The following is a 72,089-nucleotide window of genomic DNA, read 5'->3' as shown; positions in this document are numbered from 1 at the left end:
CCAAGCTTTGAAGAGGAGGGGTCATGTTGTAGCTGTCACTGGTGATGGAACCAATGATGCTCCAGCATTACATGAGGTATTTCATAATCCTATATATGTGTATCAGGATCTCTTCTATCCTTATCTCTTTTTCTTGTTTGCAGACTAACCTTCTGTCATTTGTTTATTCTGGTAGCAAACTGCAAATCTTTTCTTATTTGGTATAACTGAAATTCTACCTTTTTTTTTTTTCGCTCTAGGCAGACATTGGTCTTGCAATGGGTATTGCTGGTACTGAAGTGGCAAAAGAAAGCTCCGATATCATCATCTTGGATGATAATTTTGCTTCTGTTGTTAAGGTAGGTTGGTCCCTGTTAGTCTGTTGATCGAAAGAAGTAAATCTCATTTCACTTAGTAGTCATGATGCATGTGGTCCCTCAAAATATAATGATGTTGCGGAGATGTCAATCAACTTAAACTTGCTGTATATATTCTGAAAGCTTAGGTCAAGACAAAATTATATTTATCAACTTTATATTTGCTACTAGGAGGCTTCTTTAAGTGAAAATCTTTTTTCTCTCTCTATTCATATTATTATATGTTGTGTATGATTTGATTACATTAATGCTTTAAACTCTTTCAGGTTGTTAGATGGGGTAGATCTGTGTATGCAAACATTCAGAAATTCATTCAGTTCCAACTTACAGTCAACGTGGCTGCCCTCATTATAAATGTTGTTGCTGCATTTTCTTCTGGTGATGTCCCATTGAATGCTGTACAGGTAGCTGCCTCTCCTGTTTTTTCTATCCTTTGGAAGGATATGTGCATTTTCCTAGTCTTGCGTTGTGTAAAATCTGTCCAATGACTGTCTTCACTCTTCAGTAATATTATATTATTTTGCAGCTTCTTTGGGTCAATCTGATAATGGATACTCTAGGAGCACTTGCATTGGCTACAGAACCACCTACAGATCATCTTATGCACAGACCTCCTGTTGGTCGAAGGTTAGTACTGGAAGCTTAATTTTTGGAAATACGTTTATTCTGCTCAATATGATTTGTTATAATACAGGAAATCTACTGTCCATCCATAGACTTGCTTCTCTTGTTTGTGATCTTTGTATCATGAAGCTTCTCTGCAAATGAGTTTCAACTTGACTATATTCTGATGTATCAGCTGTTACCCATACATAACACGAGCCATATTGTAGGGTATGAGTGGGTGGGAAATCAATCCTGTAAATGAATGAGTTTGGTTCAAGAGAGCTAGGTAGCGTGGGAATGGGAATAAGAGTGGAGACAGGGAAAGTGGAAGTTCTTGAAATCCAAGAATCGAGGAAACATTTGACTATAAAAAGCTTTAAATTTTTATTTTTTAAAAAAGTAATACAATCCAAATTTTCTTGTATAGTTAGATCTTTAAGAGACCTTCTGAGTACTTAGGCCTGCTTTTACAAACCTACAGGCTGATATTAACAAGTGATACCCATAAACAAACTATTTTACTGTGAGACAGATCAGTAAGAATAAGAGAAGAGTTGTGAGAGTTATCACCAATATTGAGTCACCATATTACCACTAGACAACCAACAAACTTCTGTGACTAGTTGATGGGTACATGAGACACGGATATGCTTGACACATCTACAAGAGAGCAATTCTGGATTAAGGAATCAGTCCACAGTATTATTTTTTCCGGCAAGGCCTAGGTGCGCTATCAAATATTGATTGCACATTAGCTTAATGATGTAAAAAAGAAAGATCCTTATCTAAGAAAAAATGGACATTGAAATTTGAGGTGCCAGATGTTTACATGCTATGATGTACAAAAGAAAATTCAATCTAAGAAGATATGGAGAGGTTAAGCTAGCATTTGTGTGAAATTATATGAAGCTTGAGAACCAGAACGCACCTTCTATTGCTTATTTACACATTGCTGTAAATTCTCATTGGGATTGCTTCTATTCTTTGGCCTTGTTGCTTTCTTTTCCTTAGTGTTAAATACTTCGTGAACTGGTTATCAAGCAATTCATCTAAGTTAATTCTTTTTAGTATTCTGGAAAATAAAAATCTTTAACACTATTTTTGTAGGGAGCCTCTTATAACAAATATTATGTGGAGGAATCTATTGATACAGGTCCGCTTCTCATTTTGTTCTATTGCATAAAGTTCAGATTATCTTTTTATAGTTGAACTGGTTTATGTTCAATGTTTTTGCATGTTATAACTTGTCTGATTTTTTTTTTTTTTTTTTTTTTTTTTTTTTTTTTTTTTTTTTTTTTTTAAATGAAATTATAGGCTGTGTATCAAGTGATTGTTCTGCTTATACTCAACTTCCAAGGTCGAAATATCTTACATTTGCGGCATGATACCACTGAACTTGCTAACCAAGTAAAGAACACTGTGATCTTCAATGCATTTGTCCTTTGTCAGGTGAGTGGTAGTGGAAATTTCTTTTTTGTACTGCAATGCAGCTTGTGTGGCCAATTATTCAGAGTGTAGCCATATTCTAGCATCTATGATTTCAGTTTAGTGAATATGAAATGTCAGAGGACAAAAATATTACTTGGGATACCATCACGAAATCCTTTCATAAATCAAATCCTCCTTTCGACGAAAAAAAATTGTTGTTCAGTTAATAGCCAAATTCAGAGAAGGAGGGGGGGGGGGGGGGGGGGGGGGGGAGATCTGCTTAGATTTCTTATGGTTCTCTTTTGGTGTTTGGATAAATTCATTGACTTAGGTTGCCGAAGTACTGACACTTTGATGCAATTTGATGATGCACAGATATTCAATGAGTTCAATGCTCGTAAGCCCGATCAAGTCAATATATTTGACGGAGTTATTAAAAATCAATTGTTCATGGGAATAATAGCAGTAACTTTAGTACTTCAGGTAAAGCTGGTGAAATTATGTGTATGCATTATTAGTTATAAGTTGGCAGCTCTAATTTTTCTTTTCGGGTTTGTTTCGTTCCGTCATGTATATTGCAGATTGTGATAGTCGAGTTCCTTGGCAAGTTTGCTAAAACTGTAAGGCTGAACTGGCAGATGTGGCTTGTCTGCGTTGTCATTGGTGCTATCAGGTACCTTTTTTAGATTTTTTATTTTTTTTTATTTTGTCCTCTCATATTTGGTTTGTCTACGTTCTCCCTTTTTCATTTTGGGTTCACCATCTCTTTCTTTTGACAATGAGCTCTAAAATAACTTTTGACTGATATCTTCTTCTGATCTTTTCTTGAACTAGTTGGCCTCTTGCCGCCTTGGGGAAGTTGATTCCGGTACCGAAAACTCCGTTGAGCAATTATTTAAAGTGCGGAAGGTCCCAACAGAGAAGTCGTCATTAGTAAGGTTCACCACCACCACCCACCCACCCCCCCCCCCCCCCCCCTCTCTAAAAATATTTGGCCTGTGAAATATTCTAATTATATCAAAGGGTAGAAGTGCATAGCTTTGATCTCTAATTAAGTTTGAGGAGTTCTGGAACATGCTTGTAAATGCCTTGAGGGTGGTTATCGCCAATATTAATCTTGTGTCTCTGGATAGTTGAAATAGCATTTATCCAAACCTGCTGATTTGTGCCCTTTGTTATGCAATTTCAGGTAGAGAGAGAAGACAGGGCATCCAGATGACAGTATACTATACAACAAAATTAGATGATAGCTTCAGATTTTCTGCTTACTTTTGCTTTTGGCGACTAAAAACATACGCACTGACTTGTGGATAGAAATTTTCTTGCTAATTTCTTGGGTGCCAAATCCTTTGTACACAGATTTAATTGATGATTTTCACCTGACCACTACATATTTTGTCTGGGTTGTTGATCATGATTGTGAGTTGTTGGTGTGTTGTGTTCATGGATAGTTAACTTTTGTTCTAGCTGGGAATCAAAAGGCAATATGGCAAAAATTGGGATTCAAGAAACAATTTCTCATGTCGTTTCCATGGAAAGTGTTTATATTCGCGGCAAATAGCTGGGTTTTGAAGCATGATAAACATGATAATTGTTCTGTGTTTTTTTTTTCCCAAGCAACTTTCTTTTTTTTGGTCCTCATACGATTGATTATACAATATTAGAGAAAATTTGTAAGTCAAAGTTTGTTATACTTGATATAAAAGAGGATGAAGCACAAATTTGTAATACATCCTTGCAATACTTTCCTCTTCAGGAAATGTCATTACTTGCAATGTTACCTACTACAATACCCGCTATCAACACTGCGAGCTAAGATATGTACGCGAGGCATATATGTACAAAAAAATACAAACGACCACTGCCAACAGGCAGGAAAAGACGAACAATATAAGGCTAGAAAGACCCAACTTCTAGGAAAAAACTAAGGTACAACACTACTCAATCAATTGAACATTCTTCACAATCACTACATTTTCTTGTTGCTTCGGTTCTGAGACATACATTTTGTAAAATAGTTTCGGTTGAAATCTTCAAGCATTTATTTTTTCCCAATTGAGGTAGATAGCAACTGAGACTTTCATTTTGTAAATTATGTGAGTAGTTGAGCTATATTGATTGATGATGACTCTTATGTGCCAAGCAACTCACTGAATATCACACATCTCCTTTGAAAAGTCACATTGGATGATTGGAAGAATTAATTTTTAGTATTTCCATCCTTTCTTCAACATAAACTACACTTCATACCACAGTGAATACCAATGTTGATTAAATTTTCACACCTGGCCAAACAATCAAGAATTGCAAATAAAATTATAAAAAAGACACTTGAACTAAAATTATTTTGTTTGTTGAAATGAAAAGTAAAATAATATGAAAGTATAAATTAAATCCTTTTCATTTTATTATCTATATTTTCTTTTACTTCGTGCAATAAATAGTCTAGCTTAGGCCCTATTGTTGATGATGAACTCCATACAATAAGTTATATTTAAATACATTGCCCAATGAAAAAAAAAAACGAAACATGTCAAGGAAATCAAAGAAAGTACATGTAATAAAAAGAATAGGTTAAGGCAATATGTTAGATTATGTAAATAATTTAGTGTTTTGTACTCCGTATATTACTTACGTATCCTTAGCCCTAATCCTAGTGTACTCTTGTATATATTCATGTTTAATCAATGAGACAAGCATGACAAATATATCTCATATTGTCTCATGGCATCACGAGTCTAGGTTTCTCTTCTGCAAAAACCCTAGTCTCCTTCTTTCTTCTTCTCTCACTCGACCTCTCTTTCCTCCCCTATGGCCTAAACTCCTAGGATTCATCTGGCTACACTTGTTACCAACATCAAGACATGCATCCCGATTGTTCTTGACTATGATGGTACACAATTTAACAATTGGCCCACTCTATTCAAACTCCGTTGCTGAGCAAACTTGCTCATTGACCATATTATACCCGACCAATCTGCTGATAAATCCAAGGAGAAAGCCCTCGAAATTCTTCAGAGGACTTAAGCTTTGTGGCAACGTCTTGATAACATGGTTCATCAATGGATTTATGGAACCATTTAAAATGACCTCCTTAACTCTGTTATTGATCCCGATGACAATGCGATTGATACATGGAACCGGTTGGGGAGCTACTTCCACAACAACAAGTCCACTTGTGCTTTACAACTTGATGCACAATTTGCCAACACTAGGCTCGATCAATTTGATGGTGTTAAGCCCTATTGCACTCGCCTCAAATCTCTTGCTAACAATTTGAGGAAAGTTTGAGACAAGTTCTCTGATAATCAAATGGCATTGCAAGATTTGCAACTGTTAAAGGGTCTTTCAGAGGAATATAAGCCCTTTTGCATTTCTGTTCATCATATGGATCCACTCCCTTCTTTTGATGCCTTGCGCTCTATGTTAGAGATTGAGAAGCAAGGCAATGCCATCAATCTCACGGTAGAATCCGGTGAGAAAGCACACGTTTCTTAGGCATCCTCTCCGGTGCATGCCAATTCCCACACAAATTCTTCTCGTGGTGGGTCTCTTATATCTTGCGGCAGCCAAAAAGGCTACAATGGGAAGAATTCCAGCAAGACTGGTGGCGACAACTCTGTTGGCCGTGGAAACTAGCAACAACAGCAACAGAGCAGTTCACAGGGCAATGGATAGTCGCAGCAACATCCCTGCCAAGGCTGGATGTTCCCTCCCTCGCCTTAGGGATATTGGAATCAAGGGCCATGGGTCACCCCTCCATGTCCTTATCCATCCCAAGGCCCTGGTCCAGGCCCGTGGCATGCTAGACCGAGTCAGCAATCGAGTATCCTTGGGTCTCGTCCACCGCAAGCATACTACATGTCTCACCCGACGCCTCCTTCTTTGGGTTATGTGCCGACTAATATTGACCAAGAAATGCATACTATATCTTTTTCCGACCCTAACTATTACATGGATACCGGTGCTACTTCACATATGACTCATTCTCAAGGTAACTTCTCGTCTTATTCTTGTTTAAGCAAAAATGGTCATATGCAATTGTTGTTGGTGATGGTAGCAAAGTTCCAATTTAAGATTATGGTCATAAATCCTTGAATCTAAACACACTTCAACCCAAAAATGTTCTTTATGTCCCAAAATTAATTAAAAATCTCATTTTTGTCCGAAAATTCATTATTGATAATAATGTTACGGTTGAGTTTGATCCTTTTGGGTTTTCTATAAAGGATTCGTCGATGGGGAGCAAAATAGTGAGGTGTAATGGTAGTGGTGATCTTTATCCTTTCTTCACGGATCATCAAGTCTTTTCATCTTCCATTCTATTAGCCTTTTCAGTTTATTTCTCATAGTGTGTGGCATTCCCGTTTAGGTCATTTGGGAAATGTAATTCTTAGTTCTCTAAGCAGTAGCAAGCTCATAAATTGTAAAAATGTTTCTAGACATGTATGTCATTGATGCCCTTTGGGAAAATTAATAAAAACACCTTTTTATGATTCTATGTCTCATACTACTCTGCCTTTCGATATTATTCATAGTGATTTATGGACTTCTCCTATTATTCGTTCTCTTGGTCACAAATATTATGTTCTTTTTTCTTGACAATTACACGAATTTTCTATGGACTTTTCCCATTTCTTCTAAATCTTAAGTCTATGAGTTATTTATTCGTGTTAGAACATATATTAGGAATCAATTTGAACGATAAATAAAGGTTTTCGAATGTGACAATGGTCGTGAATTTGAAAATGATTCCTTTAAGAAATTTTGTCGCAATAATGTAATGACCTTTCGTCTCTCTTGTCCATACACTTCTCCCCAAAATGGCAAAGCTGAACGTAAAATTAAAACCATCAATAACATTGTTCGTATGCTCCTTTTTCATGCTTCTATTCCTTTGTCTTTTTGGCATCACGCTTTAGAGATGGCTACTTACCTTCACAACATCTTATCGACAAAAAATCCTTGGCAATAAATCTCCTACTCAATTTCTATATCAAAAGCATCCTGATTATTCTCACCTTCGGGTGTTTGGTTGTATATGTTATCCTCTTTTCACTTCTTCAAAAATACACAAATTAAACTGTCTATATACTCTTATTGTTTTTCTTGGGTATCCTTCTAATCAACGGGGTTATAAATGCTTTGATATGTCTAGTCAGAAAATTATTATTGCCAAGCATGTGTGGTTTGATAAGTCAGTCTTTCCTTTTTCTAAAGTTCACATACTGCAAGTCCTCAAACATACGATTAACTAGACGATCTATCGAGTCCTCTTGTTAATCGTTTATTGAGGTACCAATTCTTGAGCTCACCTCCTCTTCCAAGCTAAATCTACTAGCCCACTCCGCAACATGCTGCGGTGATGTCTCCCAGGTCGTAGGTACATTGCGGAGTATGCTGCCCCTTTCCCTAACTCCTTCGCTACGTACAACAATGCACTTCCCCTCTCCACGCATAAATCAGCCCGCACCTGATGCCTCTCCCGGCCTCGTGCTACCAACTGCCATCCCCGTTGGGTTACCAACGGGCGTAAGCTCGTTGGTTTCCTAGTGAGCACCGGTGCGGGCGTAGACGAACAATGTGTGTGCCTTAACCTTCTCCCATCATTCACTAATCCTCTCCTTTCTCCTATCCTACCCATACTCCACCACCATCTCACTCCATGACTACAAGTAGTAAACATGGAATTGTTAAGTCGAATCCAAAGTATCAAGATCGAACTCACCACACTTCTACCTCCATATCACCTATTCCAAAGAACCTAGTTCATGCCCTTCGTGACCATAATTGGGAAATTGCTATGTAGGAAGAATATGATGCTCTCATTGATAACGAGACTTGGCATTTAGTTCCACGTTTGTCTAATGTGAATATTATTCGTTCGTTGTGGATTTTTTGGCACAAAATGAACTTTGATAGCACTTTCGAGAGACATAAGGCTCGTCTTGTTGGTGATGGTAAGTCTCAAAGGGAAGGGATAAATTGTGATGAGACATTTAGTCTGGTTGTTAAACCGGCTACTATTTGGGTGGTTCTCAGCATTGTTTTATCCAAATCATGGCCAATTCATCAATTGGATGCTAAAAATGCTTTCTTACATGGTTATTTGAATGAAAATGTGTACATGTATCAACCTTTAGGATTCAGGGATCCTACTCGTCCTGATCATGTCTGTGTTTCTCTAAAAGTATCTTTATGGTCTGAAAAAGGCACCTAGAGCTTGGTATCAGCGTTTTGTAGATTTCGTGGCTATTATTGGATTTGTTCACAACAAGTCTGATAACTCAACGTTCATTTATCACCATGGTAATGCTACTGCTTACATTCTTCTCTATGTTGATGGTATTGTTCTTATTGCATCTTTAGAGTCTCTTCGCCGTCATATCATTTCACAGCTTATTTATGAATTTGCAATGAAAGATCTAGGTAAATTGAGCTGTTTTTTGGGTATTGCTGTCTTCCGAGATAAAAATAGTTTTTTTAAATTATCTTACAAGAAATATGCTCAGAAATTCTTGAAAAAGCAAGCATAGCTAATTGCAAACCATCCACTACTCCGGTTGAATCCAAAGGGAAGTTAAGCACTCATCATTCTGGTGCTCCGTAAGATGATCCTACTTTTTTTTTTTTTTTAAGGTAAGATAAAGAATCCTACTGAACCGACACCTCTCACGGGTTTAGCCAGCCCAGATCCGCAGGTCATCGCTTGAGAGTAGAGGGGGGATGTAAGGGGATGCCCCTACTCCCAAGCATTTTTTTAGTTAGTGGGGCTCGAACTCGTGACTTCAAAGTCACAAGGTGAGTTACCCACCCACTCTACCAAGCATTTCTTGGTATGATAATCCTACTTCTTATCATCTTCTATGTGGTGCGTTGGAGTATTTGACATTCACTAGACCATATATCCCTTATGCGCCCTTATGCGGTGCATCAAGTTTGTTTGTTTATGTACACTTCGCGTGTGGAGCACATGGATGCGTTGAAAAGCATACTTCGTTACAACCAAGGTACGATTGAATCTGGTTTGCATTTATATAAGTCATTTGTTTCTTCTATTCTCTCATACACGGATGCCGATTTGAACGGGTGACCGGACACTCGTCGGTCCTCATTAGGGTAATGCGTTTTCCTTGGTGATAACTTGATTCCTTGGTATTCTAAACATCAACCTACTTTGTCTAAGTCAAGTGCCGAAGCAGAGTATAGAGGGGTTGCCAATGTCGTTTTCGAAATCTACTGGGTTCAAAATCTGTCGCTTGAGTTCCGATGTCCTATTTCGAAAGAAACACTGGTCCATTGTAACAATGTTAGTGCCATTTATCTTTCCAGTAATCTGGTTAAACATCAGCGCACTACACATATTGAGATGGACATTCACTTTGTCCGTGAAAAGGTTCAATATGGCGAAGATCGTGTCCTACATGTGCCTTCCCGATACCAGATTGCAGATATTTTCACCAAAGGCCGGCTTAAGGATTTATTTGATGATTTTAAAGATAGTCTCAGCTTTCACAGTCTTCCCATTTCAACTATGGGGGTATGTTAGGTTATATAAGAGAAGGTATTGGGTGAGGATTGCCGCGGCAGGCATGGCTGATATATTTTACTTGTTGGCTAATATGTTTTATGTGTTAGCTTATACATTTTATATGTTGGCTGATATGGTTTTTGTGTTGGCTAATATATTCCTTTTGTTAGCTAATATTTATTTATTTATTTATTAGTTTTGATATGTTACTTTTGTTGGCTGCTATCAGACATCAATTAGCTGATATGTTTCTTTAGTTGACTGATATTCTAGTTTTATTGGCTTAATGTATATTTTAATTGTTGGCTTAAATGTTTTATTTTGTTGCTTGAGATATTTATTTTGTTGGCTGATTTCTTCCTTTTATTGGCTGATATGCTTCATTTGTTGGCTAATATGTTCCTTTTATTGGCTAATAAGTACCTTTTGTTGGATGATATATTTCTTTTATTGGCTGATATATTCCTTTTGTTAGCATATACGTTTTTGTTAATGTCTGATATATCCCTAATGTTGACTGACATCAAACATCAATTGGCTGACATGTTAATTGTAATGGCTATTATACAATAAATTTACTCTTCTTCACAAAATCAATTGGCTAATATGCATTCTTTCTTTCTCTTCTAATCCTATCACTAGCATTAGCTCCCACCCACCACCAACACAACCACCATTTCTAACCTTCCTTCCACCACCCTTGTCGCTACCCCCACCCACCACCAACACAACCACCATTTCTTACGCTCTTCCTTCCACTGCCCCTATCGCAGCCCCCACCCACCACCAACACAATCACCACCACGCTCTCTGTCCTTTTTACTGCAGCCATGCCAACCAACGATCCCTTAACATCACCAACTACAAAAACCTCCAATTCCATCACCAACAACCTAACACCGTAGCAACACTTCTTCCCTTCCTTCTCGCACTCACTCGATCCCACCAATCGCAGGGAGTTCGCAATTGCAAGTTGTAAATCACGGACAACTTGAAAAACCCTGAAACCTCCTCATTCTTCAATTACACATTTAATTCAATTCCTTCTCATTTTATTCAATTCAAAATTATTCTTACATATTCATTTGTTTCTTAGCTGAATTTGTAACAAGATTATTTAGCTCATATGTCATCGAAAATCAAAATAGTTGAAGAAGAAGTCGTGCAGATTGTTCAATGGCAGCTTAAGCTTCATTGTCGACTTCAATGGCGAAGGAAAGAGAAAATGAGTCATGCAATTCTAGCTCTTGGGTCGATTTTGCTTTCACCTCTTCCTCTAGGTATTATTCTACTTCGGCGTGGTGATATGGAGAAGCTTCAGGGATTAGTGGTGGCTGCCGCACCCAATAGTTTTTTAATTATGTAAATAATCTATTGTGTATATTATTAGTTTTGTATTTTACTAATGTATCCTTAGCCCTAACCCTAGTGTACTCGATCTTGTATATATTGATGTTTAATCAATGAGAAAGGTACAACTGTTTTACAACAAAGGATTTCAAAGAGATCAAAAGAAAGCTTTTAGATACTCCGATAATTGTTGTGTATATTTCCTTCAGATTATGCGGGGATTTATAGTACTCTTGCATGAACAGTGTTTACTCAATATATTAAACATTCAGTGAAATGTCTAATCGAGCATGAGGTTTTGAGCGGCGATATTTTCTCTTGCATGGGAAGCTAAACGGTGATATTTGGCGGTATCCTTAATCCGTTCATATTTCGCATACAACGCGTATTACAACACTCCCCCTTGAACGGATTTCTATAGGATGACTCCTATCTAAAATTTACATTTATGTAAAAATAAATATTACCGCTATTGTACATTTGTACCTATATGTTTATCTGCCTCATTAAAACCTTGCCAAGAAAAACCCTGTGGGATAAAAACTTGGACGAAGGGGAAAAGAGTACAACACATATAGGGCTCCCCCTAAGTTAACACGGATCACAAAGACGACGCATGCCGGTCATATGCACGAGTTCTTGAAATTTGCTAGGTGGTAATGCCTTTGGGAATAGATAAGCTAAGTTGTTGTATGATTGGATCTGCTTGACATCAATCTTGCCTTCTTTTTCCAAGTCATGAGTAGAAAAGAACTTGGGGTCGATGTGTTTTGTTCTATCACCTTTGATGTAGCCTCCTTTAATTTGTGAAATGCAAGCAGTGTTGTCTTCAAAAATTGTAGTTGGGCCTTCTTCGATTGTTTTGATGCCGCTTTCTTTTAGTATATGTTGGGCCATAGATCGCAACCATATACATTCCCTACCAGCTTCATAAAGGGCAATCAATTCAGCTTGGTTTGATGAAGTTGCTGTTAGTGACTACTTGGTTGACTTCCAAGAGATCGCTGTATTGCCATAGCTGAAAAGATAACCTGTTTGTGATTTTGATTTTACTGGATCTGATAGGTAACCTGCATCAGCATATCCCACGAGAGTAGGATTTTCATTTCTTAGATAGAAGAGCCCTAAATCGATTGTTCCACGTATATAGCGAAGTAGGTGCTTCACTCCATTCCAGTGTCTGCTTGTAGGTTCAGAGTTATACCTTGCTAACAAGTTCACCGAAAATGCAATGTCTTCCCTAGTGTTGATGGCCAAGTACATCAAAGCTCCTATTGCACTTAGGTATGGCACCTCTGGGCCAAGTACAGCTTCACCTCTTCTCGAGGTCGAAATGGATCATCTTTGATGTTTAGAGCACGAACAATCATTGGTGAATTCAATGGGTGTGCTTTGTCCATGTAGAACCTTTTTAATACTTTCTCGACATAATTAGATTGATGAATTAAGATACCATCTCTTAGATGTTCAATTTGTAATCCGAGACAAAATTTTGTTCTTCCAAGGTCTTTCATTTCAAATTTTTTCATCATGCATTTAGCAGTTTTTTCGATTTTGTTATGTGTTCCGATGATGTTTAAATCATCAACATACACAGCTATTATGACAAAACCATTTCGGACCTTTTGATGAATACACATGGACAAATTTGGTCGTTCTTGTACCCTTCTTTGAGTAGGTACTCACTTAAATGGTTAAACCATATCCTCCCAAATTGCTTTAAACCATAGAGTGATTTTTTCAATTTTATGGAATGTAGCTTTCGAGGTTGTGACCTCAAAGGTTCAGGTAGTTCAAGTCCTTCGGGGACTCTCATATAGATGTCAGTATCAAGTGACCCATAAAGATATGCAATCACAACATCCATCAAACGCATTTGTAGTCCTTTGCATGCTGAAACACTTATTAGGAACCTTAGTGCCGTGGAATTTACCACAGGTGAATATGTTTCCTCATAGTCGATTCCCGGTCTTTGAGAGAAACCTTGGGCTACAAGTCTAGCCTTGTATCTTACAATTTCGTCCTTTTCATTTTTTTTTCGTATGAACACCCATCTATACTCGACGGGTTTCACTCCTTTTGGAGTTTGGACTGCAGGACTGAAAACTTCGCGTTTTGCGAGAGATTTTAATTCAACCTGAATAGCTTCTTTCCATTTTGGCCAATCACTCCTTCGTCGACATTCATCTACAGATGATGGCTCGGTGTCCTCAACATCAGTGATGATTTCTGTGGATACGATGCGTATTACAACAACAACAAATATTTCTCATATTCTCTCACAATCAAAGAAACTTAGCTTGTACTTCCTCCGTTTCTTTTTAGTTTACACGTTTCTTTAGTCACGTTTTCCAATGCACATATTTAACTGTTAATATCTTTAATTATTAAAAGGAAAAAATTATAAAAAGTTGATATTTTAAAAATATATGCTGTGACGAATCTAACAAGACACCACATGACTATATTTTTCATTATGTAAAAATCGCAAAACACAGTCAAAGGGAAGTGTGTGAATAGTGCTAAAGTCAAAATGTGACAACTAAAAAAAACGGAGGTAGTATATATTTACACTTGAATTTTGGTTTTCTCTGTTTTCATTTCCTGCTTTCCCTCTTCTGCATTATTACTCCATTCAACTTCTCAAAAGGTTATTCAAATAATTTGAAACTCTCATGTTTTATGGCTTAAATTCCGAATTTGCCAATACTTTATATGAAAAATTGAGTTTATAAATCCCAACTTTGGGCGGTTTACTATGAAAAATTCCAACTATGCGTTATCCCTCAAAAATCCAAACTTTTATACCCATCTTCTTTTAAAGATCCCAGATGACAGGTTACCTGAAGAGAAGGTTAACTATTTTTTTAAAAAAAAAAATTGCCACTTGTCAGAATTTTAGTGGTTCAAAAAATAAAATTAATTGTTTTTTTTAAATATGACTATTAAAAAAAAAAAAACCAACCCAACCCCTCACTACCCACCCCCACCCTACCCCGCCGCAAAATCGCCCCACCCCCGAAAACCCCTTCCTTGCCGCCGGTAAACGGCGCCCACCCTCCCCCACCCTCGAAACCCACCCCTTTCCCTCCCCCCACCCTCGCGAAACCCTCCCACCTTAAACCCTAAACCGAAATCTGACGAGGGGTTATCGGGGGTAGGGGCAATAATCCGGCGGGGGTGGGGTAGGGTGTTATCCAGGATGGGGGTGGGGTTTTTATTTTTTTAAATTTTTAATTTTTTTTTAATTAATTTTTTTAAAATTTTTTTTAGTTTTTTTTTTGAATTATTTTTTTGACCAATCTCTTGTTGACATGTGGATTGTAACTTGATGTAACAGGTTTGGTGACCTCTTAGGATATTTAAAAGAAGATGGATATCAGAGTTAGGATTTTTGAGGGATAACACGTAGTTGGGATTTTTCATAGTAAACCGCCCAAAGTTAGGATTTATAAACTCAAATTTTCCTACTTTATAATATAGTGTTGACTCTATGAAACCATTATCCCATATATATATCGAAGAATATATGCTAATTTTGCAAATATTACCTAATCAACCCTTATTAGGAATTATATTCGAGATTTAAATGATCAATATGTAATCTGACCACTTAATTTCCAAGAATATCACACACGAAGTTTGACTAACCATTATTCTATTCCTTTGCAACATTTTAATAAAAATAAGCCACTTTTATTTTTTTCCACTATTGGTGTGGTCTTCTAAACATATAGGGACGAATTTAAGTTTAAAGTAAATTATTTTCTAACAAAACTATATAGTATGTGTAGTTAAAATCATATTTAATACATAGACTTGAAACTTAAATTTTTATTGTCAATTTATTTCAATTTACAAAAATTTATAATGCATTAACACGTTGTTAAAATTTTGATATATGATATGATTTTAAGTTTTTTCCATCTCATGTTTGAAATTTTTGCTTATGTCGAACCAATCAATAACTTCCATTAAAAAAAAAATATTACTTATATGAAGTTGCAACTATTTTTTACACTTATTAATTAATAATGAATAGTTTACTATTTTTTATCCTTATTAATAATGAATAGTTTTATAAAATTTACTCAAAATCTTTAATATAATATGCAATATTATATTAACTAAATAAGTTAATTTTTAGTTAACGCAATTTGTTAATTTATAAATAATTTAAAACAATTTATTTCATATCAATTTGAACCAACACATGACAAAAGTTAGATTCGTCACTTCAAACTAAAATTTAAAGACATGACACAAAAGACTACATTGGAGAATGTTAATACTATTTTTTAGACGAAATGGACATGTATTGTCCATCACTAATCCTATTGGAAATTTGCTTATTTAGAAAGAACTTACATTTTACATGACGAATAATTACGCAAAACTTGATGGTGTGCTCATAGTACTCTACAATTTAAGATATTTTAAATTTGTGGTTATCTTTATTCAATATGGAAATATTTGGATATGTGCTGCTTGTTTATAAATAGGTTTAGACTCTTTGCTTCAGGTTGTACTTTGTGTGGCTGAAATAAGGAACTATTGAAAATTTCGACCTCGGGACCAAATCACACAAAATAGGATTTTTCATGAAAACAAAACAAAAATAATGAAAACAAAGCTAACTTAAACTACTTGCATAGTTATATATCATGCCTTAAAATAAAGTCATTCATAATGCAATGTTTATACAAACAGAATAAGAAACCAGCAAAATAATCAACTAGTATCAATTTACATCAATCATATAACAATTTGACATCAATTACAATCAAACAAGTTGCTTTGATTGAATATCAAAGTCGCAATAATCAAATAATTAGTTTTGTAATCTATTCACAAAGATAATCAAATAAACATTAAACAATAAGCAAATATATGCATCAACAATGCTAAAGAACCCACAAAATTGAAAAAAATTACTTGATTATGCCAAAATTATTGCATGAATAATTAATTGAAACAAATTAATACTGAAAACCCTAAATAAGCAAGTCAATACGAGTAGCATAATTTCAGCAATTGAAACCCCTAAATTGACTATACGAACCCAATTTATTAGCAATAAACCCTAGATGATGAAATCTAAACTATATTTTAAAACATGAAAGTTTAAAGAAAAGATAGAGAGCTGCGTCACTTATTTTTCCCCCAAAGTTTATCCTTCTATTCTCTTCACTCAACGCTTCATTCAAATTTGGATTCATATTAAAAAAAAGAAAATAAAAACCTTTCAAATCTATACCAAAGTACCAAGTGACGTTTCCCTTCGTTTTCTCTTTCAAACGACATTCCCTTCGGTTTCTTTTTCCAATATTTCCTTGTAAAGGATTGATTCTCCATCGTTGTTCAATCCTATTTCATTTTCTTCTAGATAATCTCTCTGATTTTTTCAAGGTTAGTTGTTATTTTCCTTCTCCTTCATTCTCAAATGTTAAGTAAATTTTAATGTCTAAATTTTGTCTAAAGTTTTCATCTTTGAACTCTGAAATTGGTGTTGACGGGCGAATCGAATTTTCAATTTCTATGTAATTATCTATACTAATTTTGCCATTTTTTGTGATTAATTTCATGAGGTTGAATTGAAGGTGTGTTTTTGTATCATTTCTTGGTAATTATTTTTTCAAATGTATATTCATATGTAAACTATGCAAATAAATTGAATTTTGATGAATTCATTAGTTTTTCAAAATTGTGGTTAAGTTGAACTGAAGGCGAGTTAATGTATAGTTTTTTAGTAGTGATTTTTACGAATGTATATTCATATGCCGATTATCAATTAGACTTAAATGTGATGAATTTGTTGAATTTTTAATGGTGGGTTTCTTAATAATGTTGGAAGAAACTGATGACGTTTGTGGTGATAGTGCCCTGCTTATTTATCTTTGACACTTTCTGCGTCTTAATTTTTTTTCCCTATTTGCCATTTTTCAGTTGATGGTTGTTTTTCTTGTGTGTAATATTTTGTAATTTTATTCATTGGAACTAATTAATTTTCTTAATCTTAAAAAAATTTCTTAGTCTTAAATCAGATTTCCTCATGCATGTGTTGATCGATGTACTATTTCCAAATTGCCGATTATATTAGTAAAAGTTAGTAAGATTATAAATTCACAACCATTTTATTTAACAGTAGTATTTTCGAGATTTTATTATTCTTTAATTCTGAGTGTTTTGTTTGGTGATGGGTTATGAATCTTATTATTGTTTATAAATAGGTGCTCTTAAGATCTAGAATACATTTGGGTGATATTGAATTTTTCTTTATAGTTGGATATAGTTCTTTTTTTTTTTTTTTTTTTTTTTTTGGGATATTGAAGATCAATTGAAAATGTAGTATTTAATGTTGTTGGAAATTGAATTTCCACTATATAATATTACGAGTAATTGACTTTGATACTTTTGCTATAATAATAATAATAATTCAGATGGATTATTTGTTTTCATTATTTTGCTATGCTTTAGGTCCTGCAATCCATACCTCTCAATGGATATAATTTCAGTATTGTGATTCATCAATACCTCTCAATGTTTTCTACACCAATTAATGAATTAACTAATAATGCCACATTATTTTATATGTTTCATAGTTGAGTGATATGATATTTTTAAAATTAAAAATTTATAATACAATAAACAGTCGTGCATCGCACGGGTTTAAGACTTGTTTTTTTAAAAGACATAACTTCCTTTTTCAGTTTTTATTATAAAATGGTACAGAGTACTGCGTAGTATCGATTTTCAATTTCCATTCCAAACAAAAAAAACTTATTTTTCAATTTGATAATCTCTTCCTTTCCCTTTTTTTTTTTTTGACACACTCTACCTTTCCCTCTTGCTTCTTCCCCTCTCCTTTATCTTTCTCTTCAATAATTCTATAATTTCAATAGTATAGAAATATTTGACATTTTAATGGATTTAGAGTGTTGCAAGTATCTCTATGAAAATAGATGTTCACTTAAATTCGATAACCATATGAAACAAACATTTCCCATATCAGTATAATCGCATATGGTTTAGTTTCATTTCGCAACCAGCAGGTTTTAGAATTTTGGTTTAGTTTCATTTCGCAATCAATGGGTTTTCTAATTTAACACTACTAAAAAAATATTTTCTACTATTGTTATACGAAATTGAAATACTAGGCAAAAATACAAATACAAAAACAATTATTATAATACATTAATAAACCGTTGTGCATCGCACGGGTTTAAGACTAGTTGATATTTAATGACAGAGAAACATTACCTCAAAAGTTGCTTTAAAAGAAGAGAAAGCTCAAAGAACGGAGAATACGACGTGCGAGCAATACCATAGAAAAATACGAGCTTCAATGGAGGAGAGAAACTGTGAGTTGCAATGTAGGAGAGAGAATGCGAGCTTCAATGGAGGAGAGAGAGTGTGAGCTTCAGCTTCAATGGAAGTGAGAGAGTGCGAGCTTCAATAGAGGAGAGAGTGTGTACTTCAATCGAGGAGAGAGATTGTGGTGTTTGTGGGAATTGTGGGTGTTTGTCAATTTCGGTTTATATTGTGTGATGTTTGTATTTTGCTCAAAGAGGGCGAATTTTTTGTAGTCGTCCTTGTTGTTCAATCTAAGGGGGCGAATCTTTTAAATGTTGCCCTTATTGATCAAATATAAAACAACGATTCTATTTTTGCCTTAAATAGGATAATTTTGATAAGCCACCCTTTTAATATGATTTTAAAAGGCAATATTAGAGTCGTCCTCCTCTTTGTTGCCCATTATGAGCTATGTCCTTGTAGTGTCTAGTATACTTATAACATGTTTACCATAATATGAAAACCCTAACTTTGTCATAATTAAGAAATTAATCAAATTAGCTCCTTTCAAGCACCAAACACGTCAAATGGAATAAAGAATAAGCACAATTAATAATTATTTGTTTGAAAAAGAATAAACATCAAACCGGTACAAAGATTTGCCGTTAAATATTCCAATATCTTTCAGTCGCAATCTCACTCACAAATTAGCAACCGGAATAGCAATTACTACAAAATCAGTAGCAAAATTTGCAACTACCAGTGTTTTTTTATCGCAATATTATTTTTTGCGACTGAATATTATAGTAGTTGTAATAATTAGTAGCAACTAACTACTACAAAATCAGTAACAAATTTTGCAACCACCAGTGTTTTTCAGTCGCAAAAAAATAATTTTGCTACTGAATGTTATAGTAGTTACAATAATTAGTCACAAATTAGCGACCAAAATTTGCGACTACCTGTCTTTTTCAGTCGCAAAATATTTTTTTACGACTGAATATTAGGGTAGTTGCAAATATCAGTTGCTAAATTGGCTTTTTCTTGTAGTGGCGAACAACTCTTGTAAGTTTATTTACTCAGTATAAGTTTGTTCACGATCACTTTTGACTCAATCAAACCTCGCTCTAGCTCCAAAAATCTCTATTGTATTAAAAGCATCTTTGGTATATTTATATAACTTTTACTCATACATATTTGTAAATATGAGATAAGCTAAAATACAGTCATTTAACTTTGTCATTAGTTGCACATTTGGTCCTTCATCTTTCAAATGAGGCAAATTGGTTCTTCTACCACCCTTGCCTCACCATTTGTAGTGGAGGAACTTCTGAGTCAGTAAAGTTTAGGGATGTCTGTTTCCAACTAAGCCAAAGTTTAGGGACTAAGAGTGATGACTAAACAAAAGTTTAGGGCCTTTACAATTAATGTTGAAGGATTTTAGTACAACCAAAGTAAAATTAAACTGCTACTCTTTGTTCTCTTGGCCGGATGGATAATTGATTAGCATTATCCATTTAATTAATAACGGCAATATTAACATATACAATAAAAAAATGAGCAATATTAGAATATAAATAATTATATCATTTGCAAATAAATAGATAAATAAATATATCATGTACGAAGTATAATTTAATAAATGATAAGTATAACAATATAATACTCGTATGATTTACATAAACAAATTTATATATTGACACATAAAATTTCTTCTTAATAAAAGCATCTAATAAATTGACACACTTCTTACAAGTGCGCTCGATGCTCAGTTGGGTCTCCCAATAAATCTTTGGGAAGTCTGCATAACAAGAATATCTTAACAGGAGAAGAATAGGTTAGCTAATTATTAAAGAAAAAAAAGGCGTAATAAAAATAAAAAAAAATAAAAAACCGTACACCGTTCATATAATCACACTACTGGAAAAAAAGCTTATTTGTAACAAGCTATTTGTAACGGGCATATGATTTCCCGTTACAATTACATCATTTGTAACGGGCAAAATCAATGTCCGTTACAAATAAGCCGTGACTTGAGCATGAAAAGATATATTTGTAACGGGCGGATTAGTGCCCGTTACGAATAAGTTGTTATTTATAACCGTCATTATTCTGCCCGTTACAAATAACCAACTATTCGTAACCAACAAGGAATGTCCGTTACGAATAATGTTTCAAAGTAAACCCTAACTTTTTAATTTTCCCTTTCTCATCACACTCTCTCTCATCAAAATATTTCCCCTTTCTCTCTCCAATAATATTGAAGCTCAGTTCGGACCTCAGCTCCCCGAACTTCGGCCGATCCTGAGCTCGTGCTCTCCAAACTCCGGTGGTCCCCAGCTCCCTCAACTCCGGCCGTTCCTCAGCTCGGTCCTCTTCAAACTCCGGTGCTCTCTCTCGTCCCGACTCCCTTGAAGCAGTGCTCTCTCCTTTGAAGCAGCTCAAGCTCTCCATTGAAGCAGCGCTCTCTACTCCCTTTCTCACGCAGTAGCCCTCTCTCCATTGAAGCAGCTCAAGCTCTCCCTTCCTGCTCAAGAAACTCCCATCAATGGCTTCTTGTAAGCTCAATTTGATGCTATCTTTCTCTCTCCTCCCCCAATTTCGTAACCCTTGTTTCAATTTGCTTAATTGCAATTACTTAATTATAGGTTTTTAATTTTTTTTTCCGAATTAATTGATTAATTTTACATGTTTAATTTGATTTTTTCCATTGGGTGGAAATAAATCTTAAATTCATAATGTTTTAGATGGATTTGAATTAAGATTCTAATTTATTTCTTGCTGAAAAGTCCATTTGATTTTTCATAAATAAAATCATGGTTAAAGCTCAACTATATAGCAAGATTGAATAAGGTAGATTGATATACTCCATAGTAGATGTCTGTAGTATAACTTTGCATTTTACTAGATGGAAAAGCAAAGGGTAACACGATATTGTAATTATAAAAGGGTGTTATAAATAATACTGTAATTATAATAATATTGAATGGTAAAATATTTATTTCAGGAATAAAAGGGGAAAGCCAGTGATAATTGATCCAGCTTTTTTGGTGGGCTGTTAAGCAAAGGGGTCTTCCTAGTTCATTTAGCTGTTCACAGGTTAATTATTCTCTAATCTTTTTTATCTAATTAATTGCAAATTATATATTATTTATAGTTATTATTTATATGAGGTACTCCATTCTTTTTGTTAACACTAACTCCTTTTTTTCATGAATCATTTGAAGGTTAGGAAGTTATATAATTGTGTAGATTGAGGGGGATAATTCAAGTTAGCTTTATAAAGGAGAATGCTTGTGCACTAAATATGAACACAATAGATTTGTCATATCCTTGTTGCTGATTCTTGCAGTTCAAATGTTTTTAAACACGAATACATGCTGACAGTGGTTTTCGCTTTTGACAAATTATCATACAGTTCAATTTTTTTTCCGTTTACAACTTCTGCTTTGTGCACATGTAGCAGCCACTCCAGTTATTCTCTTTATGGGTGAGATGATTGGGCTGGTGGCTTTCTTTTTGTTTCAATATTTGTGTGTATATATACATGCTTCAATTTTATTGAATAGTTTTTGTTTACATGGATAAGAAGATGTTGTTGTCATATACTTTAAGAGATCATAGAAAGTCACTCTTGACATTTTCTGGAAGTCTTTAACTAGATAGTGACGAGGTATTTGGATAGAGATGACCAAGTAATAGATAATAGATCCATATAATTGTGCCCTTCAAATAGGGTTTTTCCACAAAAAAGTCCTTACCCTTAAAGATTGTTCACAAAAGATTCTCAATCTATTACACACTTTTTCTGTCTTATAGCTAGTATGCAGTACATGTATGAAATAAAAATAATAAAAGTACTAATCATTGTGAAAGTTAGTGATTTGATAATTATTATTATGAATACGTACATGTATGAAGTATGCTTGCACTATTTGTTAATAAGTTGGAAACTTTTAACTAATTATTTATGAGGGTTTAATATCAACTATTGTTGCTGTTGCTCCTCAGGAAACACTTATAACTCCTCTTGGAAATGGGAGTGAATTGAAATTGATGTTTCAGGAGTGCGAGTGGGACATTTCAACATGGTGATTTGATGCTGTACCAGAAAGGGTTGCGGCTTAAATTTGCTAATTTGGTATGAGTAATTAAATTGATTTGTAGCTTTTTTTTGTGTAATTAGTGCTTTGCATTGAGAGGTTCTTTCTTTTGATTTTTATTTAATTTTCTGCCAATTCAAATTTGTTTTTTTTTTGTTTAATTTTCTGCCAATTTTTGTTGTTTTTTTATTTTATGGAAATTTGTTGTAGTTTGCATTTCCGTGTAGTTTAATTCAGTTGAATTATATTGTTGTTTTGATTTTGCATGAACATATCTCTGATTTTTTGATTGTTTTTGAATGTGTTAATATTTATGATGCATTATATCTTCATATGCCTAGATACCCGTTCAAGATTTACTCATAATGAGTAAATCTTGAATAGTCCCCGTTTGGGACTGTTCTTGGAATTGTATTTTCACTTAGGATGTAAATGGTTGCTTGTTTTTCGGAAGTAAAGGTAATTTCGTGTTAGCATTCCCTAATGTGTTCTCTGGGTACATATGTAATTAAGAAATTAATTACATCGTGTACTTGGAGAACCATAGGGAAATGCTGCCGAAATTTCCTCAGGCCCGAAAAGTGGTCAACCATTTGCTAGTGGGAATACACTTCCAAGGATGGGTTAGGTTGGAGCGATAAGGACCTTTGGAATCATGCATTTGGAATGTGTTGATATGTGATGTTTAATATAATTTGTTTCTTGGGTTTTAATCATACATTGTTAGAAATGGACCGTCGTTGGATGTATAATGGCTCTCGAACCACACCAGAATACTTAGCCGGGGTCAACGAGTTCTGTAGAATCGCAGTGCAACACCAATGGAGTACTCGCGTTGAACAAAGGCTAACCAAAGAAAGACTTCTTTTATTTGGATGGGATGTTAAAAATGTTGACAGGAAATGGGCATGTTGAGAAGGGAGTGAGTCGTGAGCCATTGACAAGAATTGAAGTGTATGAGAAAATTAAAAATGTTGGCTCTAAATGCTGATTTGGATGGGATGTTATGAGTTTTATTTCTATAAATGCTCTAAATTAGGGATGTTATGAGTTTTATTTCTATAATTTAGACTAACACATGAAAGATGGGAAAGATAGAAGTCCCTTAGGCAATTTTGAAGCATTTTTGGCTCTATACGCTCCCAAAAGTGAGTAAATGGTCATATTTTATTGATTTCAATTCATGGAAACCAAAATATAAGTTAATTAAGGATGATATGTGTTTTATTTCTATAATTTGGACCAACACATGAAAGATGGGAAAGATAGAAGTCCTTAGGCAATTTTGAAGCATTTTTGGCTCTAAATGCTCTCAAAAGTGAGTAAATGGTCATATTTCATTGATTTCAATTCATAGAAACCAAAATATAAGTTAATTATTGATTTTATGTGTTTATTTCTATAATTTGAACTAATATATGAAAGATGGGAAAGATAGAAGCCCCTTAGGCAATTTTGAAGCCTTTTTGGGTTTATATGCTCCCAAAAGTGAGTAAACGGTCCTATTTCATTGATTTCAATTCGTAGAAACCAAAATATAAGTTAATTATGGATGTTGTATGTTTTATTTCTATAATTTGGACCAATACATGAAAGATGGGAAAGATAGAAGCCCCTTAGGCAATTTTGAAGCCTTTTTGACTTTATATGCTCCCAAAAGTGAGTAAATGGTCCTATTTCATTGATTTCAATTCATAGAAACCAAAATATAAGTTAATAATGGATGTTATGTGTTTTATTTCTATAATTTGGACCAATACATGAAAGATGAGAAAGATAGAAGCTCCTTAGGCAATTTTGAAGCCTTTTTGGCTTTATATGCTCCCAAAAGTGAGTAAATGGTCCTATTTCATTGATTTCAATTCATAGAAACCAAAATATAAGTTAATTATGGATGTTGTGTGTTTTATTTCTATAATTTGAGTTTTAATTCTATAATTTGGACCATCACATTTATTCAAATGATGTTTTTATTATGGATTGTTTTTATTTTGTACCTCATTTATATGGTTTTTTTTATTTTTTTATTTTTTTTATAGGATTATTGTCCAAGGAAAGCCCCGTATGATGTTGACGAGTTGAATGTGGTTCGAGAACAATGGGCGCACTACTTTAGGACAAAGTATTTATTGAATGCATAACTATTTGCTTAGGTAGAACATTAGTAATATTATTAGTGTTGTTCGTTGTATGTGTTGGATAAATTTATACAAGTTCTTATTTGAATATTATACTAGAATTTTTATATTATGTCGTATTAATTTTTACGAAAGTCGGTATAATTGTTTATCTACAGGAACAGGTTTATTATAACAGGTTTTAATTAAAATATATTAATTATATATAAATACATGCTGCCGAAATTTAATAAAAAAAAAATTTAATTTAATGACTATTTGTAACGGGCAGGAGATTTGTCAGTTACAAATAAGAACTTATTCGTAACGGGCGTTTGTGTTGCCCGTTACAAATAAGTACTTAAATATACACCATAAAACCTTATTCGTAACGGGCAGATAAAGTGTCCGTTACGAATAATGGGTTATTCGTAACGGGCGTTTTTAGTGCCTGTTACGAATAAGGACTTATTTTAGTTCAAAAAAGGACTTATTCGTAACGGGCACCTGAAACGCCCGTATGCCCGTTACGAATAACCGGTTATTCGTAACGGGCATTTTATATGTCCGTTACGAATAAGGACTTATTTTAGTTCAAAAAAGGACTTATTCGTAACGGGCACCTGAAACGCCCGTTACGAATAACCGGTTATTCGTAACGTACAACGCCCGTTACGAATAATAATGGCCATCCGTAACGGCCGCATACGTAACGGACACTTCCCGTTACGGATGGGCCCTTTTTGCCCGTTACAGATGGCGTTTTTTCCACTAGTGTCATTTAAAACTCTTATTCAATTCTTAAAGAATACATTTTGATGTCCAGTTTATGTGGGCAATGATAATCTATGAAATTACTCGAGAAAATATTTTGATCAAAGCCATGGAAGGATGAATAACAAAAACCATCAAGAAAGAGAATGTGAAGATTAAAACGTTTAGAGTAGAAAGAATAATATTTTGCTTTTAATTTTTAAAATGTATTGTAATTTGTTTTTTAAAAACTGATCTTCAAAAATTAAGTTATGAAATTAAAAACAAAAAATTCAAAATCATGATAAATAATTGTTGAAATCATTATAGATTTTTATAAAATAAGAAAAATGATATATTTTACATTTTAATATAAATTTAAAAAAAGCTTATATCTTTCAAAAAAATAATACTTATATGTATATTTTCAGTTAAATTTGATATGATTTTTAAAATACATTAATTAATTTCTTATAGTTTGATATAATATATTTTTTCGAAAATAAACTATCTTTGCTTAATTATTAATCATTTATATCAACATAGTCCAAACATCATGGAATTCATTCAAATATGGATTAGTCCCTAAACTTTCCCTTGCAATTATGAGCTCCGCCACATAAGCGTACTTGGTCCCTACACTTTACTCCTTCATTAATTAAATGCCAACTTATACTCAGAAGGTCCTTAAACTTTGATTTATTTATTTTTTTTTTTTTTTTTTTGGCCACACATGGGCACAGTAGTCCCTAAAACTATGCTGACTCATCGTTTTTCCACCAGAAAAGTAAGGTAAGGGTGGCAGAGAGACCAATTTACTTCATTTGAAAGACGAGAGACTAAAATGCTACAAATACTATAGTTGAGGGACCGTATTTATGCTTAACTCTTGAAAAGATAACAAATTGTTTCATCCTATATAGACATTTAAACTCTGAATTTACCTTATTCTATAGAAAGAATGAAACTTCGGGAAATGATTTGGCACATCTTATGTGAGAGCACAATTTATGCTCTTCTCACATGGAGGTGTGCCAATAACAATTAAGGGTATGCCAAACTCAATTCCGAAACTTCTTATGTTTATTAATTGGACGCATTAAAACTAAAAGAAAATCATTCTTTAATGATAAATTAGGGCTTGTTTCTTTCATTAAACTCGATTTAAGCTCATTCAAATTTGTGCTCAAACTCGAAATATAAACAAGCACGTTCGTGAACAAAGTTTGAACCAAAATTGTTAAAGCTCGTTCAAGCTCGAAATAGCTAGAGCACTAATATTTCCTATCAAGCTTAATTCGACAGACTAGAACTCGCTCGTCTCGACTCAGATCGTTTGCATCCTCATTTATCAAATAGATTACTTTTCTTGGGCTTACAAGAAGTTTTATGTTTGCTTGTTGGGTGTTCAATTTCTGGTTTTAGGGGTGGTGTTATTTGTGTGGGATTTACAGGAAGCCGGAAGCTTTTCCTTGCATGTCTAGTTTAGGCACGGAGTTGGATTTCCCTTTTGTCCTTTCTTTAGGGGAAGGAAGTGAGAGTAAGGATGCCTTTTGTTTTAAGTTTTCCTTAGATTGTTGTTTGATGGAAGTATTATTTGGAAATGCTTTTTTGGATTTTCAAGCCATGATCCTTGTTTTAATTAATGGTTTTGTTGAGGGGAAAGGTGTTTACCTATGTTGTCTTGGTTACAGGGTAAATTGTGTATTTTTTAGTTACTTTTATCCCTTTCTTATTTTATGTGATGACCAAGTCAGTCATCACTGTTAACCTCTATAGTCTATATCTTGATGGAGGCTCCCCATCTTTAATGTTTAAGGTAAGCAAAGTCCTTCAATGTCTTGCTATGATGCTCTTTCTTTTGGTGAAGTTGCAAGCAGAGAACCTGCATTTGGGTGCCAGGTTTCTCATGACAGAGTCATTTATGTGAGAGCACAATTTATGTTCTTCTCACATGGGGGTGTGTCAATAACAATTAAGGGTGTGCCAAACTCAATTTCCGAAACTTCTTTTGTATAATTAATTGGATTAATTAAAACTAAAAGAAAATCATTCTTTAATGAAAAATTAGGGCTTGTTTCTTTCATTAAACTCGATTTAAGCTCATTCAAATTTGTGCTTAAACCCGAAATACAAACAAGCACGTTCGTGAACAAAGCTCAAACCAGAATTGTTAAAGCTCGTTCAAGCTCGAAATAGCTAGAACACTAATATTTCCTATCAAGCTTAACTCGACAGACTAGAACTCGCTCGTCTCAACTCAGATCGTTTGCATCCTCATTTATCTAATAGATTACTTTTCTTGGGGTTACAAGAAGTTTTATGTTTGCTTTTTGGGTGTTCAATTTCCGAGTTTCAAGGGTTGTGTTATTTGTGTGGGATTTGTAGGAGGCCGGAAGCTTTTCATTGCATGTCTGGTTTAGGTAGGGAGTTGGATTTCCCTTTTTCCTTTCTTTAGGGGAGGGAAGTTAGAGTAAAGATGCTTGTTGTTTTAAGTTTTCCTTAGGTTGTTGTTTGAAGGAAGTATTATTTGGAAATCCTTTTTTGGATTGTCAAGCCATGGTCCTTATTTCAATTAATGGTTTTGTTGAGGGGAAAGGTATGTTTGCTTTACTTGTGATGTCTTGGTTGCAGGGTAAATTGTATATTCTTTTAGTTACTTTCATCCCTTTGTTATTCCCCATCTTCAATGTTTAGGGTAAGCAAAGTCCTTCAATGTCTTGCTCTCTCCTTTGGTGAAGTTGCAAGCAGAGAACTTGGATTTGGGAGCCAAGTTTCTCATGGTAGAGTCATTAAGAAATATGACTCTTTTAGTTATGGTCTTAGACTCCGAGGAAGCATTAGTGTTTGTTAATCCCTTGGAGAGGAATGGTGTCAACAGTTCGTTTTAAGACTACAGGGTGCATTCATCTTCCGGCTGGTTCAACTCTCAATAGCTTCCATCATGATTTCGCTTCAGTCTCTTTGCAGGTTTCAACTCATCACATATATCAAGGTTCAATTACTGTCTCTGTCAAGGGTTCCATATTACACGTTAAGTATGGGTCCGAAATAAAGGTTTAAATGGTTATCGTGTGCTTTCGTTCTTTTGGTTTATTGGCAAGACTTGTGTATGGATTGGTTTCAGACCTTTCGGTGTGCTGCCCGTTTGTGGCTCATCATTTTCTTTCGTTTCTAGTTTTGCTTGGTATTTGGTCTGTTGTTCTTTTGTTTAACTAGTCTTTTGGCCCGTGCAAATGCACAGGTTATTCATAGAAAATTACATTGAGAGATGAGTAAGGAAATACCAATAAATTATTATGAGTGCAATGTGCAACCGAAATCATGAATAAATCAATTAAATTTTTGAGACTTTGATTCGAAATTATGCTTGAAAAAAAGAAGGTGGAAGGACTAAATTAAAGAGAGAAAACGAAAAGTTTGAATTGAAGAGGGGAGCTAAAGATGAAGTGTTTAATGAAAGAGTTAAAGATGATGTATTAAAAAAATTTAAAAAATTAAAGATGTGAAAAGACATGTGGCACATTGAATTAGAAAAGAACATAAAAAAGTGTAATAGGAGAGAACATGTGTTTTTTTCTTGGTTTGAGTTTTTAAATACTAACTAAGTATAGATATAAATTACTTTGATAATTTTACTAATCACTAATCACTAATCACTAATCACTCTGATTTGTCAAGTTTCAAAAAAAAAAAATCCCCCAAACACATCCTTCCCTTCCCCCATTTCCCCTTCATCAACCTTCCACAGTAGGAGAGAGAAAGCTTCATCAACATCAACAATGGCGATCAAATCAGAAACCCTAACTCACCAATCCACAAACCCTAATTCACCCTCAGATCCAATCGATTCACTCGATCCAATCCTCCACATCCTCCGAATCATCCCCTTCTCTTTCCTTCATCTTCCTCGCCTTCGCCTCAAACTCCCTTCCTTCTCCCTTCCTTCCGCCATGACCGTTTTCTCTCTCATCCTTTTCACCTACTTCATGGTCGTCTCCGGCATTGTCTATGACGTCATCGTCGAACCACCTGGTATCGGGTCAACCCAAGATCAATTCACTGGGGCCGTCAAACCCGTTGTTTTTCTTCCGGGTCGGGTTAACGGGCAGTACATTATCGAAGGATTGTCTTCTGGGTTTATGTTTGTTCTTGGTGGAATTGGGATTATTCTCATGGACCTTGCTGTTGACAAGAATCGGGCTCGGAGTGTTAGGGTTTCGTATGCTTCTGCTGGGATTACTTCTGTTGTTATCGCGTATATTATGAGTATGCTTTTTATTCGCATTAAGATTCCTGCTTATTTGCGATCGTAATTATATTATATTGAATACTAGTACATGATCTAAGTGTTTGTAGCTTTTGAGGAATTCTTATTGTGGGGTTTTGATCGTTTAGTTTATTACAATCATTTTATCTTGATATAGAGATTTATGAATTCGGCGAATGTATGACTTGTATTGTAGCATGGTTAGTATTGCAATTGATGAAATTAAGAAAGAAATGTTTCAGGGTTGTCAAATTCATGTGAAAATGAGGCTAAAGGTGATATGATTACTTGAGTAGTTATTGAACTCGCTTTCTGTAATTGTCACGAAATTGGTGATTTGTTTGGTTTTATGATTAATGTTGGAACTTGGAAGCTGTTACTTAGACTTAGGTACCAATATCCAACTTGGCTACGTGTCCAAGTGTCCAAACTAGCTAGTTTGTGACAAATATACTAAATTTTGAATTAAAATGAAGTGTCACAGTGTCGAGGGTCCGACATGGGTACTTGAAGTAAAATAAAGAGACCGAGTAACATAGCTTGGAAGTAAGAAAAGTAGGGGATTGATGGTTTAATAGAAAATGTTTTGTATATAGTTGAGCTTTGGATGGTACCATACAATGCTCAACTTCTTTTGTGATGTAGTGTGATGAAGTGATTTGGATGCTTAAGTGGAGGATTGGTGTTTGATTTTAGTTTCACTACAATGCTAAGCTTAGTAAGAACTGTATCGTGTTACTAATAGCTGGCAATGTGGTTATAGTAGGTTCATATAACAAGGCCCAATCGCATAAAACTAGTGAGGTTTTGCGCTACAGTCTCATCGATGGATGGTGGTTGGTACCCATCCATTATGGATATTGATCTTGACAATGCATCTTGTTAGATGAATCATGCCAATTGATCTTGCCATTGGTATCCTTCACAAGCTTTATAATTGATCTGAAGTTTGATATATTCTGGCCTCTTTATGTATGTTGCTTTCATAGGAGCATGTTGCCTTGATAGGAGTTGAATTTGACATATTGGGGCAACATATGCATCACCGTGACATTGCTCTTTTGTTTAGTCTCTCTTAGGAGATCATGGTGCTAACATTTCTCTTTTTGTAAAGTCTCGCCTAGGAGATCTTGGTGCTTTTAATACTTCAGAATCTTCATGGCTTAGTGATAAATCTTAGATTCAGTGTGAAAGTTTTGATAAGACTTGGAAGTCATAAATTGTTGGTACGGCATAGAATTACTTAAGCATGGGAATAATCTAGGCAATTGATGAAGCTGATGCATCTATCATGGAGGCATAGAGGTTGAACTAGATCAATATTGTCTTGACTTCAGGGTATGCTGGTTAGAACAGGTGATTTCATGATTGATTTCCTAGCTTGGTAGCTTGTAATGTCTTTCTTGTTCTTAAAAAGAGAGGTATAAAGAGTTTGAACAGTGGTGGTTTGGTGGATCTGAGTGGATGAGCAAGTTTTCAGGGCCTCTAGGATGGTTCTGTGCATATATAGCGCAACTGCCAACTGATATGCTTCTTTTATTGAGTGCATCCTTTGAAAAAAGAAATGTTTCAAGCAGCATTTCCAATCTACCATTTCTGTCCTTACTGCAGACTAATTAGGGTTGAAGGTATCATTGTCAGTCACATAGTATCTCTCTGTGCTTCCAAGTTTTGAGCTGTGATGACTGATGAGAAATACCTATGAGTGATGTGGTGTTTTTGATGGGATGTTCTGATTTCTTTGGTGAAAATTCAGGTGTTTTTCTGTATGTAAGCTGTTACTTACAGGCTTTTTTTTTTTATTTTTTATTTATTTTCTTTTTTTTATAATTCTATCCAATATAAATCATTTAATTAGTTTTGTCGTCTTACTGAGGAAATTTCTGTTTGGTGCATTGACTTAATGAACTTCGTAATTCTATCAGTCCTAGAAGACTTAGGTTTGAGCCTTCTGTAACAGAACAGCTGTCATCGTTGGATATCTGTTATGGCCTTTAAAAGTACTGAATGCTAAACATGATCTCTGCTTGTCCATATATGTTGATGAGATTTGAGTCATCAAATTGAAGCATTCTGACTTTCCCTTAGCCCAATGGATGGCTGGAGGTCATTCATTTATCAGGATACCAGGCACTTTAGGGTTGCTTGATGTGCGTAACAATGTTGCCTATCAGCCAAGGATCAACAGTGCCCGAGTAGTTCAGAGTTCGGATGTACAACATGAACACTTATCGTTAGAAGTCCAATTCAAATTGGTACAAATTTCAAAACACTTGGGGAGTGTCGTTGAGTGTTGCTGATGATCATAAGAAACTATCACCACCACAGGCTACCACTAACAATGAAAGAATTCCCAACCTTTTCTCTCTCCTGTCTCTTGCTCTTGCTCTTCCTCAGTCCCTCTCATACTCTCACTTGCAATTCTGGTGCACTTAGTATCATCCCTGAGCACTGCAGGTCTGCAGCTTCTACCTCCATCTGCCATCACAATCGAAAGCTTGTGGTTGCCAGAATGAATTAACCTTTTACAATTTCCCAAGCAGTACAGTCATAATGAGAATGAAGTACACTTCATTGTTATGCTAACATTTAAGGTTTTACGAGCACAGTTGCACAACGGGTAAATGGATTAGTCTAACCTATACCATTACAACATCCTTAAGCATAAGTATAATATAACCTATGTTTACATCATTATAAACTGAAGCATATTAAGAAAATCCAACTCCAATTTGAATGATTGTTTTGATCAGCAGCAGAAGCACCAATAGATTACTTCTGTGATAGAGCACTGTTACTGCTTTATTGTTTTAGTAAAAACACAAGCATGGTGAGTGTCACCACCATGAGTCCATGAGTTAAGATAATTGGTTATATAGTTGGTGTTAACATTGTTTTGTTTCTCATCTTGATATGAACCTTGATGTGTCCATTAGTTTATATGTTCATTATCTGTATGTCCAGTATTGTAGTGTGAGAAACCACCTGCATTGGGGATGTTTAAAACTGCGTGTCAATCCTGCTACATTATTTCCGCATTGCATGCAGCTGCTCTAGCTTCGTATTCTCCTCATTGCAACTCTCAATAACCTCCACACTCCAATCAACCCCGTACCATGACTTTTTGCTGAATTGATCATCATAAATTCATAATTAGCCTCAATGGAGAGGCTAAGTCTTGGCTTTAGCCTGAAATTCTCTGTTACTCCTTGGTTCATGATTTGGAGGTGAAAGCTTAGCAGCACCATTTATTACAGGTCATGGTTTTATCATTTCATGTACAGCTGAACATAGATGCTCTCAAGATAGTATTTTAAAGCGGAAAGGTATACAGGATCTTGTCTATCTCAAGGACAGGCCAATATAATTAGCACTGCCAATTCGGGTTCATGGTTCGGTTTCCGGTTGGTTGTAACTGGTTCATATTGCTGGCAGGTTGATTTGGGTCGCCGAGTTCGTCCGACTTAGTTATTTTTTGTCCATTTTCAAATCAAGCTGAGTTATATATTAAGGAGGGTTGTAATCAAAGTGCGTGTTCTGGTTGAAACGAGTTGGGTTGGAATTTTGGAAACAAATATATGTTGTATGAGTCAATTTGGCTAGGATATCGTACACAATACATTTGTTAACCTATTAGTCTGTTACACACTCATCAATTTAATAATAATATAAATTTTTATCTCCTTTGAATAAAAAACTAGCTTTTGGCCCGGGCAGTGCCTAGGTTATTTTATGTATAATGTATTATAAATAAGGTTTTATAATAAAAATTATATGATAATGGAACAATAACGGTGTATCGTGATGCAAATAACTGATTTGAAACGAATTTCCAGCGCAACTAAGGTGCTCAATTGTATTCGCCGGCACGAACACTAAGGTTAACTTACCACTTTCACACAAAAAAACTTTTGGGTGGAAGGTTTGAGTCAAGTAACTTATGCCAAATAGAGAATGTGTTTAGACTATTGTGTTTGATGTATTTTTCAAGTGTAAAAATTAGAAATAAAGGTTCTTTTACTTATAGAGAAACATGAAAGAAAATAGAAGAAGAATCCCAAGCATCAAGGGAGGTGAATAATCACTTTAAACATCCTCTTAAATGGGGGTTATGAGAGTTACTCATCAAAAAAATAATGGTGGTAATTAATCAACTTAAACATCCTCTTAAATTGGGGTTATTAGAGTGTACTCGTGCAAAATGCACGGGATATATAAGAAAAAATATATTTAAAATATGAAAAGTTGATTTTGATGTTGCTGAAATTTACATAAGGTAGTGCCTTCTCACTTCGCAAATAATAATACTCGGTACACTTTGCAAGCTATATAATCCTTAGTTTTCTGTCAAAAAAAAAAAATCCTTAGTTTATATTTTAATTCAGAATATATTATTTTTATAATGTCATATTCCTCAATTAATTTCTATTAGAATCATAGTGATAAGGTGAAGAATTGAAGTTACTAATGGTGTAGCCATTTCTTGTATCAATTCTCTTTCGTAATGAGTAGGGGATTAGAAATTAGAATTGATTTTTTTTTTTTTTGACAGAGATAAAGTAAACCTTTTAATTCAGTGTATTTTTATTTTATTTTATTTTTTTAATATTAATTATTATTAGTAACAGAGATAAAATTAGAACCTTTTAAATATAATTGAGAGAATTTGGATGGTTGATTATGATTAAATTGTTCTTTTATATACTCTATACACTTTTGTCAAAAAAAAATATATATATATATATACTCTATACAGTAGACAAATACAATCAAATAATCATCCATAACCAATAATCAAAAGTATTGAAAACCTTGCAACATTAATTTTTTTTAATCAAATTTTATAACTTGATCAATATCTTTCAATCCTTTTACATTTACATATGCAGAAGTGCAGAACTTATATATTCACACATAAGAAATTATAACCAATCTAATTACATAATATGATGGCACATTCCTTATTCAGTTTCCAACTCATAGTATTTATATAGTAAAAATTAATTATGTATCTGATAAAAGCAAAACCTTGTATTTCCAAAAGCACCCTACTTGGTAAAGATCAAACCAACCGATAAAAGCAAAACCTTGTATTTCCAAAAGCATGGTAAAGATCAAACCAACATTATTGCTTCCTGTCAAAAAAAAAAAAAAAAAAAAAAAAAAAAAAAAAAAAAAAAAACCAACATTATTGCTCTGAAAAATAAAATTTTAAAGATATAAATATAATCAGTACATTGATAACATTCATTATAATCATACGTTAATAACATTCGATATATTCAAACAGCTTAAAAATTAAAAGTTTGTAATCTTATACTAAACTGGGAGTCCTCATAATAATCTGTATAACATTATAAGCGAAAATTGATTGCTTACCGAATCAGAAACCGAAGATACCCAATACAATAATCTACTGTATCACCAAGTTTGATTTTGTCTTTGTTTAGATTTTTTTGCTATGAAGTATGAGTATTGATAAGTGTAGTAGTAATCTTAAGTTTGATATATTATGGGGAGTGAAAATGAAAGTGGAGGTGTGGAGTTTTACAACTGATTAGCACGTTTAGTGGGTGGTTGGTTTTTTTTTTTTTTTTTTTTTTTTTGACAATGAGATTAGAAATAGATTAAGATAAGGCTGATATTTTTAGAGAGCAATTAGTGGATGGTGAATTGTATGTAAACTACGTGTGTAATTTTTTTTTCTTTTTTTATTAAAAAAAGAAAAAAAAAATTAAATAAGTGAAAAAGGCGGGAGTGAATGAGAGTGTAGTATTGGGGATTTGGAGGATTCTCGTGAAAAGTGTCTCTGTAATTATATATTAGATAAGAAAGACTCAAGAAATGACCTGACGCCACATCATCTGCCTAGTCATGATGATACGTGGCGGATATATATATATATATATATATATATATATATATATATATATATATATATATATATATATATATATATATATATATATATATATATATATATATATATATATATAGGGGAGGGATCCGGTAAGAACCCCTCCTTATATAAGAACCCTAGTTATATAAGAACCAATCTCAGCCGTACGATTAAGTTATTTTGAACGGTTAAGATTAAAACAATAATTCTCTCCAAACCCACCGTCCAAAACTTTCTCTCTCCTTGAACTTCCAAAACTCTTTACTTTCTCTCTCCTCAAACCCCAAAATCGAACACAAATTGCTGCAAAATTGAAGTGTTTTTGTTCAAATTTCGCATGAATTTCTCATTAACAACCTAAATTGTTCAAATCAGGTATTTTTTTTTCGATTTTGTACAAATTTTGCATGAGTTCAAGTCGATTTTTGCGTTTTTCTGATTTTTTTTTCGAAATTGCATCTATTTCTGCGCGATTTTTCTGAATTTCGACTTCAATTTTTAGATTTCTTAGTTTTTTTTTTATTTTCGATTTGTTCGTTTTTTACCAGACGATTTCTGTGCGATTTTTGTTCCATTTTTTTTATTGTTTTGCTGTTTCGATTTTTTAATTTCATCTTGCGATTTCTATTCGATTTTTTTTGAACGATTATTAAGTCCTATTTTATTCGGTTCGAATTGTACTCGTATTTATTGTTTGATTTCTTTTTTTTTCTTTTTTTTTTTGCTTCATTTTACCAGTTTTTTCGATAATTTTTGGATTATTTTTTTGATGATTTTGCTACCTCTGTCTTCGATTTTTTTTTGAATATGTGATTTGTCTATTATGTTTTGCAACTAATTATGTAATTTCAGAATTTCTAAATGAATGAAATGACTTCTGTGAATTGTAAATTAGCTTAGCATGTTCTAAACTATTTTCAGCATGTTCTAAATTCTTCTTCAGAATGTTCTAAGTTAGTGATACTTGTTGCGTTCTTAATTGTTAGTAATAGCATTATTCATGGATCTATTAGTTGGTTGGTCGGTGACAAGATGGTATAATGTTTTAATATATTTTTATTTATTTAATTACTTATTTCTATAATGTTTTAAATATTTATTACTTTATGTTCTAAATTATTAGGGCTTTTTAAGCAAATTTGGAGATTTAGCAAAAAGTCTTGCATCGAATGTGAAAGAGATGTATTCCATGTTGGACCAAGCAAAAGATTTTTTTGTTGAGGAAGAAACAAGTGAGAAAATGCATCATCTTATAGACAACATTTGGGGCAAGTATACCACAAAGATATTATAATCATGTTCTAAATTACTTATGATCTAAATTAGCTTTTGGTTATGTTCTAAACTATTTTCAGCCTATGTTCTAAAGTGTTATTTTTATATATAGCCATTGGAAAATCAAGAAAAAAAAAACAACCGAAGAAAAGTCCTTCTATACTTAGTCAAGATCAACATTTCTTCGATGAGCCGGCATTCATAGAAAAATTGGATATGTTGATGAACATAGCATGGAAGAAATTCAATGATGAAAAGTCACCAAAGACATTAGGACATGGTAATTACATGCTTAATTTCTAAATTATATCTATATTCTAAATGATGCTCTTAAATTAAGTGTTTATGTTCCAAATCAAATCTTTATGATATAGTTATGTTCTAAAATTGTGCCTTATAATTATTATGAAGATTTGACATCAAATGAAGGAGAAAGAGAAAAGAACAACAATGAAAGGAAAAGCAATGAAAAGAAAGATGATAGTATCTCCTCACCTATTGTTGGTAATTTCACATTATTTTCAAACTCATTTCTTATTAATGTTCTTTGAATAAATTGAATTTGGAAAAGAAAAAGTACTAAAAAGAATGAAATAGAATATTCGTTATATGCTTATGTTCTAAAGTTTACGCTATATGTTCTAAAGTTTACACTATATGTTCTAAAGTTTATACTTTATGTTCTAAAGTTTATGTTTATGTTCCAAATCAAATCCTTGTGATATTATTATGTTCTAATATTGTGTTTTATAATTATTTTGAAGACTTGACATCAAATGAAGGAGAAAAAGAAGAGAACAACAAAGAAGAGAAAAGCAATGAGAAGAAAAATGATAATATCTCATCACCAATAGTTGGTAATTTCACATTATTTTCAAACTCATTTTCTTATTTACTTTTCTAGGTTGTATACTAATTGTTTCTATTTAATAATTTTAATGTGAACAAAGAGGGTAATGAAGAGAGAAACATGGAGAAGAATGATGATGAGATTGATGAACAAAAAAAGCAAGGAGAATGAAGAGAAAAGCTTGTTGCCCTCTCCACAAATTGGTAACTTCACATTTATTCAAATTACATATTTGTTATAAAGTATTTTGTACTTATATTTCAAAGTTCTTATGTTCTAAGTATTTTCTTATATTCTTTTTCATTCACGGTTGCTCTAGATGATCAAATGGTTGAAGATGTTCTTAATTGCGATTTTCTAAACCCAAAAAGAGATCACAAAGAGAAGCAACTAAAAGAGAAAGAGGAAAAGCAAGAACAAGAAGAGAAGCAAGAAAAACAAGATGAAGGAAAAGATGAAAAACAAGAACAAGAAGACAAGCAAGAAGAAGAACAAGATGAGAAGCAAGAAGAAAGACAAGAGGAGAAGCAAGAAGAAAAACAAGAGGAGAAGCAAGATGAAACAAAGGAAGAAGAAAAGGAGGAAAAAATGATAAACAAGAAAGTTGAAGCAAAGGAAGGGTAATCAATGTAAATTAGTAATAGGAATATTTAAAACAATGGTTTTGGTTTAGAACATATGTTGGATGATTTAGTAAAACTTTAATATAGAATTAATTGTTTGTGTGTTCTAGTTATGTATATTGGTTTGTGTGTTACAAGTTTGTTTAGTGTGGTTTGGTGTGATTTTTACAAGTTTATGAACTAGGAATAGAATAACAAATACATAATTATTTGCTTATGAAGGTTTTGATGTTTGACTTAGATTAATTATTTTTATTTTTATAATGTTCTAAAGTATTTCTGATTATGTTCTAAAGTATTTAAGTTTATGTTCTAAGGTATTTCTGATTATGTTTTAAGTTACTTGTCTATGTTCTAAAGTAATTTTGATTATGTTTAGACAAAAGAATAAGCTTAAAATTTTCTTATGTACAACGAAGAAGAAAGAGGAAAGGAATGAGGACACACCAAAGACACCAATTCCTCCAAAAAAGACATATAAAGATATTTCTCCTCCAAGCTTCAATTTGTTGTCACCTTCACCAATAGTTGGTAATTTCAACTTATTTAAATTTTATTTTTCTTATATGTATACTGGATATTTATAATATTTAATTTGTATGATATAAATTTTTGATTATGTCAAAAGTTGTTTTAATGTTCTAAATTTTTTTTGGTTATGTTTCAAATTAATTATGTGAATTTGTTAATTGTGATTTTTTTTTTTTGAATCAAGATCTTCCACCTACATTGAATGAAGAAAAAAAGGACAACAAAACCAAAAAAGAAAAGAAGAAGCATGATGAAGAAAAGAACAACAAAGAAAATAAGCAACGGTAATCATTTTGAAAACATTAGAAATTAGGTTTAGGCTATGATGGTTGTTTGATTATAATTTGATTATAGATGTTGATTGTTTTTTTTTTAAATTCAATTGAATAGGAAGCAAGAAGAAAAACAAGAAGAAGAAGAAGAAGAAACAAGGAAAAAAAGAGGAAAGGATAAGCTTCCAATGTACTTGCGTTCGCCTTTTATGGTTAATCAGGAAAAACTCTTCAACAATGTAGATCATAAAATGATAGCAGAGTATGCTTTTGCTCAAGGAGATAACGCGTAAGATTTCATCAATCTATATTTATATGCTTATAATAAATATATATACTTATGTTCTAAACATTGTACTTATATTCTAAGGTAGATGCTTATGTTCTAAAGTACATGTTTGAAACTATATGCGCATGCCCTAAATTTAAATGCTGTTTTGATTTAATATAGTTTTTGTTCTTATTTTAGAGAACTTTTGTATGCTGACAAAGCGGCAACGGTGATTAGGAGAGATGAGATGGATAGTCTTTCAGGAAATAGTCACATGTTCAACAACATTGCAGATGCTTTTGTTTCCATAATAAATTATGAAAACAAAAGGCGGGGTGTAGACAAGAAGAGTAGATTTTTTTCTCTACTGAATGCTATGTATGTTCTAATTATGTTCAAACTTATATGTCTATTTTCTAAAGTAATTCTAATTATGTTCTAATTTACATATCAATATTCTAAAGTATTTCTAATAATGTTCTAAAGTAGTTCTGATTGAGTTCTAAATTACATGTCAATGTTCTAAAGTATTTATAATTATGTTCTAAATTACATGTCTATGTTCTAATTCTGATTATGTTCTAATTATATGTCAATGTTCTAATTACTTAAGTTTTAATTTCTTTTTTTTTTCAGCTCATTCTTTGCACTGAAAAATACATCAAAAATACAGAAAGTTTGGAAGATAGAAAGAAAGCATTGTTTCATCAAATGAGAAAAGAAATGACAAATGCCGAAGTAACAACATTTAACAACTTTCAATTGGTAACATATTATTTTTTATTTTTATTGTGTTCTGTTTATTTTTATTTATGTTCTAACGTATCTGATTATGTTCTAAACACATGTTTGTTTATGTTCTAAAGTATTTGATTATTTTCTAAACATAGGTTTTCTTTCCGGCTGTTTTACCGGATCACTATTATTTGTTGTGCTTCAACTTTTTGGAAGGAACTCTCGATGTCATTGATAATAGATTTCTTCCACCAAATGTTTCTGTTGAAGATAAATATGGAGATGACTTTACAAAGATGGTAAGGTGTAGAGTTTTGACTTGGTTAACTATTATTTTCTTATTATGCTATATAGAAATTTTGGAACATTAACCTGTTTTGGAACATTAACCTAATTTAAGTTATTTTGATTATGTTCTAATGTACATATCTATGTTCTAAATTACTTGTATATGTTCTAAATTAATTCTGATTATATTCTAAAGTACATATTATTAATTTTGTAGTTGAAGGCATTTGGTGAGTTCTATGAAGAAACTGATAACAAGAGTGTTGTTTTCTCCACTTACGAAACAAGAAACATTGAGATGAAATGGAAGAGCGATGCAAACAAACATGATTGTGGAGTATTTCTGTTGAAGCACATGGAAACTTATGAAGGCCAATGTCAAAAACAATGGAATTCGGGGCTAGAGAAAGATAATGTAAGTGTGAAGACATATGATTAGGTTCTAATTACATGTCAATGTTCTAAAGTAATTCTGATTATGTTCTAAATTACATGTCTATGTTCTAAATTACATGTATATGTTCTAAAGTCAATCAGATTATTTTATAAATAACATGTATATTTTTTTTTTTTTTTTTGTTTGAATAACATATTCAAAAGTATTTTTGATTATGTTGTAAATTACATGTCAATGTTCAATCTAACACTCTTCATTCTCTAGTCACTATTTGGAACATGGGTATCATTTGGAACATTAACTTAATTACAAGTTATTCTAATTATATTCTAAATTACTTGTCTATGTTCTAAAGTAATTCTGATTATGTTCTAAGTTAAATGTCTATGTTCTAAAGTTAATCTGATTATGTTCTAAATTACATGGGAATGTTCTAAAGTATTTTTTATTATATTCTGAATTACGTGTTTGTGTTTCCAAATGTGTGTATTTTAATTTTAACGTGTTTGTATTTTTTTTTTTTTTTTTTTTTTTTTTGCAGTTTGAGCAAATGAAAAGGTTACGAGTGGAGTATTGTGGGAAAATTATAACATCAGAAGTAAATGAAGAACGGAAAAGAGTGATGAAGATGGCTAGAAAGTGGTCAAAGATGAACAAAATTTGATATATGATTGTGTAAATCTCAAGTATATATCTTTAGAAAGATATTTAAAACAATATAATAGTACATTTTTGTACAAATATGGAGATGACTACTTTCAATATGGGTATCATTTGGAATATTAATATCATTTGGAACATTACCCTGATTCGGAACATCATTTTTATAATGTTCTAAAGTATTTCTAATTATATTCTAAAGTATTTAAGTTTATGTTCTAAAGTATTTAAGTTTATGTTCTAAATCACTTGTCCATGTTCTAAAGTAATTTTAATTATGTTTAGACAAAAAAATAAGCTTAAGTTTTTCATGTGTACAACGAAAAAGGAAGAGAAAAGGAATGAGGTCACACTAAAGACACCAACTCCTCCAAAAACGACACAAAGATATTTTAACTTTTTCTTTTATGTATATATAAATATATTTTTTTTATGTAAAAGGTTATGGTTTTGATATTTTGGTTTAAAAATGCAATCAAAAAGTTAATACTACCTTCAATTATTGTTACTTGAAAAATTTGCCAAAAATAAATGATTCACAATACTCGCAAAAAATTGTTCTTTCATACTCATCCGACCCCATTCTCATGGTAAATTCCGTTTTGTCGGTGTGGTTTACAAATATTAATTCAACATGATTTTAGGTTGTAGCCTCGTAGGTGATATGTTCACATGATGGGGTTCGTCAATGGTAGGTTGGTGGGTTCAAATCGGTGGGGTTGTCGGTGGTTGTGGATCAATCTATGGGTTGAATACTATTGTTAAAGAATAATTGGACAAAAAAATAATATGATATTATGTTAATAAATTGAAAAGAATAAAAAATAAATATAAAAAAAATTACACAATTTTTTCCATGTACAAGTAAATGAGATTATTTCCTAAAAATAAAATGTCCCATGCGGTTGTACTAATAGCATATCCATCAATCTGTAAAAAAAAATTAAAAAAAATTAGAACATAAACACATTAAAATATATGATAAATTTTAGAACATATTCGATACATTTTAGAACATATACAAAACATATGAAGAGCAGAAGAGGCATTTATTAAATTAAAACTCAAAGTAAAAAGTTAAGATATCATTAATAGCCTTTAACACATATATTATATAATAATTTTAATTTATTATTAATTAGAACATAAGAAAACTAAAAAATGTTTACTTACAATATCACTTGACTTTCCCTGGACAATTACGACTATCATGATGACCAAGCTCTCCACATGCTCTACATAATCTTTTCTTCTTTTGACTTTGTTCAATAACTTTTTCTCTGTCACTCTTCATTCTCTTGTCACTATTTGGAACATGCGTGTCATTTGGAACATGGGTATCATTTGGAACATTGATATCATTTGGAATATGGGTATCATTTAGAACATTGATATCATTTGAAACATGGGTATCATTTGAGACATTGAAATCATTTGGAACATTAACCTGATTTGGAACATGAACCCCCGTACCTTTGTTTTTTGAAATTTTAGGAGGTTTGATCAAAACTTCAGAAGGTAAACTAGCTCCAATAAGCATTTCAATGTCTTTAACTTTGCTAGAAAGATTGTTGCTTCCATTTATTGTTTTCTTCTGTTCCAAATCTATTCTCATGGCTCGAAGTTTTTTGACAAGATCACTTAGATCATCTTCATTGTTTTGCACTAAACTCACACAAGCATGAATTTCAGACCACAAATCATTTAATAGCATCTTCTTATCTACTACATTAAGGCATTCCTCCAACACATTACCCTCTAAATAAAAAATGGGCTTCTTATAAGCCATTGTACACCATCTATTTAGAACGTAAGTCTTGGGAATTTTTTCTAACATCCTTGCCTTCCACACCCAAATCATATGCCTACAAGGCACACCATCACGTTCAAATTTTTTACAAAAATACTTGGTATCTAAGGTAGTAGGATCAAAAACAACATCAAAAGTCCTCCTCCTAGATCCTTCCCTTAATTTGAAAATGTAAATCTCATTGTCCTTCTTCATCTCCTCAACACCACAATTAAAACATCCAATTTCAAGCTCATATTGAAAATCATAGAAAATTGTTGTTGTAAACAACTCAGAAGCATCTTTTTCTAAAGGAATTGGAGTCTTACACTATGGACGCTTATTCTTCGAATCATTATCCATTTTATTTTGAGTGTGCCTTTGAGCATCCAATGCACATTCAAACCTATATAAAATAGAAATTAACTTTAGAACATAGAAGATAACTTTAGAACATAAAGTGAATTACATTAGAACATATTAAAATAATACACATGAAATAATTATTATGATCTAAATACTATTAAAACATTAAACTAAAAATTTTCAACATGTAAGACAAAATTTAGAACATAAAAGAGAGTTATAAAATAAATAGTAAAACTATAAAACATAAAAAGAAAACTTTAGAGCATTGAAGAAAAACTTTTGAACATAAAGATTAACTTTAGAACATATTTAGACATTTACATATTACCTCATGTAGAACTCAATCAAAGTGAGATGGGGATTTGTGAACATAGTGAAAAAATTATTTTCACTTTCTGATCTAGATGTGGTCCTCATGATGCCACCTAAAAATAAATCTCTAAAATACGCTGGAATCCACATATCACGTATGTCGTACATGTTTGCCAACCATCCATGATTGTTCAAATTGAATTCTGAAATAACTTTGTTCCACTTTTCTTCAAATTCTGCCGGCTCAATCTCTAAATGCCAAATACATGCACAAAGTTTTTTTCAAAAAATCAGTTTCTTGGGTAATTGCCCGACCTACTTTTTCAGGCACCTTTTTCATAATATGCCACATACAAAACCTATGTTCTGTAGTTTGAAAAACATTACGAACAACAACTTTCATTGCAGAGTCTTGATCGGTAATCAAACACACAGGCTCGTTATTTCCCATTGCTTTAAGAAAAGTTTTGAAAACCCATTCAAAAGATGATATATCTTCATGAGCTACAAAAGAAGCCGCAAAAGTAACACATTTCTTATGATGATCAACTCTAGTAAATGGACCAAAGATCATATTATATCTGTTATATACACAAATTATATATGCAGAAAATATTAGAACATAAGGGTAAACTTTTGAACATAAAGGTAAATTGTGAAACATAAAGGTTTACTTTAGAACATTAAAGATAAACTTTAGAGCACAGTAATTTGTTTTAATTATTAAACTTGCCAATATTATACTTGTTTAAAAACATAATGAATTATCTAAAACATAAACAATAAACTATAGACATAATGTTTAGAACATCAGAACATGATGGATATTAGTTTAGAAGACAAGGCATAAAGTATAAAACACAAAAGCATAATGTTTAGAACATAAGACATACATAATTTAGAACATAAGGAATATATGTTTAGAACATCAAAACATGATAGATAGTAGTTTAAGAACATAAAAAAATCTACATTTAGAACATCACCTGTTTGTTTGGAATGTGGTATCAAAGGAAACCATATCACCAAAAAGTGCATAATTTTTTCGACAAATAAGATCAGCCCATAAAGCTCTACAAAGTCTATCTTCTTCATCAACATCATAGTAAAAAAAAAAATGCACTCCAAAGCAATTTCTTATTTTGAAAGTTATCCACAAACATTTGGGCATCTGATCCAGCAATATAAGCCTTCAAATCTCTATAAAAGTTTTTGAAATCTTGTTTAGATGCACCAACATTATCATGTGATCCAGCTAATTATTTCATCATAGTATATGACCTCATGGGACCAACATTTACCTGTGTATAAAAAAAAATTACTATGATTAAGGATCAACTTTAGAACATAGTAAATCATAACAATTAAAACAATATTTGGCACATAAAAATAAATCACCTTTGAATTATCAACAATCGGCTTTTTATGCATAATATGCATGTTCCTATTATCCTTTTGAAATTTTGCACAACTTGGAGTATATAAACAATGATTATGTTCTTCTTTGAAATGACTAACAACATACTTTTCGGCATCATATTTCATACATATGTGAGCATTGCATCCTACACGAGTGACTAAACGTTTTCTAGTAATACGAACTTTTCCTTCTTCATCAATGGTTTGTTGAGCAATAGGTTTTTTTGTTGCCCTGAAACCTTCCTTATTGCAAACTCCATATTGAAAAGCAATTATAGATTTGTTATTCTTCTTCCTTGTAGTAGTAGATTTCCTAGAAGTAAACCCAGCGGCATTTGCATATGCTTTGTAAAAACTAAGACCCTCTTCAGGATCTTTGAATATCATCCCCAGATGGGGTTTTAACTCCTCAGGAACACTTGGAATCCATTCCTTCGTGGTACCACCGGGGCTAAATGATCCAACAACCTTAGGGGTACGATAAATAACACCAACTGCATTAGAACATAAAAAGTAAAATTTAAAACAAGAAGGTAAACTTTAGAACATACAATAAAAGTCATAGAATATGTAGAAAATATTATAACATAAAAATAAAGTTTAAATCATAAAGAGAAAGATACGTAGAAAACTTTAGAACATACAAAAAAAAGTTTAGAACATTAAGGATAAACTTTACAACATAGTGAATTACTTTATAACATACATAATAAAATTTAGAACATAATAAAGTGAAAAAATTTAGAACATAATGAATTACTTTAGAACATAACAAGGAAAAATTTAGAACATTAAAACAACTTTTGAACATAATCAACATATTCACAAAATTACTTTAGAACATGTAAGTAAGTAAAGTTTAGAACATGTAAGCAAATTGAAATTAAAGCTTTAAAACAATTAAACTTAGCTGAATACCTTAGAACATAGCAAATCACGGACATACATATAACATATTGCTTTAGAACATAGTGAATTACTTTATAACATACATAATAAATTTAGAATAAAGTGGAAAAATTTAAAACATAATGGATTACTTTAGAACATAACCAGAAATAATCTAGAACATTAAAACAACTTTTGAACATAATCAACAAATTCACAAAATTACTTTAGAACATGCAAGTAAGTAAAGTTTAGAACATCTAAGTAAATTGAAATTAAAGTATCAAAACAATTAAAATTACCGGAATGAGTAACAGAGGAAGAAGGAGAATTATGTTCAACATCATCAAAATCCATGAATATGCAAAAACCTAATTATCAAAAACACAAATTGAAGCAAAAAATACAATCTGAAATTAAAATCCAATAACATTCATGCAAATAGAAAAACTCAAGCAAAAAAAAAGTCGAAAAAGAATCTGGAAAAAAAAAAATTGAAAATGAAAAACAAAAATTGGGAAAAAAGTCGAAAAAAAATCGAAAAATCTGGAAATACAAACTGGAAAAATTTGGAAAAATCGAAAAACATGAAAATAATAAAATCTGGAAATCGAAAAAAAAATCCTGGAAAAAAAACAAAAAAAATTTGGGAAAAAAAATCAGAAAAATTTTTTGGACAAAAAATGAAAATTTAAACAAACAAAATTAAAGATCACACATTAAAAAACAGCACAATCACAAAAACAAGCAAAATCGCAAAAAAAAAAAATAAAACAATAAAATCGGAAAAAAATAATCAAAATCGAACAAAAAAAATGTAAAAAAATCGAAATACAAAACACAAAAAAATCGAAATCGAAACAAAAAATCTGGAAATACATCAAAGCAATCAAGTAATAAAATTAAATCAGAATTTTTGAACAAGTAATAAACTTACCCAAATTATTTTCGTTGATGTATAGATGGTGAGGAGAGAGAAAGTGCTGAGGAGAGAGAGAGAGTGCTGAGGAGAGAGAAATTGGAAAGAATTAGGGTATTTTGTTAAAAGTGTAAAAAAAAATGTAAAGAATTACATAAATGCCATTACTAAAGGAGTATTTTAGATGGTTAGATCAAAACCAATGAATGGTTGGGATGGGTTCTTATATAGAGGAGGGTTCTTACATGAACCTTCCTATATATATATATATATATATATATATATATATTAAACATTTGGCTTAGATATAATCTAAACAAATAGATTTAATTCGGTTAAAATTCCATACATTTTGCTTTAAAAACGTTTTCCATATAAATTGCTTAATCCAAAATTATTTCCCAATTTGCATTGGTTTATAAACTAATTTTCCGAATATTGTCCACGTAGATTTGTTAACTAGCTCTTTTTTTTATTACTATTTATTTTATTTTATTTTTTAAAAATTATTATCCTAGTTCGAATGAGAATCGCTATTAACGATAGCGGTTTTACAGTTTATAACCGCCATCAAAGATCACGGTTTTATCAGCAATGGAAACCACTGATGTTGTTTTCGATTTCTATCTGTACTCCGCGCCACTTATAACTTGTATTCCCATCCCACTGATGTTTTTTGTATTACTCCCTCCGTTTTTAAATATTTGATCCACTTTCCTTTTTCAGCCGTTTTTAAATACTTGTTCTATTTCCTTATTTGAAAAGTTTTTACAATATTTAATTCATTTCTCTCACCTAGTGGATCCAACATAAATAATATTTTATTAATTTCATATTCTCCCTCCTCCAATTCTCTCCACTACTTTTGCTTTTTACACTGTTTATTCTTTCACCTATCCAATTACTTCCATATTTTATTACTTTCTCCAATTTCTCCTAAAATACCGCGCATGGAGAAATGGAGCAAGTATTTAAAAATGGAGGGAGTAGGTTGCAAAAAAGAAAAAGACACATAGTACATCTTGATAATGCTTCAAGTACACTAAATAATATAGCAACTTTAATTACTCAAAAATCTAAACCTAGTTTCCCTAAGCAAATTTTATTACTCAAAATAAAAAATCCAAAGTATAATGCTCTAAGTACACCAAATAACATAGTAAACAATATTGAAGGTCAGAAAAGATGATGGGGAAGGAATCCAGGCTATGACGCAGCATGTTTACGATGGTGAGAAGCAGGTGGTCGCCGTGAAACGCTATGGAGGAGAGGACAATGGTGGTCTAGTTTTTCCAACACTGCTCTTTTTTTTTTAAAAAAAAAAAAAAAAGAAGTACTACTTCTGTTGTCGATAGAATGAAATGAAGTGGAAAAGAAGAATTGGGTGTAATTATTAAAAGAATAAGAACCGTTGTTAGTGATTGCGATTCTAATAAAAAACGACGTTAGCGGTTTTACTGCTTTAAAAAATAAAAAATAAATTAAAATGATATCCGATTGTAGACAATAATTTGGGAATTATTTTTTAAACCGAAGCAAACAAGGAATAAATTTTAACTTAAGTCATATTGATGGAAATCATTATTTGCTTTTATCACTTAAAATTCTTTTACATGATTTACGTCTATAGTACTCCGTATAATTTACTCTACAATCCTAGATTTAATATTTCAATTAATACTCAATAATTTAAAATAAAATTTGTATATGGCTAAATATAATCATCTAAACATGAAAATAAATGTATATAATTGCAAATCACAAGGTCTAATTTAAAAAAAAAAAAAAAAGATCATAAATATCAAATACATATAATCACAAGGAATAATTAAAGTAGCAAAATGGGGCAACACTCGAGTTACACATTCTTTATTTATCTATACTAATATATTAAAAGACGTTTATAAAAACGTTACCACGTAGACTCCTCCAAATTACGCCATGAATTCACAAACATTTCATGATGCCATGTCACTTCACAACACCTTCATTACGCCATGTCACCTACCCAACATCTTATCATATAAAAAGTTTGAAGATAAGGAGATTCGAACCGCAAACCACTTATAACAAAATTGACTTTTCAACCATCTAAGCCAATTATCAAGCATGTTACAAATAAGAATATATATATATAAGAATATATATATATATATTTGAAAAAAAAAACACACACACACACACACACACATTCATTCAAAGAAAAAAAAAGACAGGGTAGGCATAAAGGCATTGTCCGTATTATTGATATAAGGCGGGTACTAAATTACCTTGACAACTTGACTCTTTATTCCCTATTACAAAAAAAAAAAAAAAAAAAAAAAAAAAAAAAAAAAAAAAAAAAAAAAAAAAAAAATTGCCTACACAAAGACAATTGCAAAATACAAAATTCATACAAAAAAAAAAAAAAAAATACTCCCACTGTACAATTACAAAAATAGCAACCCGGGGTAACGCACGAGCTACTCACTAGTTTATTATTAAAACTCATGAAAATACATGTCATGCTGCCATGTGTCAATGACAATATGTGTTATGCTTTTGTAACCTTTTCTAAATTAGTGATATGGAAAATCATATGTAAAGTCCATATAATTTAAATTGATGCTAAATAAGAATTTTAAACTCATGAAAGACAACGTTTTAGCTTTTAAAATATATAAACACATCTCAACCTGATTCATTGCCTTTAATTTTTAGTTCCCATTCTAAATGGTCATCATAACTATTAACTAAAAAAACATTTTAGTTTTGATAATACTCTGTAACTAGTATGAACTAATTATTAATAGGATTCCAAAATCACAATTACTAATTGTAACATAAATACATCGTAATTATTCATTTATGTACTGGATCAATAATAAAATTAAACTCACATTTTATAAAAGTTGTGGGATCATCCAAATCACTAATTAGAGGCTAATGTAACTCTTTACCAATTTATTTATTTATTTATTTATTTATTTTATTTTTCCTTTTTTTTAATGTATCATAATTCGTTCTAATAAAAGTGTAACTCAGTGAGTACTAACAATTATATAAGATAAATAACAAGAATATACGTTGATTAAGTTATGTTAGGAATTACTTATTACGAGATACACGACTCGAATTTTGATTTATAGTTAGTTATACTAAGTACGAGTAATTTGGGTTTGGAGTCCAACGATATAATTAAGGGTCATCTCAACAATGTTGTCATATGCATACTAGGGGTGAGCAAAAGAACTGGGTACCCGGTATTGGATCCGGAATTGATTAGGAATCGGCGGGTTTGGACCTGGAATTGGACTCGGCGAGACTAGTTTCAATTCCGAAAATTAGGTATGCCAAGTTTGCATGTAAGCCCAGCCCATTAATCAAAAGGTCCAAAATACTACTAAACCTAACTTGTCATCTGCCGTTTCACATCTCACTTTCATTCATTTTCTAGATACAAACTACAAGTCAGACTTACTCTCCTTTTCTTGCTTTTATTTTTTTTTTTAATTTTTTTTCCTTTTCCTTTTCATCTTTATTTGTAGAACTTTTTGTAAAGTTATCTCTTCTTTTTTGCCATTTTTTTTTCCTTGAATCTACTAATAATGTTGTGTTTAGTTTTCATTTCTTATTGAAATTAGTCTTTTTTTTTTGTTTGTAGATTTACTATGCTTTTGGAGTGATAATCTTGAGTTGATTTGAAATTTTGACATTTGGGGGTATTTTTCATTTGGTATGGATTCATTATGATGTAGCCTAGCGTGGTGAACTGGTGAAGTTGAATTGAAGGGAAAAAGTGGTGGTGTGATACTGCGATGAGACAAGTGTTTGGTGTAGTTTTTTTTCTAATTTATTTTCGCTGAAACCGGTACCCAACAGTTCCAGGACCAGTGCTCGAAAACTAGGACCCGATATGATAGGAACTAGGACCAGTTCCAAATTTCAGGTTCCGCTTGTGACTGGATCCAGTTCTAGGTCCGAGATAGATATTTGACCGGGTACCCGGTCTTGCTCACCCCTAATGCTTACTATTCTCCCAAGGCAAGTATGCACTTATGGTTTTCTAAGAATGTTTTAATTGTTTGAAAGAGAGTAAAATGTGTTTGTTGGTTGCACAAATGAGTGGGATGACCTATTTATAGGCATTCAAGTTCCTAAGTCTAGAATTGTCCTACTATAGATTTCTTCTAACCTTCTTCTCTAGTGGAAGATTTTCCAAAATAGCCTTTTATTTTTATTTTTATTTTTATTTTTTTGAAAGGAAGTCTTTAAATCTTTTAAATGAACCAGTTAGAAATTTATGAAAATATGCCAATGACATTGTTTGGTAATAAATGATAATATATAGGGAAAAAAATAACAAATTTATAGAAATACCTTTACTAATGTTTCTTGAGAAATTGTTATATACACCCGCGTGTATCGTACATCCATGGGTATTTTGTACTCATTTTGATGATTATTTTTCATTCAATCATCAAATGAACATCAAAAAATAACTTTGGCTTAGTTGGGTGTATGGTACATCCGGATGTACATAATAAATTCTAATGTTTCTGCATACCTTTATTTTTTTTTACACCTCTTTATTTTTCATGGACATTTTTTTGCTCATTGATGAGAATGCTCTTAATACCACCCTTATTAGATATTAATTTCATGGGAATTGGTCTTTTATTTCCAATCTCATTCCCCATTACAATCCCATTCACATCAAACAAACATGGACCATTATAAATGGAATTTAAATTCCCATTCCTATCTTCTATTCCCCAAACCAAACACCCCCTACTAGTGGGTTTTCACATATTTCTATGCCTATTATATACAAGATTGTTTCAGACATCTCAATACTAGAAACATCCTTACTAGAACAACACTCTTCTTTGCTAGTACTAAAAAAACCATAACCCTATTCACAAATTCACTCCAAAGGCCTGAGTCTAAGAAGGCAAGCAAATGTAATTGACAGTCACAATGTTCCTCTTAGATGGACAATGGATAATATTAACTGAACTAGTAAGGCCTTTACATGGTATAACATTCACAAGGTTCAAAGGAAATGAATTGACAAGTTCACAAGGCACATATCTTTGCTACCACTACTAAAAGTAATTTATCTTCCTTAATAATGTGTTTTAGTTTATTTGTTTGTTTAAGCTCATGTCCCAAAAAAAAAAATGTTCACCTAAACGACATTCAACATTAGTCGCATAGTATGCACTTATATTGGAGAGAAATTATCCTTTCAATCTTATTTGAAATCAATTATCAAATTCCTCTTCTAAGCTAAGCATGGAAGTTTATATATATGTATGTATATGTATATATATATACATATATATATATATATGTATGTATATATATATATATATACACACACATAATACATTGAAAATAAAGAGAAATATAGAGAAATATTATTGTTACCGATATCTACATGACTACATAAAGTCCTTGTAAAATATTATTGCACATGAGAAGGTATTGCGTGAGTCCGGGCTTATCAAATGTTTTGCCAGTCTAGCATGTTTTTGATGTCCTCTATTGGCTGGATGATATCATATAGCCAATAAAGGATATCATCCAGCTATGATATCATATAGCAAATAGAGGATATCATCCAGCCAATGAAGGACATCATAGACACAATCATAAATGATATCATATTGCCAATAGAGGATATCATCCAGCCATAATATCATATAGCCAGTAGAGGATATCATCCAGACAGTAGAGGATATGTATAAATTATTGGAGTATATATATTATTTGATGAAGGATATGTATAACTTGTTTGAGGATATGTATTACAATGGCGGAACCTCCATTGAAGAGCTCGTAGTAAAGGTCATGGGTATAACATAACTTGCTCATTTCTCAACCGAAATGTAACACCCCAATAGTTCTCTCTTTAAACCTGTGAGGACCCTGAACAATATTCAAGAGAATTACTGGCGTGCTACCGCCACGTGTTCAAACGTTAAGGCTTTTTCAGAAAATAGCAGCGGAAAAGCTAAATAAATCATATATAAGTTTCAAAACCAATAATCAAAACCAAACTGAATCTTACAACTTGGAACCAATAAGGCCCTTATTCAAACTCAAACCAATGGAAATAGTACAAAAGAAAAGTCGAGTTTAAATAACTTTAAAAATAAATAACAATAGAAGTAAGAAAAGCAACCAACACTCCACTCAAGATCCCACCACCTAGATACGGATGCTGCATGTGTAAGAACCTGTGGTTAGTCTGCTCCCTAATATTACAAGTGTAAAAATTGGATCGTCACAGGGTCATTGAAGGCGAAGGCCATGACCAAAGAAAGACACACAAAGCACGCAATCAGCAAAGCTGAGTACATACAAGCTGCAAAACATAAAAGGAATCCCTAACATGTTACTAATAATCAATCATCATGCATCATTAGTTTATAAACTCGACACATGACTCAACTATTTGTATTACTAGGACTCCATTAATTAATAATAGGTAAATCATTTTTTTTTCGTTGGATTAAGCAATAGACAAGGTTGTCCAACCCATGCTCCTTTTGGAACATTAATAAAAGAAAAACCCCATGCCTCCTTTCGGAAACATCAATAAACATGCAACGACCACGGGCGCGACTCCGTGACCGTAGTTAGTATGAGATCTCACCTAACTCCTAGTTTTTGAAAATTATTTGAAATAAGAGACTCGTAGATCAGACGACCTCGAGAAAAGTGCACGGCTAATACCCCGTGTACCCCAACCCCTGATTTTCATTACTCCAGATGTGCACAAATCCAGAGTTTTATTGCTCATCCATCTTGCACTTTACGTGATTTACAAGTTTAGACTTGGTGATGACTCGTATGCATAACAAAACAAACATTCCAATATCAATTCAATCAAGCAAGGCAAGTTTCCAATTTCAATTCTTGATTTATTAGTGACAACAACATTTATTATTTAATCCTTTAACTACCTCGGTGTATAAACACCTTGAATGCATAAGGCACCCCACAAACTTAACCTCGTCATATAAGACTTAAATTTCCTCCTTTACTCATTCCATCTCCATGATCAAAACGAGTAATAAATGAATTATTTCACCAAACACATACCTTTGCCTCTAAGCGCACCTTGCATAATTAAAGCATAAACAACACTTGAAATATAGAATAGTGCACAACATACGGAAATTACAATGTATAACCAAACAATTTAGCCCAGTCATCCCTATACATGATACTAAGTTCTCGATCCGTCCTTAAACATGCACCTAAAAGCAAGGTTTCGTAACTTGTACGTACCTTGTGTAAACAATTCGATTGGCCACTTTAAAACTAGAAGTCGCCTTCTACAAAGTCCTCTCCTAAAGCAAACAATGAGGGATAAATCAATACCCAAGTAAATAAATTTACAGCAATACTAGACTACTTCAAAACCTCTTAAATCATTAAAATAAAGCTTTTAAATTGTTCCCCTTAGTCAATAATAATAATATAACATCCCAACTATTAGTTTATATGTTAAAATCATGAAAATATAGCGTATAATATAAAATTACAGCATGTTTAACTTGCTAATGTATGCTGAAAATTTGTTTTATTAATAGTTTTTGCAATTCAAATAATCTATACTTATCATATTGCATAATTAGTTGTTTAAAACATATAAAAGCATTCTAAAACTTTAATTTTGGCTCCAAACTAATAAAAATCAGATTATATAAATTCTGAAAAATAATTTAAATTATAAATTTCAAACCTTTGAAGATCTCCATTCATAATTCAATAATTAGAATAGTGTATTACACATTAACCCTTTAAAACCCTTCAAATAAACATCATAAAACCCCAATCTCACAAAATATATAATCTGAAAATTAATTTTAAGTATAAAATTGTGGGTTTTATCATTATGAAATCATAGTATTGATAATTAACTTTCTTAACACGTTTTCAAACCCTAAAACATGAAAAATCAATGTTTAAACCCTAAATTATACAACATATGTAATCTGAAATTTTGTATAATAAATTAAACATGTCAAAACTCATAAATTTATAATCTTTTAGAATCCAAAATATTATCATGCCATAATAATATAATTTAGAACAAAATTTTAATTAAAGGTTGAAACTTTAAACAATTTTAATTAAGATAATAAAGCAATAAAAAAATAAAGGAAGAGAGGAAGAAGAGGGGCGAACGGGCAGCAGCAAGGGGAGGTTGGCTGGTGGCCGGCGGTGCTGCAAGCGGTGGCAGGGGCTGCGGCTGGGCGTTGGTGGTGCTGGCAGCAGCTTCAGATTTTTTTTTTTTTTTTTTTTTTTTTTTTTTTTTTTTTGTGAAAATTGAAGGAGGGGAAAGCTTGAGGGGTTTTATTAGTATAGTGGCTTAGTTTCCTAGTTCTAATAAAACTAGGATTGATACTTGGGCTTAAAGTGAGTGGGTTTAAAAAAAAAGTAGGCTTAATGAATAACGGGTTGGACTTGTATAATAATTAAAATATAGGTGGTGAAATAATTTTTATGAAATAGTTTTATCAACTTTTATAATAGTAAAATAAATAATCATCTAATAATTTTTTTTTTATAAATAATTTTTTTATGAAATAGTAGAATAAATCATATAAATAAATAATCATAGTTAAATATTCACATAAATATAAATTTTTGTATTCACATAATTATGGGGGATTACACGAAATACAGGCATCTGTTATCAAAATGCTCACAATTCAACATACAATCTTATGGGACAATCAATTTCAACAATTATACATCACATAAGAAAGCCCCAATTTGATTTTTTGGGCATTTTTCGAAAAATCCGAGAATCTCAAGCAATTATCAAAACAATTCAAGCATAAATCATGGACAAATATAATCAACAATCTTTATTTTTTCTCTCCTCTCTATCCTCTTCTTCAATTCTCTTAAACTTTCTCTCTCTTCCTCCATAAATGACCTTGCTTCTCTCCTTCGTCGTAACCACCACCATCTTGTCATCGGGTGGAAATAAACTTGTTCTTCATCGCAAGAAGATGATGAGGATATATTGCTAATATATTTAGGGTTTTTTTAGATGAGAAGGAGATAGAAAAATCTTTTGTAGTTGTAGCTACCATTGATGGGTGATGTTTGGTGGAGATAAAGGAAGATAGATATGATGAAAAAATGGCAAGGAAAGGATTCTGTTTAAGAAAAAAAAGGTATCGATGCAAGAAACATTGGGTGCAGCTTTACTTTGTGTTTAAAATTGTGTTTATCATAGAAATTTGCTGAAGGTGATACAACTAGAGCTGTCAAATCGGTTATTCAAGTCGTGTTCATGTCGGGTCAATTTAGGTCTCGGGTTAAATCAGGAGCAAGTTATGTCGGGTTAAAGGTGGGCACGGGCCGTGCCGGCACGGGCCCGGCACGACGCTGGCACGGCTCGGCACGACGGCTCACTAGTGGGTCGTGGGCCGTGCCGTGAACACAAATTTCGGAAAATGGCACGGGCACGGCGGGCGGCACGGTACCCGACACGTGGGCCGGCACGGCACAGCACGGCCCGTGCCTAGCCGTTGGAAGTAGCCGTTTTCCAACAGCTCTAAAACGGCTATAAAACGGCCATTTTTCCCACCCAAAATCCCTATAAATACCTCATTTCTTCCTCCAAAATTTTCACAATTCATCAACTCATCTCTTCTTTCTTATTCTCTAATTTTCTTATTCTCTAATTCCTACAATCTTACTCTCTTTCTCTTTTGTGCAAAGAAAAAAAAAATTCCTACTCTCTTATAAATTTTACATTTTTACTTTTATTAGTCTACTACCAAAATTATAAAAAAAAAAAATTCTTATATTTACACTCGGAAAATTATAAATTCGGGATCGGGAAATTATAAATTTGGGAAAGCAATTGAAGCGTCATTGTAAGATCTAACTCAACTTTATTTTAATTTGTTATTGTTATTATTATTGTTATTATTATTATTATTTATTATTATTATTATTATTATTATTATTATTATTATTATTTATTATTATTATTGTTGTTGTTGTTGTTATTGTTTTCTTGGAAGTTGGAACAACTTAATTATATAAAAACTACTTTCTATTTTTATTGTGGATAATTTAGATTGTTAGTGAAATCTGTCTAAGGCGGGACTTGGGCTCTGGACAACGTCGTTCCTAACCTCTCCTACTTGGGATCTCATTGACCTAAGTAATCTACTATTATTATAATTATTTTTGAAAACTTAATTTATATAAAAACTACTTACTAATTCTTATTGCTATCATTATTATTATTGTTGTCAATTGTTATTATTATTGTTATTGTTAATTTGTTATTTGTATTATTATTGTTGTTGTTATTATTATTAAATATCATGGCATCAAACTTGAACACTTCCTCCTCCTCTAGAAAAGCCAAGTCAAAACGTAGGGAATCACCAAACCCAAACACTTCAATGCCCCCCCCCCTAACACCTTTCCCTCCCCTAACATGCCCTTTCACTCCCCTAACATGCCCTTTCCAAACACTTCCACCCCTTTCTTTCATCCCCAAACCACGGGAGGGCACGAACAAATGGATGATATGACTCCTTGGACTATGCCTAGTTCGGGATTTCAACAAACCCATTTCTCACCTCATTTATACGGATCACAACATGAATTTTCTATTCCTAGTAACCAAGGTAGCCAAACACAAGCCTCCGGGTCGAGTGAACAATCCACCCAAATGCCTAACACCCAAAATCCTAACATATTAGAGAGGTGTACCGAAGAGGAATTTGCTCAAACCAACCGAAAGAGTGAAGTTTGGGCACATTATCAATTGAGTAAAAATGGAACCAAAGCCCGGTGTCGGACTTGTAGTAAAATTTTCTCGGCCGATACCAAGGGAGGGATGGGACACCTTAGTAGACATTCAAAAAGATGTGGTGGACCATCTAATGATCCAACCCAACCCAAAATTTCTCATTTCCATCCACAAGGCTTCATTTATAGTTATGAGAAAGATAGGGATGAACTTGGGAGAATGATTGTACATGCCGAACAACCTTTTCTTTTCGTCGAAAATGATGCCTTTAACAACTACATTAACCGATAACTACAACCCAAACACAAAAAAATCTCCCGAAAAACCGTTCGATCTGCTGCCATGAAGAATTATCAAGAGTATAAATTGAAATTAGTAAATGAATTGGCTAATCTTCCTAGTAGAGTTTCTTTAATTGTCGATGCATGGGATAGTGGATACGGACTTCACTATTTATGTGTTACTTGTCATTGGTTGGATAATGATTGGTTGTTACAAAAACGCATCATTCATTTTAAAATGCTTGAATACCCTCATACCGGTCTTAACATTTCTCATCATTTAATGGAAGCCATTGATGCATATAGTCTTAGGGATAAAATCATGTCTATGACTTTCGATAATGCAACTTCTATGACATATAGTGCGAATTTGGTTAAACCCCAATTGACTGATTTAGTATTAGATGGAGAAGCACTTCATATTAGATGCATTTGTCATGTTCTTAACTTGTGTGTGAAGGATGGAACACAAGCAATTGGTCCATTTTATCACAAAATAAGGAATTCTATTATGTCTATTAATAGCTCTAACTTGAGATATCAAGAATGGAAAGGTTTTTGCAGGCAATAAAGGAGAAAGATTATAAAAATAGCACTGGATTGTTCAACTAGGTGGAACTCCACCTATGAAATGTTGAGTCGGGCAATCGAGTACAAGGTTGATTTAACACTTTTTTATAATATGAAATTTCCACAATGTGCTTTACTAGAAGATGATTGGGCTAATTGTGAAAAATATATGCAGTTTTTACAATTACTATATAGTATAACACATTGTTTTTCTTCTGTATATAATCCTCGTTCCCATTCTTTTCTTAGCAATGCATGTTTACTTGCACAACTTTTTGCCGAACATCGATCACAATATGAATATCATGGATATCTTCCATCTATGGAGGAAAAATGGAGTAAATATTACACTGATATTCCTATGATTTATATTTTTGCTTCTATTTTAGATCCTAGGCAAAAATATGATGGCACTTTTTTATTAATTGATATTTATTATAGTAACATGAATTTGGAAAATGATGTTGAAACTTTTAAAAATAAGGTGACTAATGAGTTTTTCTCTTTATATAGAGTTTATGAAACTAAATATGGAACCGTGTCTCGATTTGCCCCTTCTCAAACATCCAAAAACGTAAGTAAACGGGCCAAAGATTTATTTGCACAAGCTGCTAACATGATGTCCAAGTTTTCAGGTACGGAATCATCATCAACTAGGAGAACACAAAGCGATGTTTCGGAGTTGCAAATGTACCTAAGTTACGACTTCATGAAAGGCATGGACGATGAAGAGAAGTTTGGCCTCGACATCCTTGATTGGTGGAAATCACAAACCATGAAACATCCAATTTTGTCGGCAATGGCTCGTGATATTTTTGCTATCCAAGTCTCCTCCATTGCCTCCGAAAGAGCTTTTAGTGCGTCGGGACGGGTTTTAGACGATAGAAGAACAAGACTAAAACCCGAAACACTTGAAATGTGTGTTTGCTTCAAGGATTGGTTGGATGCCGAAACTCGTTCTCAAGATCGTACTTATGCACAAAACGACGACGATGAAGGAACGTCGACTTCTTTTAGTTCTCATACTTCTCAATCAACTCAATTGGTCGATGACCTTGAACCACAAGAAGACGAAGACGAACAATAATAATTACATTATTACATATTTACATTATACACTATTGTACAATTTTTGTATTATCGAACTTCGTATTCCGTATAATAAATGAAGTTATTCACCAAATATTGTACGATTTTTAATTATCATTAATTATTTGTATTATCGATTTATCGTACCGGCTACCGGCATATAATAAACTAAGTTATTCTTCAATTTTTTGTGTTTTCGAATTATTGCACTCGTAATTTTTTTTTTTATTATATGCACTGTTGTTTTTTGCTAAATTAATAAAATTGTTTTTATTTGTTTATTTAAACTTAAACATAATTAGATAAATAATTTATATAACCTTAATTAAAATAAAGTTGTTCAAAACAAAATATATTAACATTAACATAAACATAAATTAATCACATTATTTATATAAAATTAAGTTGTACTAAAAAATATATATATATATATATCGTTTTTTATTTACATTTATTATTAAAAAAAAATGGCACGGTTTGGCCCGCGGCCCGGCACGGCACGTGGGCCGTGCCGTGCCGTGGGCTGGGGTGTGCCAAAATTAGGCACGGCACAGCACGACACGCCCCCCACCGCGGCACGGCCAGGCACGGCACGGCCCGTTGCCCATGTTTATGTCGGGTCAATCTAGCTTCAAATCAGGTTCGGGTTTGGGTCAATCCATTTCAGTTCAGGTTATTCCGGGTTGTTCGCCTTTTCGGGTATAGGTCGGATTCGATTCGAGTCAAATTCAAATCGGGTTCAATTTCAGGTTCGGGTTGTGTTGTGTCGAGTTTGGGTGGTTTAATAAGACGGTACATTCGGGTTCGGGTTAGTGTTGAGTAAGGTTTTGGTTCAAGTTCAATTCTAATAAATATCGATGTGGTCAAGTTGAACTTATAAAATTACGCCTTCCATAATTTGATCAAACATTATCAAGATTTTATTAAACTTATATACGAGTAATAGAGAACAAAAGGTATATAACCTGAATCGGATTGAGGGTTTACAGAATTGTTCCAGTATATGTATATAAGCTGGACAAAAGGTATATAAAATTTTATTAAACCTTCCATAACTCGGGTACAGATTTTAATTGGGTCGGGTACTAGTTCGGGTTCAGATTGTTGTCGGGTCAGATTAATTCGGTTGACGGTTACTATTAGGTCGGGTGTAAGTTCAGGTTTAGGTCATAAAGTATAGGATCAAATCGGTTGTCGGTTAAGATCAGGTCAGGTTCAAGTCGAGTTACAAGTCACTAGTTTCACCCCATTGTTTGGGTATAAGTTGGGTTCAGATCATTGCATGTTCAGATCGAGTTTTCGCGTCGGGTCAGTTTTTAACAGCTCTAGATACAACTTTTAATATTTTTTTTGAGACCAAATACAACTTTTAAACATAAAGTAACTATATTTTCTTTATATTAAAATTATTTGTCACTTGATTGGATAACAAGATCATAAGCTATTTCACAAAAGTAGTAATAGTATGTGTACTTTGGCCCTTCCCTAAATCTTATATGATCAAGTAAAGTAAACTCCTTTCCTAACAATTACTATTTTTTTCCTTGAAATTGTATAGGTAACATCTCATGAATGATATTCCTACCTTTATGCCCCAAATCCAAAGCTTTACCTTCCATTTTGTAGATTTTAAAAATTAACACTCCACTGTGATGGAACCTATCATATATCATCAACCATTCTTATATATATATATATATATATATATATATATATATATATATATATATATATATATATATATATTAATATGGTGTTCTCATATGTACCAAATCATTAATTCTAATGTTGGATTTGATTTCATATATATGATATTAAAATTGTCACAATCAAATATAAAAAATGAAAACCAATCAAACCAAATTATGGTTAGAAAAGTTGATAAGTCTTACCCATCATCAAATTTGGATACCCAACTTTTATCTTTTAATTTTCTATTTCTCATCCCTTGATCCTATAAAGGTGGCAACACCTTCATTAGAAGTATGGATTATGAAAACATGGACATACATACGCCTCCGTTACTAATATATTTTTACTATTTATCTTTTTATAATATAATATTCAATGTATTATTTTGACTTTGTACACCTTTAATTATAAACCAATAAAATACAGAGTATTTTAAAAATACATTTTGAGTTACTAAGATCCAACTTGACTCAATTTCCTCTTAAAATTACTTACAAGCATTCAAAATTACTCGTACCATAAAAGTTTTTAAAGTTTAACCACAAAAGCCGATAAACAGCATAACATAACAACCCCACAAGCAAATCTTTCTCCAAGAGTCCCAACTGTCGGTGGGTGTAACTTACAATTCACAATCACCTTAATGATAAAATAAATTTGGACAAGTTTGTTTGTGTACAATACAAGCACTTAGCACTGCAATGCCAATCACTTACTCACAGTTTCCTCAATCTATCCGCCCCTTACGCTGAACAAGAATCATGACCCCACTTTCTTCACTTTGTTGTTTGTTCTATCAGACAACAACCTTATTTTGTTGTCTTCTTTCTCTGTTGTTCAGTGAGACCCGTGTCCCCTTCTCTTTCACTCTCTCTCCTCTGCTCTCATTCTTCTCTATTTGCTTACTTTCCCACCTCCAATTCAAATTCTTTTTTTCAAATTTTTTCAAAGTGTTTCTAATTTGGGGTTGGTTTTATGTTGATTTTTTGAAGGGTTTTGAGCGAAAGATTGAAACTTTATTGGTGGGTTTTTGAGAAAGGGGGATGCTTTGTAGCAGGAAGATGTTTAATTTGTTTGTTAGTAAGAATGTGAGGAAGATTCTCAAGCGTAAAGATAGTGATGCCGGTGAAAAAGGTATATTTTTTATTTGTTGATTAATTAATGCTATTGGGATATTATTTATTGGGTGATAAATTTGATTGATATTGGTGCATTTGATTTTGATTGGTAAGGTTAATATTTGAGTTGGTTATACATTTGATTAATAGTTTAAATGGGTAATAAATTTGATTGATATTGGTGCATTTGGTTGAATTTGATTGGAAAGGGTTAATATTTGTGGCTTTGTTAGTGGGAAATTAATTTGAATAATGTTGGTGCATTTTGTTGAATGTGATTGGAAGATTGAGTTTTGATTTGAATGTAATTAAGTAAGTTTTTAATTAATGAATCTGTTGGTTATGATTTTCGGAAAGTATTTGAATTAGTATCAAAGTTTGAATCTTTTTTTGAGTCATTGTCTATATCATTGCTATATTTAAAAAAGATTGAAGGATACAAAGTGAAACATTGTGCTTTGGTGATTGGCATTATTGCTTTAATTATGCTTAGGGTATAATTAATGGAAGATTGCAAATAGTGTACTTCGTATTAATCAATGTCAGTAGTGGAGTTTAATGTTTATTTGTGATGATTCTCGATTATGTTCATAGATTACATTATGTTGAGGGTCATTCTTAATGATTTTCCTAGCATGATGTGTAAGATGATCTATCTAAGGGATCAAAATAAGGAGCATTACCTTTTCGTCTGAATGCTTCCATTGTTGTCAAATCTTCGGCTCGAACACGCTGTTGCTTTGAGTCACGATAAGGGAGCCTCAAATGCACACATATGATGAGCTAGTGAGCTATAACAATTTTTGAAGCCAAACATGGCTAGGTGAAGAACAGCTGTTATAACATCATAATATTTGAACAATAAAAGCCCATAATGGATTTGAACCAATTACATACTCCTTATCATGGCATTAATTATTGAAAAGGGGCTTTTTTAACCATTATTTGCTGGAACTTGTTGATCCAGAAGGTTAGCATTTGTTGCCCAAACTGCAGTACAGCAGTAGGAAATGTTATTTGGGTAGCTCAGTGTAAGCAATGAGCAGAAGGCATGATCCGCATAAGAACCTTGGAAGGGGAACAACTAACAAGTACCTCCTTGGGGTATTAATGGTTATAGTACATTGGATAATCTACATACATTACAAAAGATTGACTCTCTTATCCGAAAGCAATTAGCTTAGATACTTCGCACTACCTGTCTCCGTATTCACCCTGATATTTTTTTTTGGTTCTGACACTTTCTGGAATTATTTAAAAGTTCATTTTTAAGGTATATTTGTGACATTTTATATGGGTTTCTGTGTTTTAAACAAGTACTGATTACTGAAGTTTTGTTGTGTAAAACATCTGTTTTTCTTTATTCAATGCATGGTTTCACCTTTACATTTAACCTGTTATCAATGACTATAATCACATTTTATGATGAAGTTGATTGTTTGTGCATGTATTCTGTGGAAAATTGCTATTGGACCAGTGAGAATTTTGTTCTTCGTTAATTAGGAACAAATCATACCTCATTCACCTTACTCCCTTTTGCTGCACTGTAAACTGGCTAGATTGCATTCTAGCTCCTTGACTATTGCTTCTACCTCTGTTACAAAATTCTTTTTTTTTTTTTTTTGGTTTTTGTGGCTTACTGACAGTGCACTTACCTTCTTTGTTTGTGCCTTACTAGGCAAAGCACTAGAAGATTTAAGGTCTTCTTTGTTCAATGAGTTGCGTTCCTCTGAAGGTGCGAGGCGCTATCAGCAACGCCTATGTGGGCCAATGGTGGCACTCACTTTCAACTTTTTGGTGTCTGTTGGTATAATTTTGATGAACAAGATGGTATTCCCGCGGCATATTCTCTTACATTTTGTTAATTAAGCAATATTTGGTTAGTAATTTTATTGATTGCATCTTTTTCATCTTTTGCTATTTGGATTACACAGGTTCTTGGGAAGGTTGGCTTCAATTATCCAATATTTCTCACATTCATTCACTATGTAGTAAGCTGGTTTTTAATGGCTATTCTGAATGCTCTATCTATGCTCCCTGCGCCTCCCGCAAAAGCTTCTCGTTTATCTTCTTTGTTCGCTCTTGGTGTAGTAATGTCACTCTCTACTGGTCTTGCTAATGTCAGTTTGAAGTATAATAGGTGAGTCACATAAATTTTTATCGGTTAAGCCATTACCTATTTACCTGCTTCCTATGTTCCTTCTAACTTCTGTACTTCTAGTGTTGGATTTTATCAGATGGCAAAGATCTCTGTGACCCCTTCGATAGTGGTTGCAGAGTTCATTCTCTTGCGGAAAAAGGTCTCTTTTCAAAAGGTAATCACTTATTCTTTTTCATCAATGACCCTTGAATAATATTTACAATTTAGGTAGTTGTAGAGTATGAAAGGCATCCTTCCACTGAGAAAGTTTTCTTTTGCAACTTGTTGAGGTGTGAAACTTAAGAAGTTAGGATAATTTTAGATATGATTTTGTAAATATTTAGGCTTCTGATGTCTGAAGTTATTCTAACATTTGTTACATAGTACATCGATTGCCCATAAGAGTTTTGGATGTTCTTCCTTTATATTTTTGGATTAGTAGGAAGCTGTAATGTTCTAGAATAGATTGCAGAGGGGTGGCTTTCCGATCAACTTGTTTGTGAAAGTTCTGTAAGTCTCAAAACTTTGGAATAGATATTGCAAATCCAAATATTTCTTAGATTCTTCTCTATCCGTGAACATGAAAGGATTCCCAGCTCTCTTTGCCATTATTCATTTCTTAAAAAGACTGGGTAGCAATTTGCCTAGTATTTTTGTGCTGATATATTTGGGTTGTTTTATAGAGAATAGGAAAAATTGATAATGTATTACTGATAATAATGCTACTATGTATACTGTTACAATGTTGGAGAGAGTATAAAGGGAGAATATATACAATATTAACGGCTGAGGTTGGGGAGAGTATAAAGGGAGAATATATACAATGCTATAAACATGGAGTTAATCAAGGAGCTAATCTTTAGCATACAATTGACCATGATATGGTCAATCTTTATCATGTTTTTTTTGCTTAATTTTATCTTGAGATTACTGTGCATTAAGAGCAAATGTCTGTATTTAGTTTACAACCAGTGCCTTATTGAGCTGAAATTGAGACCAGCATAAGCAGTTTAGCATTTGTTCATCTTGCTTATTTCAATCTAATTGCTGAATCTCATTGCTGTGCCATCTTGAGAGTTAAGCTGAAGACCTCTCATTTTCTTAACGAATATCGATAGGAATCCACTTGGAAGGTGGTCTAATCGATGAGCCTCTACTAGCTTACTTAACCTTCTTTCCTCTTTCCTCCCTTTCAATTTGTTGTTTGTTATACTCTAGCCACTCACCAATTTGCAGCCCCTCCTCTGCTGACTTTCAACTTCAGTTTCTCTTGTTTTCCCATCTTAAGCTGTCTTATGCATGCTTCGATATCTTATTTATCGGATAACATAATGTGCTTTGCATCAAGAACTCAGAAATTGTCCTTTATGTTAGAAATTTTCCTTGGATGTTATTGGCATTACTTCATTCTTTTTTCCTTCTATATTTATGAAATGCTCCCTCCATTCTTTAATGTTTAACTCAGTTAATTATTGTTGATACGCAAATTAAGAAATATTGAAAATTGTGAGTGTGACTAAGATAAAGTAAGAGAGAGAAGGTAATATTGGGCCTAGGTAGGTGAGTGTAAGATAAAGGTGAATAATGTAATAGAGAGTGTGTGGAAAGGTGTAATTATTGTGGGATAGAATGGGTAAGATGGTAAGCCTATAATAGAATAAAACAAATTGATTAGAACTAAAAAGAACAGACTAAAATGGAAAGTGAGTAGGACAAAAAACAACCGCGTGGGGGGGGGGGGGGGTAGTAGGAGCACTAGATCAATCTCATGCGATGCACGATTTTGACAACTAAATTTGTTATATTGTCACACTTACACAGTTATTAGACTAAATTTGGATATTACTTAATCAACTAAATTTTCAAATTAGAAAAAAATGAATATTGAAATAGATGACAAAAAATTTTAACTAAAAAAATATAAAATTAAGTTATGACATCACATATATATTTTACACGGAAATTTTTTTTACCATAGCTTGACATGTGTACAGTTATGAGAAAGGATGATTTCAGTGGTTGTTATTATAGTAATAGTTATAGATTGAAGAGTGTATTGTTTAGTGGTTGTGTAAATTTGGTTATTGTTTAACTATCATTTTTATTTGTCCAATTGCAAAATTACCAGTTGTTTATCAATCATTTTTTGTCATAATTGTGATGACAATATTAGTGAAGAATTGGTGTCTAGTGCGGTAGTGCCATATAATTTAGTTTGGTTGAACTTGATTAAGAGGTATGTTGATCCTATTATTCATTTTTAAGAACTGATCGCTGGTGGAATATGTATATTGGATTGAATTCAAAGTAGTTTTTGGATCTAGAATGTCTTATAGCCTTTTAAGTTATCTTTAGATACGACCTTTGTTTTTTTTTACTTGCAACTCTTCTCATTTTACGCTTGCCAATGTAATATTTCAAACACTAATGTTAATATCCTTAATTACCAATATGTTAAAATTATACAAATTTGATATAATAAAAGTTAAATTGAGACAAATCTTACAAGATTCCACATGAATATATCTTTCCTTAGCTATCTATTAACCTATACTAAAAGCAAATCTTTCCATGACACTTGTCATTACCTTGTGAAAAATTCCAGTTTGACAATCATATTCCATATATATCCAAATGAAATATTTCTTAATATCTTTTATATACTTTATATTTTGTAATATTATTGTCAAAAATATTTAACAACCGTTCATTGTACGGGATTTTAATCTAGTAAATCATTAAAGCTAGTCAAAGTGGATTATATAAGTCAAAGTGTTGCAAATAAAAAATGAAGTATACAATACTTAAATAGGATAACAATTCACATTCATAATTGTTTGCTGTTTTCTGCAGTTGCTGTCATAGGAATATTATATACAATATTGGAAGGAAAAAGGATAAGAAATATCCCCTCTGTTCCAAGCCAAAAGAGTTAGGACATGGAGATTAAGGGATAAGAAGCTAGGTGAAAAATGGTTAAAAGTAGAATGTTAACTTGGGAGTATTGGGCCTTGGGTTGGGGCATCAATTTCTGGTAGATGTGAACCCTAAGCATGAAACCTCACCATTCTCTATCTGTTTTTAATTTATGTACAATGGAGAATTCATTATATTATTGATATTCAATGTCTAATTTCCTATTTTATTAACACTGCTTTAATTTATGAGAATTTGTATGAATAGTTGTACACATTTTACATTACGTTATAATGTTGAGTTTCTCTGGACACATGGTATCATGAAAAAAATTCTGTCCAGTATGCTGTCAACTTTCAGTATTCTCTTGTGTGTGCTTGTTTTCTTCCTGTTTTTGTGAGTTGTTTTCTGATGGGAGAATCTTTTTCAGGCTCTTGCTCTTACTGTAGTGTCCGCTGGTGTTGCTGTTGCTACTGTAACTGATGTACAGTTCCACTTATTCGGTGCTTGTATAGCCTTAGCTTGGATAGTTCCTAGTGCTGTGAATAAGATCATGTGGTCCAGTATGCAGCAGCGGGAGAATTGGACTGCATTGGCGTATGTTCTGTTCATTTGACTTCAATTCTCAGTTAAATTCTTTGTTTCATAATTGTCAGATGCTGTCATATGTATCCTTATGAAGGCTTTTATTTGGGCAGGTTAATGTGGAAGACAACACCAATTACAGTGTTCTTCTTGGTAGTGATGATGCCTTGGCTAGATCCACCGGGTATCCTTTCTTTTAAATGGGATTTCGGAAACACATCTATAATTTTAATTTCTGCACTTCTTGGATTCTTGCTTCAGTGGTCAGGAGCACTTGCGCTTGGGTAAGTATCCTTAGATTCTTTGTACTCTCTTTTTTTCCAAATTAGGTCTCAATTGAGAGAAAGAAGGATAACAATCCTTTTCACATTTCGGCAGTTTACATATGAAATATCCCATGTAAAATTCTAGCAAATTTTGATGCTGTTGTCTAAATTATATTCTTTAATCTAATGACCTGCTATTGAGCATCTCCAATAACCTATAGTCCTATACAAGTGGTTTATGGCCTCTTCACCTCCCCCCACCCCCCCCCCCCCCCCCCCCCCTTCTCCCCCCTTCAAAGTAATATTTGTGTCGTAGTGTGTACACAACAAGCCGTCATGATCCAGAGTATCCATTGCATTGTACTTTTAACTGTTTTGTGAAAGCTGAAAGTTAAGCCTAATTCTATATTTTTCTTTCCAAATCAAATGTGTGCAGGGCAACTTCTGCTATTACCCATGTTGTTCTAGGCCAATTCAAGACATGTGTTATACTCATAGGAGGGTACCTTCTTTTTGGGTCAAATCCTGGAATAACCAGTATTTGTGGAGCAATTACTGCCTTGATGGGCATGTCAGTCTACACGTATCTTAATTTACACAATTCAGAGCAGCATTCAAATAAAACCGTCTCTAAACAAGCATCATTTTCTTCTCCAAAGTCTAAGCTTGGCAGAGAAAATGGTGATACTCACATCGGAAATGATGCAGCAGAATCTGTTTGAGTCGGGACATATCTTCATGATACAGAATAAGCTAACATACTGTGGTCACCCTTCACTAACCTCCTAACTTATATTTTGTATTCCTCATTTCAGATCTCTTTTTGTCGGTCAATTTGACTGCATTTGCTGAAATGAACCTGTGCATGTACCCATGTAGTTGTCTTGTTGAGGTTTTAGAGATGGTTCTGTAAGATTAGCCAGTTTTTCCCCTTAGTTCTCTCAGTTATATTTCATTTTGTGTATTACTGTATTAGTTACCGAGAAGCTCTAGTTTTTTTAATGTTGCCTTCTCAATAGCAGAGTTATTTTAGCGAGGCTGATTTGTCTGAGGATTGTAACCCCAGTCATGTAATGTAATAAAACAATAACATTATCCCCTTGCTATGTAATCTTGTCAGGTTCATCTCTTGCATTCTTTCTGTAAAATTGTGTTTATAAGTTCGTTTTTGGAGTCTAGCCCCGTGGTTGTAGCTCGGGATTTTCGATCTGATACACTTCACCTCCTCTACTAGTTGCAGCACAGTTAAACAGTAAAATTTTGCATCAGAGCTAATGCAAACAGTGTCAGGAAAGATTTGCTCTATACAGACACTGCATAAATTAAATGTGCAGCAGACACTAGTTTGTTTCAGCAGCTACATAAAATCTATTCCTTTTTTGGGAAAAATGGTTTAATGCAGGTTATTACTGATCTTACTCTCTGTTGTTAAGCTCTGCATTATTCATTCAAGAACATGGTTGGCTGTTCCATGGCCAGTGTTCAAAATACCTCGTATAGCATAACCGATTAACCGTGGATTAGAATTTTGATTACACCTGAACTCGGTATCTGATATTTTCACAGGAACTCTTTTCCAAACCTTATCCATTGTTCCACTTAAATGTAAGGTGTTATGGGAAAATCCATAGTAAAAGCTAACACTATTGTTTTAGGAAGTAGGAATAGATAGCAATGGCCGAATTTGAGAGATTGTTATGTACACCCAGGTGTACGGTGCACCTATGCGTAATTTGTTCTCATTTTGATAATTGTTTTTCATATAATCATCAAATAAAGAGCAAAAACTAACTTTGAGTTAGCTGGGTACATGGTGCATCTGGGTGTATATGAAAATTTACCCTAGATTTAGTTGAGTATAAGCAAAGTTTGTTTAATGAACGAATTACTTCGTATATTAATTACGCTCAACACTAAATTAATAAACAAGCTCCTTAAGCTTTGTTCATGAACATTGTTATCTTATAGATGAATCGAACTTGAGTACAATTTTGTGCTCGATTGAAAGCTAGGGTGTGAAGAAGTAGCTATCTTACCTAAATTAATTTAACTTCAAACTTGAACTATGTAGTAATGACTCACTTATACCCTTAGCTTGAAAATTACATGAATTCCTTTCTCTCAATATTCTCTACTCTTCTTTTCAATGTCAATTGCAAGTGATGCATTTTTTTTCCTTAATCAAAGTAAAAGTATTAATATAACTAAGGGTGGCTTATGATGTTGCTAGGAAGTAACTTTATGCATGTCTGATTGGAATTTTGGATTAAAAATGGCACATTCACAACTTGAATGGGTTCATGTATGTGTGCCTTGTATTAGACCCTATGATCATCATTTAATGTGTATTAGACCCAGGTGCACGATGCACCCATTACAACCATTTTTTTCATGAAACCATAATATTCAAAGATTCATCGCAATGAATATATATCATGTGGTTTAGCATGGGTACGTTGACTACATTCTAGTATTAGGAATAGAGGGGTAAATTTTTTTTAAAAAGGAACCACGGAGAAATGTTGCTCATGGCCTTATTGGTGGGTAGAGGTATTTTAAATTCTAATTAACTATTGTTTTGACCAAGTCAAAAAACGTTACCGCTCTAGTGATAAATAAAGCCATATCTACACCTTAGAGAATTAATATATATATATATATATATATATATATATATATATATATATATATATATATATATATATATATATATATATATATATAAGTCCTACTCAGTTACTATAACAACGCATATCAAGAAAAAGTACAAATGGAGATCATAAGTATGGGTACTTTTGTTTTAAAGAGGAGATAAATAGATAATAAAAAGATTTATTTGATAAAATTAGGTCCACAAGGTGACTATGAAGTAAATTAAAGGTTGTCGTACTTGAGAAAACGGAGAAAGTAGGGAACTAGTAAGGTCTTGTTCACTTCACCTTATTTTTGCTGAACTTAAATTATTTTTATTGAAGTGAAATTAATTTTACTGAATTGAAATTATTTTTACTGATTTTCTATTATAATTCTTCTTTAAGAAAACTGAATTTTACTGAACTGAACTTATTTTTACTGAGCTGAAATTATTTTTACTGAACTGAAATTAATTTTAATGAACTGAACTTATTTTTACGAAACTGAAATTATTTTTACTTAATATTATTTTTTTAAGGTGAAGTGAACAGGGCCTAAGACTATCATATCCATATCAATGCTTTTATTTAGTTTGTTTGTCAAATGTCAATACAATTTGTCTCGTTACTTCATTATAAAACGGAGGGAGTATAAATTTATAAATAAATATTTTTATAATTTTCAATCACTGATATTAGTTATTATGAA

The 72,089-nt window shown here is 32.7% G+C and overlaps 3 protein-coding genes and 1 pseudogene across 8 annotated transcripts in view; 3 read left to right on the top strand and 1 right to left on the bottom strand.

The window, feature by feature from the left end:
* LOC145580078 (calcium-transporting ATPase 10, plasma membrane-type-like) overlaps positions 1–3,807 on the top strand; it is a 21,896-nt gene extending 18,089 nt beyond the window's left edge. For 4 of the 5 annotated variants that reach the window (XM_081637410.1, XM_081637412.1, XM_081637411.1 and 1 more), the window contains 10 exons: positions 1–76; positions 240–338; positions 623–760; positions 883–983; positions 2,070–2,115; positions 2,277–2,411; positions 2,766–2,873; positions 2,972–3,063; positions 3,225–3,328; positions 3,580–3,807. The exon at positions 1–76 is cut by the window's left edge and continues 41 nt beyond it. In XM_081637410.1, coding sequence (XP_081493536.1) covers positions 1–76; positions 240–338; positions 623–760; positions 883–983; positions 2,070–2,115; positions 2,277–2,411; positions 2,766–2,873; positions 2,972–3,063; positions 3,225–3,324 — 895 coding nt within the window. In that variant the 3' untranslated portion in view covers positions 3,325–3,328; positions 3,580–3,807. The remainder of the gene's footprint in view (positions 77–239; positions 339–622; positions 761–882; positions 984–2,069; positions 2,116–2,276; positions 2,412–2,765; positions 2,874–2,971; positions 3,064–3,224; positions 3,329–3,579) is intronic. The other variant, XM_081637413.1, reaches the window with a different exon arrangement.
* Positions 3,808–29,209: 25,402 nt separating this feature from the next.
* On the top strand, positions 29,210–29,984 carry LOC145578971 (uncharacterized; annotated as a pseudogene).
* A 12,801-nt stretch (positions 29,985–42,785) lies between these two features.
* LOC145577815 (uncharacterized) lies at positions 42,786–46,742 on the bottom strand. Its single transcript, XM_081635251.1, has 4 exons — positions 46,688–46,742; positions 45,604–45,991; positions 44,398–44,659; positions 42,786–43,727 (listed from the first exon to the last, which is right to left on the bottom strand). The coding sequence occupies exons 1-4, from the start codon at positions 46,740–46,742 to the stop codon at positions 42,786–42,788; spliced, it is 1,647 nt and encodes a 548-aa protein (XP_081491377.1).
* A 15,683-nt stretch (positions 46,743–62,425) lies between these two features.
* Positions 62,426–69,864, top strand: LOC145578970 (nucleotide-sugar uncharacterized transporter 2-like). Of its 2 annotated transcripts, XM_081636267.1 has the most exons (8): positions 62,426–62,562; positions 62,715–62,856; positions 64,519–64,670; positions 64,775–64,980; positions 65,062–65,155; positions 68,327–68,493; positions 68,595–68,765; positions 69,184–69,864. In XM_081636267.1, exons 2-8 carry the CDS (start codon positions 62,766–62,768, stop codon positions 69,467–69,469), a joined length of 1,167 nt encoding a protein of 388 aa, XP_081492393.1. In that variant the 5' UTR covers positions 62,426–62,562; positions 62,715–62,765; the 3' UTR covers positions 69,470–69,864. The 2 variants fall into 2 exon arrangements, with proteins under 2 accessions (XP_081492393.1, XP_081492392.1); XM_081636266.1 differs by lacking the exon at positions 62,426–62,562 and having other exon boundaries at positions 62,572–62,856.
* The last annotated feature ends 2,225 nt before the right edge of the window (positions 69,865–72,089 follow it).

Source organism: Chenopodium album, chromosome 14 (genome assembly GCF_948465745.1).
Source record: "Chenopodium album chromosome 14, dcCheAlbu1.1, whole genome shotgun sequence".
Classification (NCBI taxonomy): domain Eukaryota; kingdom Viridiplantae; phylum Streptophyta; class Magnoliopsida; order Caryophyllales; family Amaranthaceae; genus Chenopodium; species Chenopodium album.
This window is presented reverse-complemented; position numbering and strand designations above follow the sequence as displayed.

Coding starts and splice junctions, on each gene's coding strand:
- LOC145577815 (XM_081635251.1), bottom strand. CDS start 46,742: ATGGATTTTGATGATGTTGAACATAATTCTCCTTCTTCCTCTGTTACT. Junction 45,992..46,687: donor TTCCTCTGTTACTCATTCCG/GTAATTTTAATT, acceptor GTTCTAATGCAG/TTGGTGTTATTTATCGTACC. Junction 44,660..45,603: donor ATGAAATATGATGCCGAAAA/GTATGTTGTTAG, acceptor TGTATATAACAG/ATATAATATGATCTTTGGTC.
- LOC145578970 (XM_081636267.1), top strand. CDS start 62,766: ATGCTTTGTAGCAGGAAGATGTTTAATTTGTTTGTTAGTAAGAATGTG. Junction 64,981..65,061: donor GTCAGTTTGAAGTATAATAG/GTGAGTCACATA, acceptor CTGTACTTCTAG/TGTTGGATTTTATCAGATGG. Junction 65,156..68,326: donor AAAAGGTCTCTTTTCAAAAG/GTAATCACTTAT, acceptor AATCTTTTTCAG/GCTCTTGCTCTTACTGTAGT.